The 72,089-nt window shown below is 42.3% G+C and overlaps 1 long non-coding RNA gene across 1 annotated transcript; it reads left to right on the forward strand.

Annotated features, from left to right (window-relative positions):
- The first annotated feature begins 311 nt into the window (after positions 1–311).
- Positions 312–38,025, forward strand: LOC138930476 (uncharacterized). The gene is made up of 2 exons (XR_011446197.1): positions 312–468; positions 34,506–38,025. It is a non-coding gene; the product is annotated as an uncharacterized lncRNA (long non-coding RNA).
- Positions 38,026–72,089: the final 34,064 nt, after the last annotated feature.

Raw genomic sequence — 72,089 nt, forward strand, 5'->3', positions numbered from 1 at the left:
ATTGAATCAAACTTTATTTGGCTTGGTGACCTAAGCAGATTTATTCCTTTGTCTAAGCCCTATCTGTAAAATGAGGGTTGTGGGGTAGATACCCTCCAAGGTCCTTTCAAGTTCTGACATTTTAGGGTTTGCTTTCCTCAAACCTCCATCCAATCCCAGTCACATTTCTCGCTGATGACTTCACCTTCCATGTTGATAATCCCGGAACTGTTCAAAGTGAGATCATGCAATATATCATGTTTCAAAATTAGTTTGCATAGGCTGCCTCCTCCCTGTTTTATTGCCTCTTGTTTCAAAGAAGAAAGCTTTCTCCTTCCAGTCAAAGTTCACTCCTTCATCCGTACTCTCTACTGGTCCCTGCCATTCTCCTCTGGGTTCTTCTTTTCATCTGTTTGTTCCGTGAACATTTGTTGAGTATCTTCTACAGGCCACAGGCCAGATGCCATGCTAGACACCGAGGATAGAACTGTAAGTGTCTAAATCCTACCTTCAAAGTCTTTATACTCTTCCTCTCTCAAATCTTGATCTTCAGGTTAGATGCTTTTCCAAAATTTCTAGTTACCACCCCCTAGACCCAGGCATGTCCATATGGATGTCCCATCAGTCCCTTATATTGTCTGTGACATATTCCAAGTTAAACTCTTCTCCCCCAGGCTGTTTTCACTTCTTATTGACATTTCTGTGTTAATAATTCTATCATTATTTGCATCACGCAGATTTTAGGCCCCAGAGTTATAGTTGCCTTTCTTCTTTTTACTACGTGTGATAGGTGAATAATTGCTTCTTACATGATGTGTGCTAAGTTGCTTCAATCGTGTCTGACTCTTTGCAATCCCATGACAGGCTCCTCTATCCATGGAATTCTCCAGGTAAGAATAAAGGAGTGGGTTGCCATTCCCTTCTCCAGGGGGTCTTCCCAAGCCAGGGATTGAACCCACATCTCTTATACCTCTTGCGTTGGCAGGTGGGTTCTTTACCACTGCATTACCTGGGAAGCCCTAGCCACCTCCCAATGCCTGTGAATGTTACCTTGTAAAGCAAAGGGATTTTCGGATATGATTAACAATCTTGATGGGACTTCCCTGGTGATCCAGGGGCTAAGACTCTGAGCTCCCAATGCAGGGGGCCCAGGTTCCATACCTGGTCAGGGAACTAGATCCCATATGCCACAACTAAGACCTGGTGCAGCCAATTAATTAATTAGATAATTAAAAAATCGTGAAATGGGAAAATAATCCAGAGTGAGGGGGAGCAGCCTGATATAATCCTAAGTATCCTTAGAGAGAGGCTGAGGGAAATTGGACAAAAAGAGGAGAAGGCCATGTGACTGTGAGGCAGAGAGTGGAGTGACACAGTCACCAGGCAAGGAACATGACAGCCACCAGAAGCTGAAAGAGGCAGGACACAGATCCTCCCTGGGAAAATTCAGAAAGAACCAGCCCTGTCTAAGCCTTGATTTTAGACCCGTTAAGACTCCTTTTGGACTTCTAGCCTCCAGGACTGTAAAAGAATAAATTTCTGTTGTTTGCAGCCACTGCATTAGTGGTAGTTCGTGACAGCTTCAATGTCAGAGGTGAACAGAACTGACGAGGGTTTTGGTCTGTCCTCGCAGGCTCCAGCATGTGCTGATGGGTTTCAGCGTGCCCTCGTTCTTCCCCATTTTACATCCATCTTCCCTTGCTAATTGGCTGCCCTGTGGACTTCAAGCTGGGATATCCAATGCAAAGACAACAGCCTTATAGACATCCAGAGGATGCTTAATCAGCTGTCACAATTACATGCTGTCACAGCTCTGTAGCAAACCCATATGAAAAGTGAAGTGCAAGTTGCTCAGTTGTGTCTGACTCTTTGCGACCCCATGGACTATATTGTCCATGAAGTTCTCTAGGTCAAAATACTGGAGTGGATAGCCTTTCCCTTCTCTAGGGGATTATCCCAACCCAGAGATCGAACCCAGGTCTCTCGCATTGCAGGCAGATTCTTTACCAGCTGAGCCACAAGGGAAGCCCAAGAATACTGGAGTGGGTAGCCTTTCCCTTCTCCAGGGGATCTTCCTGACCCAGGGATCGAACAGGGGTCTCCTGCATTGCAGGCAGATTTTTTTTTTTTTAACCAACTGAGCTATCAGGGAAGCCCAGCAAACCCATATAGCCTACACATATATACAGTAGAATATATATGTGCATATAGTGGCTCCTAGTGGCCAAGGCCACTCCTGGTGGCTCTGTTTCTTGAATTCAACCATGACTGATGTGCTCTCTGCTGGGACCATTTACTAGGGGACCATCCACTCACTGAGCTGCAGGCTCAGCTCTGTCCCAGGCTCTTGGACCCTCCCTGACCATGGGCCAGCACTATGACACTCTTCCTCAGGTCATTCACATTGCTGGGCCAGCCCTGACCTCAGGTCCCACTTCTGATAACTGAGCAGCTCCTTCTTGCAACCCAGTCTCCTTCAAGCTCCAGTTCTGATGACTGGGGTCTGAGTGAGGTACCCTTTTGCTCTTACCACGTTCGCAGTGCAGCCCACATATGAGGGACTAGGAGGAGAGAAACCAGAGGAGCTTCTGAATGGGGACTCATGAACCACATTTGCAGAATGTGTCATTGATTTGCACAACTCCCATTTCCTTCAGCACTTACGCATCTCCACTTGAGTAAGATTCCTAGAAGAGGGAGTTGAATTGGTCTACCTTGGGTCACATACTCATCGCTGTGTTTAAGGAGGTGGGGGCCAGTGATGGATAGTAAAACATCATCCTAAAAAGTGCCAGGGATGCAGATGCTGGGTGGATAGAAGTCAGTTGTTCATCACATGTCTGCCAGCTTACTTTATCCTTGGACCTTCTGCTCCATCCAAAAGTTCAACTATACGCCAATAAAAAATTAATTTAAAAATATGACTTTTTACACTGTCAGTTTAAGAAACAAAATAGGAAAGGTACAGTAAAGAGTATTCTGAATAGTATTTAGTTGTAAACGAACCTTTGTGGGATAGGGGAGTGGGTCGAACAATAAGGATGTGCTTACTGTATACTTAACTTAATGATGGAAGAAATAGATCAATAGCAAAAATTTTGAGGAAAGTCATTAATCTGAGGTAGAATTCCTTTCTGTGAATCTTGATGACTGAGGGTAGTTGTACACAAAGACTCTTAAAAAGAGAGGGAAGAATCCCTTGATAAATAGAGGTAAAGCAGGTTTGATGGTTTCTAACATTTGAATGAATAAACATATTATTTTTATGAGTGGCTTATTGATGAAGGCCAAAATGGTGATAGAGACTTATGAGATAAAACCTGAAAGCTTATTTCCCTGAGAATTTATTTGAATCCCTAAACCTTTCATAGAGTTCTCGGGTTTTAGGAGAATAACATAGAGTGCATGCATACTCAGTCATTTCAGCCATGTCCGACTCTTTGCAACCCCACGGACGGTAGCCCATCAGGCTCCTGTCCACGGAATTCTGCAGACAAGAATACTGGAGTGGTTTGCCTGCCCTCCTCCAGGGGATCTTCCTGACCCAGGGGTCAAACCAGGGTCTCCTCCATTGGCAGGCAGTTCTTTACCACTAGCACCACCTGGGAAGCACAGAATAACACTTTGGGGCAAAGGTGCAGCCTAGGAGCCCAGCACTGGAGGCCAAGATGGAGAAGATCTCCACGGCCACCATGACCTTGCCCTTGGTGCTGTGGTAGGTGAGGAGAAAAGTGACCCAGACACTGCAGAACACCAGCATGCTGAAGGTCAGAAATTTGGCTTCACTGAAGGTGTCAGGCAGGTTCATGGCCAGGAAAGCCAAGGAGAAGGTCCCCGGAGTTATGGAGCCCAGGAATCCCAGGACACAGTAGAAGGCAGTGATTGAGCCCTTGTTGCACACAATGAGGAGCTCCTTGTGTTCAGAATGAGTGTCCATCTCAAGGAAAGGGAAAGAGGTTTCCAGCAGACTCCACAGACAATCACCTGGATCAGGGAGCACGTGGGAATGACATAGTTAGCAGCTCCTGTTACCAGCAATCATCTCATGGTTGTTCCTGGCTTCCTGGTCTTGAATGCCAGGATCATAGTCAAGGTTTTGGTCAAAACAGTGGCAACAGTCACAGTGAGTGAAGTGAAGTGAAAGTCGCTCAGTTGTGTCTGACACTTTGTGACCCCATGGACTACACACTCCATGGAATTCTCCAGGCCAGAATACTGGAGTGGGTAGTCTTTCTCTTCTCCAGGGGATCTTCCCAAGCCAGGGATCAAACCCAGGTCTCCCACATTGCAGGTGGATTCTTTACTAGCTGAGCCAAAAGGGAAGCCCAAGAATACTGGAGTGGGTAGCCCTTCCCTTCTCCAGTGGATCTTCCCAACCCAGCAATTGAACCAGGGTCTCCTGCATTGCAGGTGGATTCTTTACCAACTGAGCTACCAGGGAAGCTCCAAATGTGATCTGTTGGAGGATGCAGATGGCTGTTTGGGGATGACCAATGAAGAGTAAGGAGCAGAGGAAGCACAGGAGGAGGGAGATAAACAGGACATAGCTGAAAGCCTGGATATTGGCCTTGATGATGGGGGTGTCTCGGTGCTTCGCAAAGACCCACAAAACCACACCTGTGATGACACAGAAGCACAGAGTCATGCTGGCCAGTGACATCCCCAGAAAATCATCAAAGACCAGGAAGGTCACAACTTTGGGGAGGCAGTGATTTTTCTCCCTGTTTGGCTGCTCTTGAGCTGGGCACTGGACACACTGCTTTATATCTGGGGAGAAAGCACACTCAGCATTTCGTTTTCCCAATGTCTTCATTTTTACCACGTTTTAATATGTGGTAAAAACATATTTTCATCATTGTGCACGTGTGCATTGTGCATATGGATCCCCTCTGATGTAATATTCAGACGCGCCAAACCACAAAGTGCTCGTGAGGATGTTAAAATTGGGACCTTTCTATGTTCTTGCTAGGCATGTAGAATGGTGCAATAAAATAAAATAAAACGGTGCAGCTGTGGTGGGAAACAGTCTAGGAGTCCTTCAAATAATTAAAAATAGAATTCCTTTATGAGTGAGCAATCCCCACCTAGGTGTATACCCTCCTCATAATTGAAGGCAGTGACTTGAATAATGTCTTACCAGCATTACTTACAATAATCAAGAAATGGAAACAATCCAAATATCCATTGACAAATAAATGGATAAACAAAATGCTGTACATGATTACACAACGTTATTATGCCTTAAAAAGGAATGAAATTATCTGACACATGCTACAATGTGTGGTGACCTTGAAAGTGTTATGCTATGTGAAACAAGCCAGACTCCAAAAACACATTCTATATGATTTTACTTATACGATGTCCTTAGAATGATGGATTTTACTTTTATGATGTCCTTAGACAAAGAAAATTGAATGATGTTTCCAAGAAACTTGGGGGAGGAGTAACTAGGAGTAACTGTCTAATGACAACAGAGATGAAATTACTTATGAGGAATCCAGCAGATGGAAAGTGAAGTTTTCAGTTGAGTTCACTTCAGTTTAGTCGCTTAGTCATGTCCAACTCTTTGCGACCCCATGAATCGCAGCACGCCAGGCCTCCCTGTCCATCACCAACTCCCGGAGTTCACCCAAACTCATGTGCATCGAGTCGGTGATGCCATCCAGCCATCTCATCCTCTGTCGGCCCCTTCTCCTCCTGCCCCCAATCCCTCCCAGCATCAGGGTCTTTTCCAATGAGTCAACTCTTCGCATGAGGTGGCCAAAGTACTGGAGTTTCAGCCTCAGCATCAGTCCTTCCAATGAACACCCAGGACTGGTCTCCTTTAGAATGGACTGGTTGGATCTCCTTGCAGTCCAAGGGACTCTCAAGAGTCTTATCCAACACCACAGTTCAAAAGCATCAATTCTTCAGTGCTCAGCTTTCTTCACAGTCCAACTCTCATATCCATACATGACCACAGGAAAAACCATAGCCTGGACTGGATGGACTTTGTTGGCAAAGTAATGTCTCTGCTTTTCAATATGCCATCTAGGTTGGTCATAACTTCCCTTCCAAGGAGTAAGTGTCTTTTAATTTCATGGCTGCAGTCACCATCTGCAGTGATTTTGGAGTCCCCAAAAATGAAGTCTGACACTGTTTCCACTGTTTCCCCATCTATTTCCCATGAAGTGATGGGACCAGATACCATGATCTTAGTTTTCTGAATGTTGAGCTTTAAGCCAACTTTTTCACTTTCCTCTCTCACTTTCATCAAGAGGCTCTTTAGTTCTTCTTCACTTTCTGCCATAAGGGTGGTGTCATCTGCATATCTGAGGTTATTGATATTTCTCCCGGCAATCTTGATTCCAGCTTGTGCTTCTTCCAGCCCAGCGTTTCTCATGATGTACTCTGCATAGAAGTTAAATAAGCAGGGTGACAATATACAGCCTTGACGTACTCCTTTTCCTATTTGGAACCAGTCTGTTGTTCCATGTCCAGTCCTAACTGTTGCTTCCTGACCTGCATATAGGTTTCTCAAGAGGCAGATCAGTTGGTCTGGCATTCCCATCTCTTTCAGAATTTTCCACAGTTTGTGTTGGTCCACACAGTCAAAGGCTTTGGCATAGTCAATAAAGCAGAAATATATGTTTTTTCTGGAACTCTCTTGCTTTTTCAATGATCCAGCAGATGTTGGCAATTTGATCTCTGGTTCCTCTGCCTTTCCTAAAACCTGCTTGAACATTTGGTAGTTCACAGGTCACGTATTGCTGAAGCCTGGCTTGGGGAATTTTAAGCATTACTTTGCTAGATTGTGAGATGAGTGCAATTGTGCAGTAGTTTGAGCAATCTTTGGCATTGCCTTTCTTTGGGATTGGAATGAAAACTGACATTTTCCAGTCTTGTGGCCACTGCTGAGTTTTCCAAATTTGCTGGCATATTGAGTGCAGCACTTTCACAGCATCATCTTTCAGGATTTGAAACAGCTCAACTGGAATCCCATCACCTCCACTAGCTTTGTTTGTAGTGATGCTTTCTAAGGCCCACTTGACTTCACATTCCAGGATGTCTGGCTCTACGTGAGTGATCACACCATCAGGATTATCTGGGTCGTGAAGATCTTTTTTGTACAGTTCTTCCACGTATTCTTGCCACCTCTTCTTAATATCTTCTGCTTCTGTTAGGTCCATAGCATTTCTGTCCTTTATCGAGCCCATCTTTGCATGAAATGTTCCCTTGGTATCTCTAATTTTCTTGAAAAGATCGCTAGTCTTTCCCATTCTGTTGTTTTCCTCTATTTCTTTGCATTGATCGCTGAGGAAGGCTTTCTTATCTCTCCTTGTTATTCTTTGGAACTCTGCATTCAGATGCTTATATCTTTCCTTTTCTCCTTTGCTTTTCGCTTCTCTTCTTTTCACAACTATTTGTAAGGCCTCCTCAGACAGCCATTTTGCTCTTTTGCATTCCTTTTTCATGGGGATGGTCTTGATCCCTGTCTCCTGTACAATGTCATGAACCTCCATCCGTAGTTCATCAGGCACTGTGTCTATCAGATCTAGTCCCTTAATCTATTTCTCACTTCCACTGTATAATCATAAGGGATTTGATTTAGGTCATACTTGAATGTTCCCTGGTGACTCAGAGGTTAAAGCATCTGCCTGCAATGTGAGAGACTTGGGTTTGATCCCTGGGTTGGGAAGATCCCCTGGAGAAGGAAATGGCAACCCACTGCAGTATTCTTGCCTGGAGAGGCCCATGGAGAGAGGAGCTTGGTAGGCTACAGTGCACGGGGTCGCAAAGAGTTGGACACGACTGAGCGACTTCACTTTCACTTTCACTTTACCTGAATGGTCTAGTGGTTTTCCCCACTTTCTTCAGTTTAAGTCTGAATTTGGCAATAAGGAGCTCATGATCTGAGCCACAGTCAGCTCCTGGTCTTGTTTTTGCTGACTGTATATAGCTTCTCCATTTTGGCTGCAAAGAATATAATCAATCTGATTTCTATGTTGACCATCTGGTGATGTCCATGTGTAGAGTCTTCTCTTGTGTTGTTAGAAGAGGGAGTTTGCTATGACCAGTGTGTTCTCTTGGCAAAACTCTATTAGCCTTTGCCCTGCTTCATTCCACATTCCAAGGCGAAATTTGCCTGTTACTCCAGGTGTTTCTTGACTTCCTACTTTTGCATTCCAGTCCCCTATAATGAAAAGGACATCTTTTTTGGATGTTAGTTCTAAAAGGTCTTGTAGGTCTTCATAGAACTGTTCAACTTCAGCTTCTTCAGCATTACTGGTCGGGGCATAGACTAGGATCACAGTGATATTGAATGGTTTGCCTTAGAAATGAACAGAGATCATTCTGTAGTTTTTGAGATTGCATCCAAGTACTGCATTTCAGACTCTTGTTAACCATGATGGCTACTCCATTTCTTCTGAGGGATTCCTGCCCACAGTAGTAGATATAATGGTCATCTGAGTTAAATTCACCCATTCCAGTCCATTTTAGTTCGCTGATTCCTAAAATGTCGATGTTCACTCTTGCCATCTCCTGTTTGACCACTTCCAATTTGCCTTGATTCATTGACCTGACATTCCAGGTTCCTATGCAATATTGCTCTTTACAGCATTGGACCTTGCTTTTATCACCAGTCACATCCACAACTGGGTGTTGATTTTGCCTTGGCTCCATCTCTTCATTCTTTCTGGAGTTGTTTCTCCACTGATCTCCTGTAGCATATTGGGCACCTACCGACTTGGGGAGTTCTTCTTTCAGTATCCTATCATTTTGCCTTTTCATACTGTTCATGTGATTCTCAAGGCAAGAATACTGAAGTGGTTTGCCATTCCCTTCTCCAGTGGACCACATTCTGTTAGACCTTTCCACCATGACCCGTCCGTCTTGGGTGGCCCTACATGGCATGGTTTAGTTTCATTCAGTTAGACAAGGCTGTGGTCCATGTGATCAGATTGGCTAGTTTTCTGTGATTATGGCTTTAGTGCGTCTGCCCCTTGATGCCCTCTCGCAATACCTACTGTCTCACTTGGGTTTCTCTTACCTTGGATGTGGGATATCTCTTCATGGCTGCTCCAGCAAAGCACAGCCACTGCTCCGTACCTTGGACAAGGTCACCCTTCCTGACCTTGAACGTGGAGTAGCTCCTCTTGGCCCTCGTGTATCCATGCAGCCACTGCTCCTTGGACATGGGGTTGCTCCTCTCGGCCGCCGCCCCTGACCTTGGAAGTGGAGTAGCTCCTCTTTGTACAACAATGGAAATGTAGTTGATGTCCCTGAATTATAGTGTTAAGAATTGTTAAAATGGTAAATTGTTATATTATGTATATTTTTACCTTAATAAAAATGGAAAGGTCAAAAGAATGAAGAAAAGTATGAATTAAGAAACTGGTGTCCAGTGGAGCGAAGAAATCCATCCCACCATGAAAACAATGAAGAAACCCATGTCCATGGGATTTCCCAAACAAGAATGCTGGAGTGGGTTGCCATTCCCTTCTCCAGAGGATCTTCCCAATCCAGGGATTGAACCCTGGTCTCCCGCATTGCAGGCAGATTCTTTATCATCTGAGCCACCAGAGAAACCCACATAACAGAGATATGTGGCATTTAAACTTACCCTGGTACCACTCCCTACCCCCAAGCTTGGCAGTGACCTTGAAGACAAGAACGCATATTCCTGCTACAAGCACCTAGTATTGGAAGTAGAACAGACCTTATTCTCAAAGAATTGTGATTAATATTTTGACCTATCTGGTATATCCCTGGAGGCTATCTGAAAAGGCTTGCCTTAATTTTACCTAACTTGAAACTTTCCCAGGGCTTAGGTGTCTACCCAGGGAATGTTTATGGAAGATATTTAAAGGCAAGTGTTTTTAGCAGCTACTCCTTGGAGTAAGGGATAACAGTAGTGACAACAGAAGACTGAAGCGCTTGTGAGGAGAGGCTGGGAAGTGAGATGCTTTGGGGAAAAAGAGCTTTGAAAAGCTTCTATGTATTCCTGGGAATCTAGAAGGCCACATGTATGCCGAAGGCTGTGCAGATGCTCAGGAAAAATCTGAGAAGGCTGATAAGCTCTTGCCTATGGCTCACCCTGAGGCTCTGGAAACAGGGCAGGAAAGTCAGGTAGAGCTGTAAATTGCCTGATTGCAAGTTGATGGCCCAGCACGACACACACAGAGCCCCTCGGCAAAGACTAGGACATAGTTGTAGTTCCAGGCTTTTAAGAAATTCTGTTAAATCACTAGCTGATTGCTAACAGTATGGAAGAAGGAATTCCTTGGCCACATTAGGCGAAGAATACAGATCTTACAAAATTATTTCAGAAAAGTGACTAAACTCTTATCAAACTCTTCCAAAGTATAGAGCAGTAGAGAACACTTCCTAACTTCTATGAAGCCAGTATTACTATGATATCAAAGCCAAAGAGCCCACTGAAAAGAATACAGACTAACATCCTTTATGAATATAGATGTAAAAATCATCAATAAATTATTAGCAAACTGAATCCTGCAGCATGTTAAAAGGATTATACTCCATGACCAAGAAGAATTTATCCAAGGTATGCAAGAACAGTTTCAACATGTGAAAACTAAACACTGTAATATGCCATATTAGAGAATGTTAATATTCTGAAAACTAAAAACATTGCTGAAAGAAATTAAAGATGACCTAATGGAAAGACTCTTTTGTTGACTATGATGGCTACTCCATTTCTTCTAAGGGATTCTTGCCCACAGTAGTAGATATAATGGTCATCTGAGTTAAATTCACCCATTCCAGTCCATTTTAGTTCGCTGATTCCTAAAATGTTGATGTTCACTCTTGCCATCTCCTGTTTGACCACTTCCAATTTGCCTTGATTCATCGACCTAACATTCCAAGTTCCTATGCAATATTGCTCTTTACAGCATTGGACCTTGCTTCTATCACCAGTCATATCCACAACTGGGTGTTGTTTTTGGTTTGGCTCCATCTCTTCATTCTTTCTGGAGTTATTTCTCCACTGATCTCCTGTAGCATATTGGGCACCTACCGACTTGGGGAGTTCTTCTTTCAGTATCCTATCATTTTGCTTTTTCATACTGTTCATGGGGTTCTCAAGGCAAGAATACTGAAACGGTTTGACATTCCCTTCTCCAGTGGACCACATTTTGTCAGAACTCTCCACCATGACCCATCTGTCTTGGGTGGCCTTACATGGATTGGCTTAGTTTCATTGAGTTAGAAAAGGCTGTGGTCCATGTGATTAGATTGGTTAGTTTTCTTTGATTGTGGTTTCAGTCTGCCCTCTGATGCCCCCTCTCAGCACAGTAAAACCTACCGTCTTACTGGGGTTTCTCTTACCTTGGATGTGTGGTATCTTCATGGCTGCTCCAGCAAAGCACAGCCACTGCTCCTTACTTTGGAAGTGAGGTGCCTCCTCTTGGCTGCTCGCTGCTCCAGGTATGGACCAAACAAAAGTAGAAGATATTAAGAAGAGGTGGCAAGAATACACAGAAGAACTGTACAAAAAGGATCTTCATGACCCTGATAATCACAATGGTATGATCACTCACCTAGAGCCAGACATCCTGGAATGTGAAGTCAAGTGGGCCTTAGGAAGCATGACTACGAACAAAGCTACTGGAGGTGATGGAATTCCAGTTGAGCTGTTTCAAATCCTGAAAGATGATTCTGTGAAAGTGTTGCAGTCAATATGCCAGCAAATTTGGAAAACTCAACAGTGGCCACAAGACTGGAAAATGTCAGTTTTCATTCCAATTCCAAAGAAAGGCAATGCCAAAGAATGCTCAAACTACTGCACAATTGCACTCATCTCACACACTAGCAAAGTAATGCTCAAAATTCTCCAAGCCAGGCTTCAGCAATATGTGACCTGTGAACTTCCAAATGTTCAAGCAGGTTTTAGGAAAGGCAGAGGAACCAGAGATCAAATTGCCAACATCCGCTGGATCATGGAAAAAGCAAGAGAGTTCCAGAACAACATCTATTTCTGCTTTATTGACTATGCCAAAGCCTTTGACTGTGTGGATCACAATAAACTGTGGAAAATTCTGAAAGAGATGGGAATACCAGACCACCTGACCTGCCTCTTGAGAAATCTGTATGCAGATCAGGAAGCAACAGTTAGAACTGGACATGGAACAACAGACTGGTTCCAAATAGGAAAAGGAGTACGTCAAGGCTGTGTATTGTCACCCTGCTTATTTAACTTCTATGCAGAGTACATCATGAGAAACGCTGGGCTGGAGGAAGCACAAGCTGGAATCAAGATTGCCAGGAGAAATATCAATAACCTCAGATATGTAGATGACACCACCCTTATGGCAGAAAGTGAAGAACTAAAGAGCCTCTTGATGAAACTGAAAGAGGAGAGTGAAAAGTTGGCTTAAAGCTCAACATTCAGAAAACGAAGATCATGGCATCTGGTTCTATCACTTCATGGCAAATGGATGGGGGAACAGTGGAAACAGTGGCTGACTTTATTTTGGGGGGCTCCAAAATCAGTGCAGATGATGATTCCACCCATGAAATTAAAAGACACTTACTCCTTGGAAGGAAAGTTATGACCAACCTAGATAGCATATTAAAAAGCAGAGACATCACTTTGTTAACAAAGGTCCATCTAGTCAAGGCTATGCTTTTTCCAGTAGTCATGTATGGATGTGAGAGTTGGACTATAAAGAAAGCTGAGTCCTGAAGAATTGATGCTTTTGAACTGTGGTGTTGGAGAAGACTCTTGAGAGTCCCTTGGACTGCAAGGAAATCCAACCAGTCCATCCTAAGGGAGATTAGTCCTGAGTGTTCATTGGAAGGACTGATGTTGAGACTGAAACTCCAATACTTTGGCCACCTCATGCAAAGAGCTGACTCATTGGAAAAGACCCTGATGCTGGGGAAGACTGAAGGCAGGAGGAGAAGGGGATGACAGAGGATGAGATGGCTGGATGGTATCACTGACTCAATGGACATGAGTTTGGGTAAACTCCAGGAGTTGGTGGTGGACTGGGAGGCCTGGCATGCTGCAGTCCATGGGGTTCCAAAGAGTCGGACACGACTGAGCGACTGAACTGAACTGAATGGAAAGATAGCCTGTGTTTGTGGATTTGAAGATTTAATATTGTTAGGATGGCAATACTACCTGAAGTGATCTACAGATTGAGTGCATTCTCTATCAAAATCCCAAAGACTTTTTTTGCAAAAGTAAAAAGTTTAAAACAAAAATTTATATGGAATTACAAAGGACCCCTAATAGCCAAAAAATCTTGATTAAGAAGAACAATTTTGGAGGTCTTATACTTTCCCATTTAAAAACTTACTACAAAGCTACAGTAATTTTAACAAAGTGGTACTGGCATAAGTATACACATAGAGACCAAAGGAATAGATGCGAGAATCCAGAAATAAACCCATCCATTATGGTCAACTGTTTTTGACAAGTGTGCCAAAGCTGTTCAGTGAGGAATAGTCTTCAATAAATGGTGCTGGGACAAACTGGATACCCCTGCACAAAAGAAAGAAGCTGGACCCCTACCTTAAAAACAAATGCCAAAGCTAACTCAAAATGGATCAAAAGATCTAACTGAAAAGAGCTGTAAAACTTGTGAAGAAGGAAATACAAGTGTAAATCTTTGTAAGTTTGGATTAGGCAGTGGTTATTGGAATATGATACTAAGAGCACAAGCAACAAAAGAAAAAACAGATAAGTTAGATTTCATAAATATTAAAAGCTTTTATGCTTCAATGGATACTACCAAGAAAGTAGAAAGACAACCCATAGAATGAGAGAAAATATTTGTATTTTCATACACGTATCTGATGAGCATCCAGGATATATAAAAACTCTTACAACTCAACAACAAAAAGGAAAACAATCTAATTAATATGTGCAAAGAAATAGACATTTTTCCAAAGAATATATGCAAACAGCCAATAAGCACATGAACAGATGCTTGATATCATTAGTTTTTAGAAAAATAAAAATCAAAGCCACAATGGAATACTATTTTATACCCACTAGGATAGCTATATAAAAACAAACAACTCGAGAAAGTAACAAGCTATAGCAAGGATGTGGATAAATGGGAATGTTCATATCTTGTTGTTGGGAATAGAAAATGGTTCAGCTGCTGTTGAAAACAGTTTTGCAGTTCCTCAGTAAATTAAACATAGAATTACCAAATGAGCCAGCAATTCCACGCCTAGGTATATATTTGAGAGACTTAGAAATATATATTCACACAAAAACTTGTGTTTTTGGACAACCCAAATGTCCATCAACTTATAAATGGTTTAAAAATGTGGCATATCCATATGATGGAACATTATTCAGCTGTAGAAATAATGTATGTACTGATACATGATACAATGCAGATAAACCTTAAAAACATTATGTTAAGTTAAAGTAGCCAGACACAAGAGGTCATACATTATATGGTTTAATTTTCGTGAAATGTCCAGAATAGGTAAATCCATACATTTATGTAGATTGTAGGTTTATGTAGAATGTAGATTAATGATTGCCAGGGACTTGGGGTAGAGAGGAAAGAGTTACTTATTGGGATAATAAAATATTCTGGAATTTAGATAGTGGTGATGGTTAGGCAACATTGTGACTGCATTAAAGACTCTCTAATGAAAAGAATTGCCTGTTTACCTCTTTTGGTGATATTTCTATTGTATAGTTGGTATTTTATTAATTTGTGGAAACTCTTTATATTTGGTGGATATTAATCCTTTTTTTATATGCTTCAAATATTCTCTCTCAAAAGAGTCTGTTGATTGTCCATTTGTTTGTGTTATTTTTTGGTGCACAAAAGTTGAAAATTTTTACATGGTATGATCTGTTAATCTTTTTCATTGTGGCTTCTGAATTTGAAACTTAAGATATTTTCTACCTCAAGAATATTAAAATGCTTTCAACATTTCTCTTGAATCTTGTTGAGCTGTTTTTAAAAGTATATATTTTAAAAGCATATAGACTTTTTATATGTTTAGCATAAAGTGGGAGTTTAGCTTTATTTTTTTCCAAATGGTCCTACAGAATTCATTGAATAATTCATGCTTTCCTCACTGATTTGAAATGTTGCCTGTATATATTTTGATAAGAACATTGAAAATGTAGTAGTCTTTCACACTTAGCTCTTTCAGAGATTCCTCCCTACCAACCGATGGTCAGTGTAGCCTATTCTATTTGAATTATAGACATGTAAAATAATGATATTTATACCTATGCAGTTATTTTAACTATTTTCCCTACAAGGCACTTTTGTAATTCTTAAACTATTTCATTGTCTCAACAATTTTTATGGTGGGTGTATTTGTCTGCAAGGGCTGCCAAACCAGAATACCATAGACTTGGTGGTTTAAACAACAAAGGTTTGTTTTATCATAGCTATGGAGACTGGAAATCTAAGACCAAGGTGTTAGCAGGGCTGGTGCGTGATGTGGGCTCTCCCTTTGGGTTGCAGATGGCTGCCTTTCCCCCTGTGCTCACACAGCATTTACTTGGTATGTGCCTGGCGGAGAGAGAAAGAGAGAACTCTGGTGTCTCTTCTTATGAGGACACTAATCCTATCAGATCAAGGTCCTATCTTTATGACTTTATTTAACTTCAGTTACTTCCTTAGAGGCCATTATCTCCAAGTACCGCCACCCTGAAGGTTAGGGTTTCAATACAAGAATTTGAGGGACACAAGCATTCAATCCATAATATTCCCTTCCTGGTCCCCCTCAAATTCATGTTCTTCTAACACTTAAAATCTATTCATTCCACCTCAACAGCCCCCAAAGTCTCAATTCATTTAAGCATCAACTCTAAATTCCAAAGGATCATCTAAATAACATCTAAATCAGATACAGGCAAGGCTCAGGTATAAGTCATCCTGAGGCAAAATTCCTTTCCAGCTATGAACTTGTGAAACCAGACAGGTTGTGTGCTTCCAAAATACAGTGGAACAGGCACAGGACAGACATTTCCTTTCCAAGAGGATGAAATAGGAAAGAAGAAAGGGCTGACTGGTCCCAAGCGAGTCTGAAAGCTAGCAAGGAAGACTTCGTTAGACCTTGAGGTTTGAAAATAAGTCTTTTTGACTTGATGTCCTGCCATCCTGACCAACTGAGGTCTGCTGTGTTGCCCCCACGGCCCTAACCGGCTCTCTCAGCCCTCAAGCTCTGCTGGGTGGTGTTCCGGTCCCTGTGTCCCTGCTCCAGGATGTGGCAACCTGGTCTGTTGAAACTTTAGAGCTGGGCCCACCCTCAAAAACTGAGGAGGAATTAACTTTGTCCTCTGGGTCCGTAATGGAAGTGGTGGAGCCGATGATCTCTGAATCACCTTCAGAATCATTTTTGTGTTTTGTGGAAGGATAGCATATATTCACAGCCAGATAGCTGTATGGTCCCATTCTACAGAACCCAAGAATTTCCATAGCCTTCCTTCTTTGGTCGCCTCACTCCCACATCAGTGGGACCTGGTAGCATTTCTTTTCTTTCTTTTTTTTTTGGGCCATACCATATGCCATGTGGGATCTTATAGGACCTTTGTTCCCCAACTAGGGATCAAACTCATGCCCTCTGCATTGGAAGGTGGAGTCTTAACCACTGGACCACCAGGGAGGTCCCCAGAACTGGCAGTATTTCTGCTTGTTTGATCCCAACACATCTTTATTGAGTGATAGTCTAGCCACACCCTACATGTTCTCCTCAGAACACACTTTTTCATTTTTTGCAATACGTTCAGGGTGAGAGTTTTTCAAATCTTTAAGTTCGGATTCCATTTTTCTTAACAGCTTCTTCAATTTCCCTTTCCTCTCACCTTTTACTATAAGCAGTTAGGAGGACCTAGGCTACATCTCCAACATTTTGCTTAGAAATGTCATCAGTTAAACAGCCAATTTCATTGTTCCTAAGGTCTGTCTTACATAAAACACTAGAATGCAATTTAGCCAATTTCTTTGCCACTTTATAACAGGCATCACCTTTCCTCTAGTTTCCAATAACCTGTTTTTCATTTTCCTTCTGAGACCTCAACACAATGAACTTTAATAATATTTCTACTAACATTCTGTTCATGAATATTTATATAGTCTCTAAGTAGATAGAGGCTTTCTTTCCAGCTCTCCTCTTTGTTTTCTGAGCTGTCCCCAGAATTGCCTTTTACACTGACATTTTTACCATCTGTCCCTTTAAAGCAAGCTAGGCCTTTTCTAGCCTGTGCCTCAAAACGCCTCTAGTCACTATCCAGTTCCTGAGCCACTTCTACATTGTAGAAGGTAGTTGTTACAGAGGCACTATACTTCTTGGTGCCAAACTCTGTATTAGTTTGCATTCTCCAGAGAAATGGAGCCAAATTTCCCTCCCTTATGTGGGTGGGCCTCACTCAATCAGTTGTAGGTGCTAATAGAACAAAAAGGCTGACCTTTCTGTGAGCAAGGTGGAACTCCTCCGGCCTGCACCTTCAAGCTGGGGCATCTGTTTTTTCACTGCCTTTGGAGTCAAATATGGATGTGAGAGGTGGACTGTGAAGAAAGCTAAGCACCGAAGAATTGATGCTTTTGAACTGTGGTGTTGGAGAAGACTCTTGAGAGTCCCTTGGACTGCAAGGAGATCCAACCAGTCCATTCTGAAGGAGATCAGCCCTGGGATTTCTATGGAAGGATTGATGCTAAAGCTGAAACTCCAGTACTTTGGCCACCTCATGTGAAGAGTTGACTCATTGGAAAAGACTCTGATGCTGGGAGGGATTAGGGGCAGGAGGAGAAGGGGCTGACAGAGGATGAGATGGCTGGATGGCATCACTGACTCGATGGACGTGAGTCTGAGTGAACTCCGGGAGTTGGTGATGGACAGGGAGGCCTGGCGTGCTGTGATTCATGGGGTTGCAAGGAGTTGGACATGACTGAGCGACTGAACTGAACTGAACTGAACTGGAGTCAAACCGAAACACTGGCTCTTCCTGTGTTTTAAGCCTGCTGACTTTCAGATTGGAACTACACCTTCAGGTGTCCTGGGTCTCCAGCTGACCAACTGCAGGTGGTAGGACTTCTCAGCCTCCATTAATCGTGTGAGCCAGTTCCTTATAATCAATCAGTCTCTGTCATTTGATCTCTCTCTCTCTCTTCCTCCCCTTCCTGTGTGCATGCACACACCGACAGACAAATACACACACATACATACCGCACGCCCTATTGGTTTCTCTCTCAAACCCTGCCTAATACAGTGGATGAAGCAAGTATTGGGTTGGCAAAAATGTTTGTTCAGGTTTTTCAGTGAGCTGTTACAGAAAAACCTGAATGAACATTTTGGCCAACCTAATTTATTAACCCCATTTTGCTTTTGAGTAAGTTGAAGCCCAAGAGTGGTTAAGTCTTACTAAATAAAGATAATTGGAAGAGATACAAATTATGACTAGGTCTTTCAGATCACAGCCTCTTGTGTACCCTGCACCTGTACTGAGAATGTACATGATGAAGGCCATTGTTACCTGCCTACATTTTATACTCTATCAACTTTTCTGAAGCAATGAAAACTCCTCTCAGGTCCTGGCACTATATTGATACTAGATAGCAAAAGCCCCCCTCATTTTAATATCCCTTTGAAAGTAATTTCCCTGTTTCTGAGGTCTATGACATCCTCTATGGAGAGTCAGACTCCTCTATGGGAGAGTACTGCCCTCTAGGGCACTACTTTAAAATATTATGATGGAACTTCTCTGGTGGTACAGTGGCTAAGACTCTACCTGCCAATGCAGGGGACATGGGTTCAATCCCTGTCTGGGAAGATCCCATATGCCACATATGCCACCTAAGCCCATATGCCACAACGACTGAGCCCATGGGCTGCAACTGCCGAAGCACAAGCACCTACAGCCCGTGCTCTGCACCAAGAGAAGCCACCACAATGAGGAGCCCATGCATTGCAACAAAGAGTAGCTCCTGCTTACCACAATGAGATGGAGTCTGTATGCAGCAACAAAGACCCAGCACAACAGCAACAAAATTTTTTTTAAATATTACTTACTAAGTAATTTTTCTTACTAAGTAATTTTTCTTCCTAAGAACTTACTATTAAAGTATTTTCTTCCTAAAAGTATTTTCGTGTGTGTGTGTGTGTGTGTGTGTGTGTGTGTGCGCACGCATGCGTGCTCAGTTGCTTGGTCGAGTCTGACTCTTGGTGACTCTGTGGTAGCCTGCCAGGCTCCTCTGTCCATGGAATTTCCCCCCAAGATTACTGGAGTGGGTTGCCATTTCCTTCTCCAGGGGATCTTCCCCACCCAGGGACTGAACCTGTATCTTTTGCGTCTCTTGCACTGGCCGATGGATTCTTTACCACTGGGCCACCTAGGAAGCCCAGGTACCCTCTTACTTGGCTCTTAGGAAAATACTTTATTCCTTTCTCCTTCCTTTCCTGCATCCATTCTACCTACTTTGGGCCAGAGGACCTCAACCACTTTTTGGGAAATTCTATTTATATGTACTGGATAAAGTCTGGCAGGAATATTAAAGATATCTTGTCCTCTCCTAACTCAGGAGCAGTGATGTGGACCCAAGCTGGGTCTTCCACTTGGATTTGATTAGTGAGTAGTGATAGAGACTAAACAAAATGGTAAGAAGATCTTGCTTGATGCCTTCTGAAGTTGCCTGGTTTCTGCCTTGGTTTGTGAAGACCTGGGTTCACCAGTCTTTTCTTAAACTTGCTTGTGCCCCTATATCCTTCAATTAAATCCCCTCTTTTCCCCGTGAGTTTACCAGAGTTGGATTTTTTTACTCACAAGAAAAAAACCCCAACTTATATAGTCAAGGTGATTCATTCACTCATTCAGCAGACACTTATTAAGTATTTACTATTTGTCAAGCAATGTTCCAGTCATGGGTGGGGGGTGGTGGTGGGGTGGTGGGCAGGGCTTTCCAAGCGCTTAATAGGCTAATGATCTCTTTTTGTCAGTAAGAGAGAAAACTGGGGGTTAACTCTATAAGCCTTCACTATAAGTGTCAGGAAAGAAAGAGACACTAGGAAACTCCCAGTGAAGCACTGGGAATTAATAACTATCATTAAATAAAGTTTAATAGAAACAATAAAAACATGAATGTTGGGATTGTAATACTTTTCTCTAATTGAAATATTTAGTTCAGAGTCTATGCTTTTTAACTATTACATATATGTTTTTCTTAACTATTACTATGTAATAATTTTGAACTTTGTAATGCATTTCTTTAAAGGTCATATGTATGGTTGTATTGTGTTACGATTTGAATGGATCTCTGTTGCTAACCACTTACATAGTGTTGCCTATATGAGAAGCAGCTCCATCGCAAAACAACGTCGATTATTTGAAGCATCTGTGCTTGTGATTTATTAATAGCCATGAGGGTAAAGATACTCACTTGGTATTTCAGGCATCTAAAAGATGAAGGGGTAGTTTGAGGGAATGAGTGGTTTGGGAGACTTTAATACTGATTCCTTTCTATTGCACCCCTTGGAAATAGACAGTTTAAGCTCTGATATTATTTTAAAGATCTTGGAATTCTAGATGCTGCTTCATTAATAAAGATTTTAGTAACTTTGGGGGCCTAGTAATTGGCTCCAACATGACCTTTTCATTGGAACATTCAGGCTCTCCTTTCAGATTCCAGACATAGAACTGGTGTAGATTCCTTGGTATAATTGATTTGGAGCTCAAATTTAAGAGCACTATTTTCTCTAGCAGAAGCATCTGAATTCACAGCTCACATATCTCCTGATCAGCAGCCAAGTGTCTCTTTGAACTGGACTTTGATTTCAACTGCCTGTGAAAGAACATGATTCTCCTGATCGTCCACCAAGCATTCTTCTCATTGCACTTTCATGTGCCCTTGAAAGAACCTCTCTTGGCTCTCACATGGGTATGCCTTTCAAATTGGGTTTCCATCTCTCTTAAAATTCTCATTTAAAAGTGCTCTTGGTGGTGTGAAACTAAGAGTATTCCAAATCTTTGGTGTGAATTTTTGGCATGTAATTTCTTTGTGTTCAGAGAAAAAAAAAAAACAAAATTAAAGTAAGTTTGAAAAATTAATGCAATTTTGGAATGTCCTCTTCATCCATGACATTTTAGAAAAATTCAAAGTTGCCCATTTCTTAACTCATACAAATCTTTCAAATGATGGGCCACACAACACCCTAAGAAAGGAAAAAATAACTCCAGGTCCCCAAAGTTAGTTTTGTCAATGTAATATGTTCTAAATTACATCAACTCAAACATAACATCCAAATTTTGTGAAAATCTGTGTACCTGTTTCCATAACACACACACACACACACACACACACACACACACACACACCAGACAAAGTGAAAGTTAAGTCGCTTAGTCATGTCCGACTCTTTGGGATCCCATGGACTGTAGCCCACCAGGCTCCTCCGTCCATGGGATTCTCCAGGCAAGAATACTGGAGTGGGTTGCCATTTCCTTCTCCAGGGGATCTTCCCGACCCCGGATCAAACCCAGGTCTCCCGCGTTAGAGGCAGACGCTTTAACCTCTGAGCCACCAGGGAAGCCCTAGACAAAAGTGGATGTTAATTACATATAGATAAGACATAGGTATAATCTTTCCAATCAGCGATGACCCTGGCCTTTTCTTCCTCGACTCCTGCTACTCATTAGTACCTCCACCAGGGGGCAAGCAGTAAACAAGAAAGGAAAGGAGAGGCCCTGCTGTGAGACCCTGGAGAATCAAAGAAGGACTCAAGCTACCTAAACTTTTCCATTTGTGCACTCTTCCCTCATGGTCCTGGTGGGTCTAGCTTATTTGAATGAAGCTCTTATTTCAGATAGGGGCACTGGGTCCAAATCGTGGGTCAGTCAGTTCAGGAAGTCAAGAACTATTGAGTGTCTGCTGTATGCACTGTTCTAGGCACTGGTGATACAAGACAGACAAAAACATTAACTTCTGAACTAACATTCTAGTATTATATTTTCATAACCCCTGCGAGCCTCAGTTTCCTAATCTATACCGTGGGGGCAATAATACTACAGTTTCTGTGGGTATTTAAATGAGATACTTACACATCTGATGAAGTTTCTGGATTTATTATAATTTAGTTTGTACACAGTTTCACACAGTGTTTATAAAACTGTGTTCTACGTTACATTTTCATGAATGTTCTCCTATGAGTATTTCTTTTCTACTTAGAATTTTAAGAGTTATGTAACATTTCATTGTGTCAATTTCTCATAATACTTAAACATGACTGTTCTAGTGTACATTTGGTTCGTTGTAGGTTCTCAGGAAATATTTATGAAAGAACACATGACTATCACACATTTATATTATTTGCATCTTTTCATTATTGCAAATAATCTTCTTTATCTTTTGCATAATCTTTCGGGGAAAAGTTCTAAAAGTCAGGTTATCGTAACAAAATGTATGACATAAGGCATGAATATTTTCATGATTCTCAATATACATTACCATCATGCTGCCATGAAGACTACTAATTTACAATTCATGACAACCACATTGTGGTTTAATTTGTATTTTTTAATTATTCATATTATCTAATTTCTTTCATATAGTTATGTACTGTTGCCAAAAAGTTCATTCGGGTTTTCTGGGCCTGCTTATGGAAGAACTTGAAAGACATTTTTGGCCAACCCAATATTTGGTTATCCCTGGTGTAGAACTTTTGTGCTTGAGGGGCAGGACACTTCGGAGGGAGACCCTGCATGTAGGATGCTAATTGAGGAGGTGGTTGTTGTTTAGTTGCTAAGTTGTGTCCCCCTGGACTGTCGAGCCTCAAAACTACCCCCTAAGCCCTCAAGGCAGCAGGAGCAGAGAATGAGGTGACAGAGGAAGAGCAACATAGAAAAAACTCAGAGGGACATTGAAGAGACACATGTTTGCTAAAGACTAACAGATGACAGATAAAGACTGTTACCACAGAGGAGTACCTCTTTGTTGCATCACAGCAGGGGTGGGGCTGTTTTGAGCAATGAGCACCTGCGACATTGGAAGTGAAGTCTGCAAACCTTGGTGTCTCAGTTGGACCTGAGAGAGCTGATGCAGCACTGGGCATGGAAATGTTGATGAATTAGTATGAATTGGGGCCTGGTTAGCAACATGATTTGCATACCTGTGGTTTGGGGTTAGGCATACCATATCTTTACCTCTTTGCCCTGAAGAACAGAATTGGTTGAAATTAAGCAATGAGCCTTTGATCTAAAATGGTTTGGTAAAATAAGCTATTGCGTGGTTTTAAAAAATAATATATTTTGAAATGTTTTCAAACCTACAGAAAAGTTACAAGTACAGTACAAAGAACTTCCAGATCCCTTTCATCTAGTTTCCTAATGTTAGCATTTCACTGTATTTGTGCTCACTTGCTCTCTTTCTCCCTCTCCCATCCCCAAACTGACCCAATAATGTTTCTTTTTCCCTTCCGGTCCAGGATTCCCTCCAGGAACATGTGTTGCGTTGAGCAGTCATATTGTTCAGGCTTCTCCATTTTGAAATAGCTACATAGTCTTTTCCTATCTTTCATGTCCTTAGAAGTTTTAGAAACTTCTGGTTTTACATGTTGAATGATGACCCACATGTTTCCTTAGGACTAGACACAGGCCATGTTTTCTTGGCACAGAACTGATGCTGTGCCCTTCTCAGTGCATCACGTCATAGGGCACACAATGCCAACCTGTTGTGTTTCTGGTACCATTAAACTTCATCACCTCGTCATGTTGGTGCCTGCAGGTTTCTCCACCATAAAGATACTATTTTTTCTCTTGATAACTAGTATTTTGTGGGAAGATATTCCTAGATTACGCCAACATCTTATTCCCCATCGATCCTCCACCAGACACACTTAGCCTCCTGAATCAACCCCTACTTGTCATGATGACCAAATAGTGATTTTCTTTTTCTTTTTAAAAAAATTTTATTTTTAGTTGAAGGATAATTTTTTACAGTATTGTGTTGGTTTCTGTCATACATCAACATGAATTAGTCATAGACATGCATATGTCCCCTCCCTCTTGAATCTCCCTCCACCTCCCACCTCAGTGATTTTCTGTTTCCATCAGTCTTTCTACATTTATTAGTTGGCATTCCACAATAAAGAAGAAAAGGGATTCTCCCCTGTTCCAGCTATCTATTGCTGCGTATCAAAATATCCTCAAGCTTAGCAGCTTAAAACAATAATCATTGATCTAGTTAATGAATCTGCATTCAGGCAAGGTGATGTATCAGTGCAATCAACTGGATCTGGAGGATCCACTTTCAAGATGGCTCACTCACTGGCTGACAAGTTGGTACTGACTTTTGGCCATGACCTCAGTTGGTCAGCCTGAACCACTACACAAAGCCTTTCTCTGTGGCTGCTTGTAGCATTGTGACTGAGATTCAACAGCAAGCATCCCAACAGAGTAAGGTGAGAGTGCATGGCTTTTTTTCTGATATAACCTCAGAAGTCACAGAGCTTCACTTTCATTGTACTCTCTCAGTTAAAGAAGTTACAAGTATCCACCCAGGTTTCGAGGGGAGGGGACACAGCATTTACCTCTCAGTGGGAAAATGGTTAATATCACATTTTAAGAATAGCAGGTAGGATACAATATATTGTGGTGGCATCTTTGTAAAATAGTCTGCCCCATTCCCATTTATGCATTCATTTGTTTATATCAATATGGAAACATGGATTCCAATGTTATATAATCACTTATATTATTGATTAGAATCCATTCAGTCAGTTCAGTCACTCAGTCATGTTTGACTCTTTGTGACCCCATGGACTGCAGCATGCCTGGCTACCCTGTCCAACTCTTGGAGCTTGTTCAAACTTACGTCCATTGAGTTAGTGATGCCACCCAACCATCTCATCCTCTGTCATCCCCTTCTCCTCCTTCCGTCAATCTTTTCCAGCATCAGGGTCTTTTCCAATGAGTCAGTTCTTTGCATTAGGTGGCCAAAGGATTGGAGTTTCAGCTTATAATCCATTACTATCATATTTATTTTGATGTTCAAACTGTCCCAGATTTGACTACTGGGAGCCCCTCCCAAGGTGGTAGCTGTATTCTTCTGACATGTTTCCATTATTTTTTGAGCATTTTCTTCGGTGGAGGATGGTATATCATAAACTATGGTCTGGTACATGGTGTGCTCATTGCTAATGGGCTGCCATTGCCTTTAGGCCCTTTTATAGACAGAGCTAGTCTGTAAGAGGGCCTAGAATACACACACACACGTACACATAAATATATCTATAACTATTTCTCCATCTCTCTGAGTATAGATGTTAAAAAAAATAGGCTCATATCAAGACCTCCTATTTCAACTCAGAATCTTGGGGTTCATTCTGGTCTTGCTCCTTTCTATGATTTTTCTCTCTTCTCCAACAGTAAGAAACCTGGTGTTTATTATCTTCAATATGTAGTTATGTAGTGTTAATCGCTCAGCTGTGTCAGACTCTTTGTGACCCCATGGACTGTAGCCTGCCAGGCTTCTCTGTCCACGCCATTCCCTATTCCTGGGTATCTTCCCAGCCCAGGGATTGAACTCAGGTCTCCTGCATTGCAGGCAAATTCTTTACCGTCTGAGCTACAAAGAAGCCCTTCAATACAATCCTCACTTATTTACTCAGTTAATATAACCAGTCTCCCAACCACATTAGCTTTCTCTTCCACCTGCCATCCCTGCACCCTGCCCCCAGCATTCTGCATTCTCAGATATCAGCAGGCACATTGCCAATGAGTTTCCATGTGGCATCCTATACTGCTTCAGTCACCCATATCTCTGAGCACCAACAGGCACACCTCTTGTGCATCTCTGTGCAGCTCCGTCTTCTTGCCCTTACCATCCGATGTCCTTGGGTGCCACTGGGCACAATATTGATATTCCTTCATAGCACCTCTTGTCTCCCTCTTGAGTTTTATGTCCTCAGGTACCAGCAGGCATACCACTGATGTACTCCACATAGCAGCTCTCTTCACTGCCACTGACCCCTCCAACCTTGGAAGGGAAGATGGAAACGGAAAGTAAGCAATTGTATTTTAACCTGATTGAAACTGGCCAATATGAGGTCCAGAGTCCTCTCTCTTTGAATAGCCACGCTAGCTCCTTTTTAATCATTTAAAAATGCGAGCTTGATCTTATTGTTCCCTAAAAACCTTTGGATGATTTTCTGGCCCTAAGGCTAAAATCCAAAAATGCTAATATGACCTACAAGACCCAACGTAATTGACAACCTGCCTACTTTTCCAGTATAATCTCTGTTTTGTTTCTCTGTGTTCAATCAGTTTCCCAGAGCGGAATTTTCCAATCTCCAGCTTGGAGTGTGTAAATATTGGCTGTCAGTATTTTGGGAACTGAGCCAAGGAAAGGGACCAGAGGTCTCAATGGTCAGAAAGCAGACTTCAACTTAATCCCCATTTTCGGAATGGCATCTCAGTGGGCCCTCAACTATTCTTGGTTTAAGGGTCTCATCCTTTCCACAGATGGAGGAAGGGATCTGGGAACTATCTGGTCCTTATAAACATGTTTAATCGATCATCCTGGTACCAACTCCATACTTCCACTTTCAGAGATACCTGGTACATTTCATTCCTGAGCCTTTTGGGGTTTGCCATATAAACAGCTGCCTTAGGGTTCAGCTTTCTCTAGTCTGCTTAATCAGTTACTACTCATTTATCCATTTTCTAGTTTCCACATTTTGTTTGAGGCAAGTAGGAGGTGTGTTGTCTTGTCTGTTGTAGCCTATTTTCCTATTTCCTTTGTCCTCATGGTGTTTGGGCTTTTAAATCCTTTACCGTCTTTTGTTTTTTTTTTTGGTAGGGGGTCTCAGGAAGGAGGTTAATTGCGTGTATTCAATTTGCCAAATTTAACTGAAAGTGGAGTTGTCTTAAATAGTAAACACCCTGGTTCCTTTTAAAGCACATTCCATGAACAAAAATTGGATTTCATAGAATCATGAAATATAATTAGAAACACTTATATTCAGTCCAGTGGTTCTTTTTTTTTTTTAAATAGATTTGATTTTTGAGAGTAGTTTTAGATTTACAACAAAATTGAGAGGAAGATCCAAAATTTTCCCATATACTCCCTAGCCCCAGATATGCATAGCCTCCCCTGTTATCAACATCCCCCACCAGAAGGGTACAGTTGATGAATGTATGTTGACACATCATTACCCAGAGTCTAGAGCTGACCTTACATTCTGTGGGTTTGGTCAAATGTATGATGACATATAGGGTTCCCAGGTGGCGCTAGTGGTAAAGAACCCACCTCCCAATGCAGGAGACATAAGAGATGCAGGTTCTATCCCTGGGTCAGTAAGATCCCCTAGAGGAGGGCACGGCAACCCATGCCAGTATTCTTGCGTGGAGAATCCCATGGACAGAGGAGCCTGGCGGGCTACAGTCCATAGGGCTGCAAACAGTTGGACATGACTGAGGCTACTTATCAGGCATGCATGCATGGTGACATAGATCCATTATTATAATATCAATATCAATCAGAGTATTTTCACTACCTTAAAAGTCCTCTGTGCTCTGTCTCCACCCCTACCTCTGAAGATTTTACCATCTCCATAGTTTTACCTTTTCCAGAATGTCACATAGTTGGAATATACAGTATGTAGTGTTTTCAATTGACTTCCTTCACTCAGTAATATGTATTTAAGTTTCCTCCATATCTCTTCATGGCTAGACAGCTCATTTATTCTTAGTGTTGAGCAATATTCCATTGTCTGGATGTGCGACTCCATGTCTTTTTACCACCAGGTATCTCTTTTATACTCTATCCACCTTCCCTCACCAAATCCCCATGTTTGAAAAGAGTCAAGATTTCCAAAACTCAGTTTGAGAAACTTTGGTCTAGTCATGTTATAGATGAGGAGACTGAGGCTCAGAGAGGAGAGATGATTCATCAAAATCTCAAAACGACTGATGGGGGTTAGGGTGATGTTCACTTTGGCATGCAGATTATTTTGAGCTGAAAACAGTCAAGAACTTTTGACCTCCCTTTTAACTGCCTAAAATAATTTTCATTGAGGACCTGTTCTAGGAAGGGAGATATTATCATAGATAAATAGAGAATACATGGCAACCAGCTCCAGTATTCTTGCCTGGAAAATTCCATGGACAGAGACACCTGGTGGGCTACAGTCCATGGGATTGCAAAGAGCTGGACAGGACTGAGTGACTGAGCACAGCACAGCACAGTATGAACTAGGTGTGGTGGACAGGGAGAAACAGCAAAATCTGTTAAAACTCTGTGTCCCATTGTTTCTGTATGGCCCAGCAAACATTTGTGTACAGGCACTTGCTCTTTTTCATCTTCCTGTGAATTGCCTTCCTTCCCTTTGAAGTCCCAGACCCTTACCCCCGTCCCCTTAGTCCAAGATGACATACACTCTCTTTCACCTGATTGTCATATGAACCTGATAGTCCTATGAAGCCCCCATATGCACAAAACTAAATTCTATTTTCTCCTGTTAATCTTTCTTATGTCATTTAAATTATTCAACTGGCCAAAAGAACCAAGAGGGGCAAGGAGAGATGTTCCCCTCTCCAACAGTTTTGGTGTAGTAGGCAGGGTCAGTGTTGCTGGCTGGACACTGCTTTCTTGAGGCTGCTGCCGCTGAGAGATCCTGGGACGTCTGACAAAAAGTAAGACTTCATATTATGTCAGTCTCCTGGATCTCCGTCTGTGGGCTCCGGTGGAAGCAAAAGTGGTGAGAGTCTTTTCTCTCTCTAAATTTAGATTAGCAGGGGAAAATATTTGTTGAACTAGGGTCTTGGTCATAATAACTCTGATAAATTTGGTAGTGAGAACTCTTGATTTGTATTCATCTATTTCCTGCCAAAGATGATTACTCTTTTTGTTTCTATCTGCTGTGTTGTTTGTCATAAAGAGGAAATACCGTAGGGTAAGAACACAGGCATAGGCCCTATGGCCCTGCTGTGTGAACCGGCCTGACAGACTGCTGAGTTTATGATTCTCACCAGACCGGTGACTATTTAGACAAACTTGGCTGTGGGTCCCCTATGTAAAAACCAGATGAGGTTTTTTCCTTGCATCTTGTTTTATGTCTTAAGAGCTAGTCTCTCTGGCCTCCCCCATCGGGAGGGTACACCTACCTAGGTGCACCTTGGTGGCCAGTTGAATAGACTGGGGTTCTGAGACATGAAGTCACAAGTAGCTCTCTCTTTTCTAGCCATGCTGGTTGTCAGAGGTGTTTGTCAAAGAGGATCCTAGTTTCTAAGGGGCCTTCATTGCTTTGTTAGCTCTAGAAAAATCCCACTCCAGTAGTGCCTGCTCAGTGTCACAGATCAGTGGGTTTGTACCTGGAGGCATCTCATGTTCCTACGAGAGACTTGAGACATTGTGTGTGCATCATCCTTACAGCCTGTGCAACAAAGGCCTTTACTTTCTTAGTCTATCTTTGGGAGTACACTTTCCGGATATTATGAAGGTTGCATCTTTCTCTCTTGTGAAATGACTTTTGCATCCTTATTTAAGCCATAAAAAGGCTTATTGATTTGAGTGGCTAACAAAATTGGCTACATTTTAAAATGTAAAAGAATTTTGGTAGAGCTCTCATCCTAAACAATTGTCTTATTGGTATAATGGCTAGCCTTAAAGACTCTTATAACAAGATGAAAGAACAAGAAATTAGAACAAAAAACAAAACTCCACAGTCATTTTAAATTCCCTCTTCTTAAAATCAGAACAAAACACAAAACTCCACAGTCAATGTAAATTACCTCTTCTTAAAATCCAAAGAGCTAAGCACACCGCCTTCCAGCCCACCTGTTTATTTTGTGTCTAAGAACTATGATCCCAGAAGTTGTAGACGTCTAACAACAGTAACAATAACAGCAAGCCAAAATCTCACTAAATTTATTTTACTTCCTGGGAACTTGATTTGGCAACTATCAGGTTAGGTGATCCACAATATGGCTAGACAAAAATGTGGGTTATATCCCATGTGCAGCTAAGAAAATGTGGGTTAAACTCCATTTGTGGCTAGTGTTTTACCAAACTGCTGTCAGCCCTCAGGGAAATTACAACCTGAAATTCTAATGGCCCTTAAGAGGAAGACTCAAATTTTTAAAGTGCATTTAAGGGAATTCCCTGGTGGTCCAGTGGTTAGGACTCCACACTTTCACTGCCAAGGGCCTGGGTTTGATCCCCGGTCAGGGAACTAGGATCCCACAAGCCATGCAGCATGGCCAAAAAATGAATAAAAATAAGAATAAACAATATGAAAAAGAATGTACATATATGTATAACTAAATCACTTTGCTGTACAGCAGAAATTAACACAACATTGCAAGTCAACTATACTTCAATGTTAAAAAATGCTTCATCTTCAAGGAGATTCATGAAAAGGACTTTTGACATATGCAGGTTTCTCATAAGTTTAAGATCATAAAAAAATGGGTAAACATTTCCAAAATTAACAAAAATAAATTGGATTCAAGCAGGACAAGTATTAATTACAAGAGACTGAATGAGCTGAGATGGGTAATTATAATTTTTTATGACTTTTTGTTAGAAACATTATTGTTTTTTAAAAAATGTTTTGTTTTTCCAGATTTAAGGACAATTTTTATTATTCTTCTTAAGCTGTCAACAATTTGGTAAGCTATACCTTTGTCAATAAAGATGAGACATTTACTTTTTCTCCCTACCTGATCCCTCCAGAATTTTGAAACTTGTACTAAGTATTTGTATTTTCATAGCAATATAGTTATTTGCATAATTTTAATAAGAATCTATTCTCCTTGTCACAGAACACAATTAGATGTGTTAATTAGAAATGTTATATCACCAAGGCTTTGACTGGAAAGTCATATTTGAGAGAGACATGCATAGACTCAGATATGAGCAGACAGCTTTAAGGAACAAAAATTGACTTTATGGTGCCAATAAAACCCCCTGGAAAAATAGTATGGTACCTTGACTATAGGGTTCTCAGCAGCCTTACCAGGTGAGAAAGGAAGGTCACTTCCTTGCAGGTACAGGAACCTCAGAATATTTGGGGACTCTTGAGAAGAGAGGATTTCAGCCAAATCTATAGGTATTGCAGGCAAGTCTGATAGCAAGTTTCTGGCTGGGCTTCCTGGCCTCAGGGGGCATTTAAAGGTCAACCTGAGACTCCTTATGAAAAGTCCCAGCAAAGAAGATTTAAAAGAGCCTATATGGGCAATTGCTATTCTTGCCATACTTATGTGAATAATCAGGGCAAGGTGATTGAAACTAGACTTATTTTGCAAAGAAATTAGTCTTAATTTGGCTAACTTTGGTAAAAAGTGGGAGTAATTTTAGAGAGAAAAATTGTTTCAGCAATAAATCTTTTCGGATATTAGATTCTACCGCTGTTCACTTTTTTTTTTTTTTTTTTTTGGTATGGCAAATTTATCTCTTTTTTTAGGTTTTGTTTTCTACCTGTAAACTGAACTGGATCCTTAAACTCTTCCAGTTTCCTCCAGTACTTCATTACAATTCTCCAATGTTTTCAACTTTTTTTCCTCCAATTTTCCTGACCAAGAATCATTAAGAACTTAAATTTATCTTTGTGCAAAGTTATTTAAACTAAACTTGGACATCTTGATATAAACATCAGAAAAATCACCACAACCGTTCACGTATAGACAATCTTCATGCCTGTAGTTCTGTGGGCCACTCAGAAAGATCACCAGAGACATTCAAACTGCAAACCAGAAACATCCAGCCGATTGTCACTGAAACTGAGCGGGACCTTGTGGGGCTCCTGGACATGGAAGCCTTTCTGTTCCCCTCCAGCCTCCATGACCTTCCCTGAGTTCCAAAGGGCAGATTCAAACAGTTGCTAATCAGGGAAGAGGGGGGATGCAAAGACAAGGTGGAGACAGCCAAGAAACAATACTGCTGCTTTGGGGTAGGCTCCACCTCAAGGGATACACAAAATGTCTTTAAGCCCTTTACAGAATTAAATCTTCCCTCATAGCTCAGTCAGTAAAGAATCTGCCCGCAATGCAGGAGACTGGGGTTTGATCCCTGGGTCGGGAAGATCCCCTGGAGAAGGAAATGGCAACCCACTCCAGTATTCTTGCTTGGAGAATCCCATGGACAGAGGAGCCTGCCAGGTTACAGTCCGTGGGATTGCAAGAGTCAGACATGACTTAGAGACTAAACCACCACCAACATAGAATTAAAACCCAGCAAATGAAAGATGTCAGCGTTTTTTCATATCAGAGACCACCTGAGGCCAAACTAAAGGAACCAGAGAAGCTCATCAAGAAGATTACCTGAGACAAGATTAAACAGTGCAGGCCCTGCACACACCCTAATTTTATCAGCAGCCCCAGCCTTTAGCCTTTCGCCATAAAACTCCTCACCAAATTCCCCTGGGTTGGGACACTTAGTTTTCAAGGGCAGGAGTCTGTTGTGTCCCTCTTTGTCTGGAAAAGCAATAGAGCTATTCTTTTCTACTTCACCCAAAACTCTGTGTCTGAGCTTACAGCATCGTCACTGCCTGCCCTCACTCCATTTGAAAATGCTTTGATAATAAAAATCTTCTCAACTGGCTGCCTTCAGAACTCAGAAAGAGATTATGGTCTGCTCCAATCGTTAACCATTGTTTTTCTTTTGTTTCCATAGAAATGCCTCTTAAACACCTGATTGCTTGCACTAGAGACCTAACTTTGAGGGCCCATCTGCATCACTGATTCCAGAAATGAATTGAACTGAACCGACCTATTGTTAGGATTAGGAGACTGGTTCATTGAGATGGAACAGTTTATCAACTCAGCTTCTGGACTGTAAAACTTCAAGGGAAGTCTCTGAGGAGGAAATTGATGGGATTTAGGGCAGGCTGCCCTGAGATGTGTCACTTTGGTATGCAGATTATTTTGAGCTGAAAACTATCAAGGCCCAAAAGACTCAGGAAGAACTTTTAAAATTAATTAAATGGAATTAATGTTATTTTTGGCTGTACGGGGTTTTTGTTGCTGGATGTGGGCTTTCTCTAGTTGTGGCAAGTGGGGGCTAGTCTCTAGTTGTGGTGCGCAGGCTTCTCATTGCAGTGGCTTCTCTTGTTGCAAAGCACGAGCTCTAGGATGTGTGGGCTTCAGCAGTAGCAGGGCATGGGCTCCACAGCATGGGCTCAGGAGTTGTGGTGAATGAGTCTGTGGGATCTTTCCAGACTAGGAATTGAACTTGTGTCCCCTGCATTGGCAAGTGGACTCTTAAGCACTGGACCACCAGGGAAGCCCAGAAAGAACTTTCGACTTCCCCCTAACTGCCTAAAAGAATTTACACAGACGACCTGTTCTAGGAAGGGTACATGCGTGCTAAGTCGCTTCAGTCGTTTCCTATTCTTTGAGACCCTATGGACTGTAGCCCGCCAGGCTCCTCTGTCCATGGGATTCTCCAGGCAAGAATACTGGAGTGGAGTGTCATGCTCTCCTCCAGGTGATCTTCCTGACCTAGGGATTGAACCCCCATCTCTTATGTCTCCTGCATTGGCAGGCAGGTTCTTTACCACGAGCCCCACATGGGAAGTCCTAGGAAGGGAGATATCACCATAGATAACTACAGCATAATATGAACTAGGTGTGGTGGACAGGGAGGAACCTAGCAAAGTCTGTTTGTTAAAATTGCCCTCTGTGTCCCATTGTTTCTGTATGGCCCAGGAAACAATTTGTGTACAAACATTTGCTCTTTTTCATCTTCCTGTGAATTGCTTTCCTTCCCTTTGATGTCCCAGACCTTATCCTCTTCTCTTTAGTCCAGGATGACATATACCTATTTTACCTGCCTGTCCTATGAGCCTCATAGTCCTATGGAGCCCCCATACACACAAAATTAAATTGGATTTTCTCCTCCTGTTAATTTTTGTGTCATTTTACTTATTTGACCAACTTAAAGAACCAAGAGCGGAAGAGGGACATTTCCCCCTCCCTGACACTAGTGAGGGGCCAGTTTAGGATGTGAACCCAGGTCTCCTGCCTTTGGTTCTAGTGCTCCTTTTTGATCTGCGAAATAAGATTCATTTATGTTCCCCCAAACTGATAAGTAGGTTTCCCTGGTGGGTGGCTCAGCGGTAAAGAATCCGCCTGCCAATGCAGAAGAAGCAGGTTTGATCCCGGGGTTGAGAAGCTCCCCTGGAGTAGGAAATGACAAGCCACTTCAGTATTCTTGCCTGGAGAATCTCATAGACAGAGGAGCCTGGCGGGGTCCACGGGGTCACGAAAAGAGCTGGACACAACTGAGCAACTAAACAACAAACTGATAGGCAGGTGAAGGAAATCTTTCCTTCTGACTGCACACAGTGGTTTTTCTCAGCAATATCATTCGGGGACGTTGAAACATTACTTCTTCTGGAGCCTGGTAGGAAAACGCCCCACCCCACCTCCGCCCCCGCAATCTGAGCGCCGCCCCCCCCCCACCGCCCCTGCAATCTAAGGGGCCACAGAGGGGTAAATACACTGGGAGTCACTGGAGCTTTCTCAGAGTCCTGGGGTGGGGGTTGGGGTGGGGTGGAACTGTTCGTTTGAAATGTAATAAAGGTTCCTCTCCACCAAACAGGGAGAAAAGCAAGGCTGTGAACACTTTAGAGTCAGCGCGGGAGGTCTTGTCGATCCTAGCCTACCAACCAATCAGCAGGGATAGATTCGACTCCGACTGCGAGCTCTTGGATGCTAGAAGTTACCAAGGATACGTAGGCTCTGCCCTGAAGGGATGTAAGTTCACACTGCAGAGACAACACGTCTATCGTCTCACGCTCTCTGAAGGCGCGGCCTTTGTCTTTCCCCTTTCTTAAGGGCCTCAGTGCACCTGGCCTCCTTCAGGATACGTGTTCGTTATCTATGGTTCGATTAAAGCTTTTTTCTTGCACGATTTCCTCTCCCTAAAGGGGAAACAATGACTGCTGAGTTGACGGCAACCCGGTAGCACAGAGTCGGACACGACTGAAGCGACTTTGCAGCAGCAGCAGCCGTAGCCCCATTCCGCCGAGTACAGTGACTACATACATTTTGCCTGGAAACTCAACTGGCTTCTGCAGAATTCTTTCTCACTGCTAAAGCTTAAACTTTTGCTGTTCTCCTGACTCTTTTGAAAATCTCTGCTACAAACGAGGCTAACAGTAAAACCCCTACTGTTTATATGGGCTTTATCCTATACTGGGATCTCAGTTAATCTATCTTATCTTTTTCCTCAGCGCTTTCTACACAAGTGTTATTGATTCCCTCCAGAGGCAGCCATGTGTGGTGCAAGAAACCGCATTCAAACTGGAGTTTTAGCACCTACCTCTTCAGCTAATTATCTGCCAGTGTTATTAGGCAAGTTGCCTCCCCGCCCTGGGCCTCAATTCACCTACAGACTGAAGGAGGAAAGGGTTTCGATTCCAGAGACTCTTGAGGCCCCTTCCAGTTTCTAATTTGAGTGCAGTGCATTGTGTGGTTTTTGCTGTGGGCGTGGTTGTTCCAAACCAAAGGGCAGGGACAGGATGCAGTCTGATGATCAGGGACATAGGAGGAGTGGCTGAGCAGCTTTGCACACTTGTGGGTGCCTCACTCCCTGACCTTCGATTTCCCAGACTGTTCATGATCCCAGGGCATTGCCTGTCCGCCCCCTGCCATACACACCACCGCCATTCACGGCTTCTTTCCCAGGCTCTGCTTTGAAGCCAGAGGAAGATTTGCAGAGGTTTCGAATCTTCTTATTTCTTGCCCTCTTGACATCTGAGGTCTGAAAAGATCTAGCGTTGCTTACCTAAGCAGGCTTCCGGAGGCTACAGCCTGCTGTCTTCAGGGGCTGGGGGCTGGGGGCCGGAGGGTGCCCGGAGCGAGTGCAGGCAGTCATTGTTTGGGTATAGACTCAAAGGAGCTGGAGCCACAATGCACAGGAAAAAAGATGAGCTCATGACGGCTAAATGAAAAGATTCTTATCTTGGAAACAGCGGTTTCTTATGCAAAACAGGGGGCGGCAATGTGATTGTGCCCCACGTACACATTCAACAACAGGGATTTCAAATGAAGAAGCTGTTTTGCATACATACGGGGAGCGGCCGTGGACGAGGTTGTTCATTAATTAAAAAGGGGGGGCGGGTGCTGAAAAACCCACGCTCGCACTTGCTGCTGAACCGAAATAATTCATTTGCCTTCCTCTCAGTCCCAGTTGATCAGCTGGGAGACAAATGTTTTTTCAACTGTAGCCACCTCTGGGGAAGGGAGGGGTGACAGAGGAGCTGAGAGGGCGGGAGAAGGTATGGGGTAGGGGGAGAGGAGGGGTGTCACAGATAACTGCAGGAGCGGTGATCTCTCAAACACTTCTAGTTGGACTTCAAATGTATTGTACTGAGGTGGGTGGATTTTTAGTTGCCTCCCCTACTTACCCACCTCCCAGCCCCGCCCCAGGAGACTTACCTTCCTAGTTCTGTTTGATTTCATACAAAAGAAGTCTGGGCGCTTCGCCACTGTTGGGGTGGAGAGGAAAGAAGAGCTAGGAAGAAGGCACAGGAGGGAGAGGCTAGTAACCCTAACCCTAACTACAGTCCCTCTGTTTCCCCCAACTCTGACATGTGGTCCCCTGTGAGGATGGACTTGTGTTGTGGCTGTCCTGGAAATTCCAGAATGTAGGTCGCCCACTGAATGGGTATTGTCACAAGTGGGGAGCAGGGTTAAGTGTGGTTGCAGGTGGGAGGCACCAACCCCTCCCACATAACTTTCCTACCAGCCAGACTGCCCTCCTTCTACCCCACAGCATCTTTTGATTTAGGAATAAGATTGGTTACCACTTGCCAACACTTTCATATACATTACTTCCTATGTTATCTCCCATCACTGGGTTATACCTGGGTGCCAGGCACTTTCACTTTGCTTATTTGAGCTTCTCACCTACCCTGGGGAGATAATTGGATATTATTGCTTGTCTTAGAAATGAGCAAACTGTGGCTTAGAGAGATTAAACGGGTTACCCAGATCACAGAAGTTGGAAATAGCAAAGCTAGGATTTGAACCTGTATCAGCCTGATGTCAAAACCTGTGCCCTAAACTACTGTGCATTGATGACTGTTTTCCATTTGCACCATTCTTCCCTAAATAGTTAATCAACTATTAATCAACTGTTAATCAAAAGGCAAATCTCCCAAGGTTGGCATTCTGACAAACAGGGCAAGTCCAAAAGTCCTTCCTGAATGTGAGACATTCCCTCCCAAACACGCGTGCCTTCAGGATGGAAGGCAAGCTTGGTAGGCCCTTTCTCTATCATAGGCTCATAATATGATTCCTGTTTTTTAAGTCAGGTTTATCGAGGTATCATTTGCTTTCTTTCTTTTTTTTTGGCCACGGTATGTGGCATGTGGAATCTTAGTTCCTTGACCAGGCATCCGACACGTATCCCCTGCTGTGGAAGCGTGGAGTCCTAATCGCTGGACTGCCAGAGAAGTCCCTACTGAGTTATAATGTTCATACCATAAAGTTCTGTTTTTTTAAAGTACTGTTCAATGAGTTTTGACAACTGTCTTTACCAACACTAACACTATGAAGATATAGAAGATTTTCATTATCCACCAAAAGTTGTCTGAGCTCGTTTGCAGTCAATCCCTTGCCCCATACCCAACCTTTGGCAACAACTGATCTATTTCTGTAGTTTTCCCTTTTCCAGACTGTTGTATAAACGGAATCATATAGTATATATGCTTTTGAGTTAGACTTCTTTTTTTAGCATAATGCTTTTGAGATTTATCTGTGCTTTAGTTCATTCCTTTTAATTGTCAAGTAATATTCCACAGTATGCCTCTCCATTTATTTAAGTCTTCTTTAATGTATTTCATCAATATTTTATAGTTTTTAGCATACAGATCTTACACATATTTTGTTAGATTTATCCTTGAGTATTTTTGTTATGCTATTATAAATTGTGCTGCTTATTAAATTTCAATTTCCAGTTGATATACACCTGAGTTTTGTATACTGATCTTGTGTCCTATGACTTTGCTAAACTCACGACTTTGTTCTAGTAGTTTTGGTGCACCCTTTGGGATTCTGTACATACATGATCATGATGTCTGTAAATAAAAACTGCTTTATTTCTTCCTTTTCAATCATTGTGTCTTTTCTTTCTTTTTCCTTGCTTAATTGCCCTGGCTAGAACCTCTAGTACAACATTGAATGGAAGTGGCAAGAGCAGACATTCTTGTCTTGTTTCTAATCTTAGAGGGAATGCTTTTGGTCTTTTACCATTTAGTGTAATACTACGAGGGCTTCTCTGGTGACTCAGATGCTACAGAATCTGCTTGCAAAACAGAAGACCCACCTGTGGGGTTTTTGTAGATTCCTTTTATCAGGTTGGGATGTTCCCGTCTATACCTGGTTTCCTGAAAGTTTCTATCATGAATGGATCTGCATTTTGTCAAATGCCTTTTCTGCATGAATTGAGATGTCCATGCAGTTTTTATTTTTCATTCTCTTGATATGGTAAATTACACTGATTGATATTCAAATATTTAACCAGTCTTGTATTTCTGGGATATTATCCTTTTTATGTATTGCTGAATTCAATTTGCTGATAGTTTGTTGAGCAGTTCTTGGTCTGTGTTCACGAAAGATACTGGTCTCTAGTTTTCTTATAACGCCTTTGTTTGGTTTGGTATTTGTCTGGATTGGGTTTTGAATTGGAGTTATTTTTCGAGTGGAGGGGCTGAATTTAGAGCTGATCTGAGGCAACAGTGTTGTAAGAAGGCCAAGTTTCTCAGAGGCACTCAGTTTGCCTTCCTTTACTCTGCGGAGCCACACTACTGACCTTTCTTCCCACAACTGCTGCTCAGAGCACTGGAATTTTCTGTCTCCCTTCTCTGCTCCATTTCCAAACCAACAACAGGGTGCACAGATTAATAGAGACCTGCTCCCTGTATGTAAAAGTTACCTATTCAGATACATCAAACTTCAGGGGCCCAAGAAACCAGTAGTCATCCCTCTGTTTACGCTTTGTGTCAGTCTGAGCTCCAGGGGTGCCTGCACACATGGTCACCAGGAAACAAGGAATGTTGAGGGGAGCTTGCCTCCAGCTTGTGAATGGGAGTGCTTTTCAAATCATCACCTGTCCTTAGCAAAGGTTTGAGAGTTCTCTATAGTATCCTGAGTATTTAACAAGTGTTCTGATGCTGAGGAATGATTACAGCTGTACATAAAATAGAAAGATTAGAGTCTCAGTTGCCTGCTTAATATGTAAATGTATCCAGTTATGTGTGAGCGCTTTTAATGAAGTAACTTGCACTTGTGTTCCTTACAGTGAGAGTGATTGATGAAAAAAAAAAAAAAAACAACACTCTATAACCCCATCAGAAATTAGCAACCAGCAGGCCCTTTGTTGCATTTGCCTGGCCTGGGGCTAGGAGGCAAGAGGATTTTAGGCATGGCTTTACAGTTAGTTTCCACTTTTCTGGGCAATAGGAAGTAGACTTCCTTATCCCCAACTGAGCTCAGAGAATTGTTGATGATGGATTGTGAAAGAACCTCACTCACTCACTGACTTTGGATTGGTTCTCATTCCAATATACAGAAGTGGATAAGGAAATAGCAGCTACCAGGCGCTGCGCCAAGCACTTTGCTTACATTATTCCCTTCAGTCATCACACCGATCATGGAAGAGAGAACTTAATATACCCCTACTTTACAGATGGGGAAACTGAGGTTCAGGGAGGGTAAGTCCTTCACCTAACCTCACCTTGGTAAGTTAACAGGTTGGGACTCGAATGCAAATTTCCATGGGTACAATTCACTGTCTCCCACTACTGAGGATGTTGACACCTGTCTGAATTCTCTCACATACCTGTAAGGGGATGAGCTTGGAAGGACAAGGAGCATTCTGTGATCTGTGATGAGGAGCTAGTTGCAGATGGTGACAAGGGTTGAGCACTTCCTTCTACGCCCTACCACACACACACACTGCTCCCAGCCCTTCAGGAGAAGGACCATGATTTGAATTGCATCGCTTCTGAAGTCTGGCATAAGAAGTATGAATGAATTCCACCTGCTATCTCTGTATAGCAGAGAAGGGCCTTTTTCTCTCTCTACAGAGGCCTCTCAGTGGCTATGGGAATGTCACTCTGTGTCTCTAATTGGAAAAACAAATTATATACAGCACTTATGATGCATTAGCCACTTCTTTAATCACTTTATACATATTAATTTCTCTAATCCTCACAAGAGTCCTGTGAGAATCCTTATTATTCCCATTTCGCAGATGAATAAATTGAGGCATAGATGTTAAATAACTTGCTAAAGTTTCCTAGCTAATAAGATGCAGATCTTGGATTTGAACCCAGAGTTTGGTAACTCTAGACCAGTACTGGTCCATGGTAGCCACTAGCCACATGTAGCTATTTAAGTTGAAATTTAAATGAATTTTAAAAATTTTAATTCATTTAATTATCAAAAAAATAAAAGTTAAAGTTCAGTTTTTCAGTCATACCAACCACATTTCAAGTGCTTAACAGCCACATGTGGCCAGTGGCTACCACTATAGGATAGTGTATTTATAACACATTTCCATCATTACAGAGGGTTACATTGTGTAGCACTCAGCTAGATTCTGTGCTTTTAAATGGCTAAAAGGTATTTAAATGGTAGGGGCCTCTCAAAGAACTATATGAATACAACTCCCTGTGTTCTGGCTTGGTCTCCACTTAATTTTCCAATTTTCTGTCCCATTCTCTCTCTCTCTCTTTTTTAGGCTTGATTGATGAAAGGAGAGCATTTTCAGCCCTTTTAAAAGCTCTGACCTAAGCCTCGTCTGCTAATTCACCCCACTGCCCCCTCCACTGCCCCAACCAATCTCACCTGACCTCAGACCCCTACTGACGCCTTGATGTTTGAAAAGTCACAAAGCTCAGAACTTTGTGTGAAAGCCTGCAGACTCCTCTGGAAGCCTCAAGTCATGGCAGGGAAAGGAAAGTTGCCAAGGGAGTGTTGGTTGTTAAGCTCCTTGCTACTTCTGTCTCTAGACCTTGGCCCTTATCAAATCAGTCCCGTGTGCTGCCTATAGGAAGAGAAGAAACAAAAGAGCTTCCAAACAAGAGTCACAGAATACAAGGCTGCAGCAGCTGTCCTTTGCTACACTGATTTACAGGCAATACCACAAAATTCCTCATGACTGCGGCCAGCTGCCGAGTGATGGACAGTGATAACCAAAGGAGATTTTTGTGAGTTTTCAGAGGCCTAACAAAGTAGGATCCTCCTTATTAGCAGGTGGCTATCTGTAGGACAATGGACAAAACTCTATGTCCTTCCACCCCTAGAATAAATCTCCCTCTGGACCTTGCAGGAAGTCTGTGATGCTTCTTCCCCTTCAAAGTGAGAGTGTGGGGATGTCCCTGGTGGTCTAGTGGTTAAGACTCTGTACTCTGTACTCCCAATGCAGGGGACTCGGGTTTGATCCCTGGTCAGGGAACTAGATCCTGCATGCTGCAACTAAGACCCAGTGCAGCCAAACAAGCAAACAAGAAAAGTGAGAGTGTGATGTTTTCTTGTTGGCCAACATGCCAAGTCAATGTCAGTGGGGCAGAGTGTTGCCCATTCTCTCCCCCAACCCCAGGGCCCTGAGTCTAGAGTGGAGACGTTTTGATGAGTCAGGAGTAGTTTGCTGAAAAGTTGCAAATATGCCAGACACACTCCAGTTACTTCTCTCTTTAGCCTGGGGACCTGTCTGCCGGTTCAAATTCAGTTGGAAAGATAGCTTGCAAAGGCTCTTCTGCGGCACAATGCCTTTCATAAATGGATATTTCTCAGGGCATGCCAGCACCAGGACTTTGAGAATGATAATGACCAGTTTTCAAAAAGAATGGGGGGATACGGAATGGTTATTTGTGGGTAAGTCTTGGTTTCTATGATTGACACAGCAGGTGCTTTGCTGTCATGCCAACAGGAGGTGAGGGAGGGTGGTGGCTGAAACAATTTATCCCATCAAGTACCCAGTGCCTACGGGGGAGGGACTCGGAGAGCCTGTGTCTGAGTCAGTGCTGTCCCCTCTTCTTGTCCCTGTTGCCCTCATGTGTGTTGTTACAAACCTTGCAAGGCAAACATCAACAAGTGTTGGCGAGGATGTGGAGGAAAGGGAACCATCAGGCATTATTGCTGGGAGTGTAAATTGGTGCAGCCGCTGTGGAGAGCAGTATGGAGGTTCCTCAGAAAACTAAAAATAGAATTACCACACAATCCAGCAATTCCACTCCTGGGTATTTATCTGAAGAATGCAAAAACACTAATTTAAAAAGATATATGCACCCCTATGTTCATCTCAGCATAATTTATAATAGCCAAGATATGGAAACAACCTAAGTGCTCATTGGCAGATGAATGAATAAAGAAGATGTGATATATATAGTGGAATATTACTCAACCATAAAAAGAATGAAATCTTGCCATTTGCAACAACATGAATGGACCTACAGGGTATCATGTTAAGTGAAATAAGTCAGGCAGAGAAAGACAAATACTGCATGATTTCATGTGTATGTGGAACATAAAAAAATCAAACAAGAAAAACAAAGGCATAGCTACAGAGAACAGAATAGTGGTTATAAGACAGGGGAAGGGTGAGGGGGAGGGCAAAATGGGTAAAGGGGATCAACTGTAAGGTGATAGAAACTAAATTTTTGGTGGTGAGCATCCTGTAGGGCATACAGAAGTAGAAAAATAATGTTGTACACATGAAACTTATATAATGTTACTTCAATAAAAAATAAATCTAAAAAAAAAGAAAAGAACCTGTTCAAAACGCCTGGAAGGCCTATCTGAATAGTCATAACAAGCTCTCATGCTCAGTTGACCCGCTAAAGTTGATAGAGCATTTTTGAGCCCTTGGTCTGTCTTTATTCTTAGGTGGCACTAGTGGTAAAGAACCTGCCTGCCAGTGCAGGAGACATAAGAGACCCCGGTTTGATCCCTGGGTGGGGAAGATCCCCTGGACAAGGGCATGGCATGGCTGTCTAGGAAGTAGGGAGAATGACAGTATCATCTGCATTTTTTTGTTCTTTGGTTTTTTTCCCCACGATTCATGGCTTGTGGGATCTTAGTTCCCCAACCAGGGCTCAAACCTGGGCTCTCTGCAGTGGAAGCACTGGACTGCCAGGGAAGTCCCCATCTCCATTTTAATGATGAGGAGATGGAGACTGAGAGAGGCCTTTGCAAGGTAGTGTTTGAGTGGTGCCTGACTGCAATCCCAGATGTCAGGCTATCTTTCCACTTCTCAAAGTTGCTAGTAGCCCATCCTGCTGTCTCCCTTGCTTTTGGGAGAAGGGAGAGAAGTTTGGTTGCTAAGAAGGGAGGCACCACAGCTGGCATGATGTGTTGTCATGGTTATAGGTGTTGACAGCATTAGTAGCTTCTGTGGGGTATCTTATGCCTCACTTATTTTTTCTTTAGCTTCTCCTTTCTAGCCCAGTCCTTCTCTTTCCTCTGGAGTTAGAAAGTCCCTACAGCAACATCCCCCACCCAACTCCCTGCCAAACTGGCCAAGGTCCAGCGAAGACAGCATAGATGCAGAAATCAGGGAATGTCCTGCAGTGCCTTGTCTTCTAATATAGTTTTAAAAATTACTTATTATTTTCTTTCCTCTTTGTTTTTAAATTATTCCTTCCTCCATTCTTTCATCTTTTTTTTTTTTTACAAACCCTTGTGTTTTTTACAAACCCTTTTTACAAACCCTTACTGAAAGGGCTGACTTTCAATAGATCACAGTGAGGGAGCTGCCCTGCTACGTATGAAAACTTGACCCAGAAACAAGTATTCTACGAATGGTTTAGCACCAGGTTTTTCATGCAGTGCAGTGCATGATGGGCCAGGGGGTGGCCGTCTTTCCCGCTGCACCCTGTGTCCCAGGAAAAAGTGCACTGCCTTGTCTTCTAACTTCCTGAGCTAGGTGTCCGGCATGCCTTGCTGATTGCTGATGCTTATGGGGATTAAACCATCCTTTCTGGACCATGGGGTGCCTGAAATGGAGGGTTAACACACTTGAGCTTTATCTTGTAGGCAGAGGTTAGCCATGAAATGGTGAATGTACTGGGAGTTAGAAGGAAACCCTGGGGAAAAGTTGTGCCCTGGGATGATGTTGTAGAAAGAAAAGTAGGAAGTAGGAGCAGCTCTGCAGTGTAAACAATGTGAAGGCATCACCTCAGAGGTGTGATCCAAGGGAGACTGTGCCAATTCATCACAATAGCTGGCTCCCCACCTTCCAGCAAATGGTTATGAAGAGCTGGTCACAGCTCTCGAGTGTGCTGTACTTATCTGTTCACTTGTCTGCCTTCCCTGCTTTTCTATGAATTTTGAGAGCAAAGGGGCCTAGTTTTATTCCCCAGTTTCCTAGCATATGGCAAGAGCTGGAGTAAATGCTTGTTTGAATGATGGGAATTTCATAACTTTGCTCACAGATACAGCAAACAAATGCCCACCAAGGACTGCCAATCCTTAGCAGAGTCTTTCCTGATTATATATTAGGCACCTGGGTGGAGCCACTGGGGTCCCGTTTAATGGAGTGAAGCAGGCCTTGACTAGCTAGAGAATAGTTGGCTACGTGGAGTCCTGGTGCCTGGCAGAGGTAGTTTTCTCCCTTAAGGACCTGTTAGCAGTTATTCTGAGGCTTGTTAAAATGGTAAAGAAGACTTTCTTCAAGACTATTGCAACAGGGGAGAAAGACTGAACTCAATTCTTAATATAACAAGAATAACAAGCCAATGAGCAGGGTGAGGGGGTAAGTGGATGCAAAATTATTAGGAGGAATTTGATTAGATGTTGCTATGGTCTGAATGTTTGTGTGTACCCCATTCATATGTTGAAACCCTAATCCTCATTGTAATGGTATCTGGAGGTGGGGCCTTTGGGAGATGATTAGGTTTAGATGAGATCATGAGGATGAGGCCTTCATAATGGGATTAGTGTCCTTATAAGAAGAGGAAGAGAGGCCAGAGCACCTTCCAGCCCTCTCCCACATACAGTGAGAAGAATGTCTACAAGCCAGGAAGAGGGTTTTCATCAGAATCTGAATCTGTCAACCTCTTGATCTTGGGCTTTCCAGCCTCCAAAACTGTAAGAAATAAATGTTGTTTAATCTACCCAGTTGGTAGTAGCTTGTTACAGCAGCCCTAGCTGACAAAGACAAAATATTTAAAGTGAAAGTCGCTCAGTTGTGTCGACTCTTTGGGACCTCATGGACCAATACCCACCAGGCTCCTCTGTCTATGGCATTTCCCAGGCAAGAATACTGGAGTTGGGTGGCCATTTCCATCTCCAGGGATCTTCCTGACCCAAGGATTGAATCTGAGTTTCCTGCATTGCAGGCAGATTCTTTGCCGTCTGAGCCACCAGGGAAGCTAAGACAGACTAAAGGTGAAGGAATTCTTGCTAAACTGGTTTAATAACAGGATTATTATTAAGGGAAGCCAAAGACACAGAAATCAAAGATGAGGGATAAAGAACTTGATTGGATAACAGGATGATCATATATCTCAGGTGAGGGGGATATTCCCCTAAACTGAAGGATTCTCTGCAGGCCAAGGACAGGGCTGAAAAGGATGCCTAGTTGAAAATAGGGCTTAGAGGAGCCTGACTAAATTTTGGTCAAGGAGGGAGTCTCTTTCAGGCCTAGTCTGCCGAGGCATAGTTTTGTTCATTATGTCTGGCATCTGCCACACCACTGTGACCTTCATTTGCCCAGGCAAATTTTGCACAGACAGGCATACTTGGTGAAACCTAAGCTGAAGCCAATGGTAGTTGGGTGGAGCCGTCCATTAGAATTACCCGGGGTGCAGCTTTAACCATACCTGTGCTGGGCCGCCTACCTACTAAATCTGAATTGATGTGGAGATGAGGCGGCTTTTTAAGAAGTTTTCCTGGTAACTCTCATTATTAGTCAGGTTGGGGACCCAGGGGTTTACACTATGGATTGACCAAGAGAATGATAGAAAGGGAATGGGGACTGACTGGTGGAAAAGGGGAGGAGACGTGGAGAAGGTGGGTGCTGGAGGGGACCCGATGTCTACTTTGCTCTCTTTCCCCATAGACACGGGTTCTCTCCACATTTGCAGGGTGCCAGAACTTGTGTACTCAGCTAAATAGCAAAGTAAGTGAATAAACAGTGTTTGTAAGGTCTGCCACTTTTGCTTCTCTCTTTTTTTTTAACCTCTTTAGATCCTCTGTTCCCTCTCTGACATCTGCGACCCTCACCTTCTCTCTACTCTCTTCTTTCAGTTTTTTGGAGGATAATTGCTTTACAATGTTGTGTTAGTTTCTGCTGTACAACAGTAGTGAATCAGCTCTCTGTATAAATATATCCCCTCCCTCTTGAGTCTCCCTACTTCTCACTCCTCTTCTTTTTGAAAGAGGCTGCTCTCTAAGGTGTGTACTTTTGATGAGGCAAATTGGCAATTTTTTGAAAGGGGACAGATCCAAAAGTTAAAGAACTGGATGTACCAAAGTAGGAAAGTCACACCAGCGGCAAGGTTTTCTGTCTGTGTGTGTGTGTTCGTGTGTGTGCAGAGGTAGACGGGAAAGAGTCTCTAGGACCCCAACCACTGACACAGAGGGAGCTGCTTTCTTTGCCTGTCCCTCACATCGGGACAGACACTTTGTGCCCTAGATTCCTAGGACTTTTTGGGAGCTATCAGGCACATGTCTACCTTTTACCTAAAAGAACAGAAAAATGAAAGGTTTAAAGCTGTATCCTGATTCTCAGGTAAGATGCAACCCTTACTGAAATAGCACTATGTCAGCAGAACACGCTCTTATTGGTTCATTATTAAGCGGGGTCAGGACATTATTTCTGACAGCTTCTGAAAGCCACAGCCTGTTAGAAAAAAGTCTTCTTCCTGACGGTTGAATACCGCTTGCTCTAGCTCGGCTCTTCTCTAGAGCGCACGCGCTCTCTTTCTCTGTTCTCTTGGGCCTTCTTTTAAAATGCTAATTAAATTTGTTTGATCTCTGCTGCCCCACCCCCCACCCCCAGCTAATTTTGGAGATCAAGAAAGGAAGTTTGATATCTATAAAAGATGCGCCTGTCTTTCCACCTGAGCTACCTTTGTATTTCATTCCGTTTTATTACAGGAAATTGTGCTGGGGCCCTAAACACTAACATCCATAACACTGATTGTATTCTGCATAACAAATTGGATTAGGATAATTACCACACAGATGTTAAAAAACGCTGAATGCAAATCAAAGCAATTAGTCATGACTTAATATACTATAATTCACACATTGGAATGTCGTATTGTGATTATACTATTTTAGAACAAAATGCTTTAACAAAAAAAGAGGAAGAATTCTTTTACTCTGGTGCTGCACGTGCTCTGAACGAGAAATTGTTTTATGCTAATTTGGAATTTCACTACTCAGAATTCTTATTAACTAATCAGATCCTTCAATTTCTCTTGCCCCCTTTTATACAGAGAAAGCTGCTTCTTTAGCAAGACAATTTCATGCACAATTCAACTTGAATGCCACCATTATGAACAAAGGAATTTGCACGCGGATGCTTTTGACGAACATGGCTTTACAAAAGCAAGACTTGGGTGGTGGGGGGCAGGGCCCCCCTGCTGGTAGCCGGGACCCTGGAACAAAGCAGACAAAAAGTAAGCAGTTGGAATGAATCGAGTTAGCCAGCAAAAAGGCGGACCTGTCACAAGGGCAGTAGGCTCACAGCTGCCACAAAGGGTTCTGCAGCTTATGCCTAGCTAAGGGGACCGTGGGGGCTGGAGTCCAGTCCAGGATCCATGCACCAAGCTGCACAGACAGGTGATCCAAGGAAAGTATTCCTTTTTCTAATTCACACAAAGCTGCCTTATGGATACAAAGCAGAAGTCTGGTCAAAAAGAGGGGGGAAAAGTACAATTCTCATTGCCAGAAACTACAGAAGCTGAGATCTCTGGAGTCTGAGCTGAACTTGAATATAATATCTAATTTTTCTGGTTTATCCTACAGTCCCCCTGCCACCATTTAAAATTCCCCGGGATCTGAGTTTTACACTCTGGAGTACTTGCTCTTTGTGGTTGCTACCTGATTCATGTCAAATTTTTACACATCCCCCTGAACTGGGGGACCCTTGAAGGGTGTGTGTAGAGGGAATCATTTTCCCTCTCTTCTTCTGGGTTCTTGGCTGAGAACCCCCCTCCCTGTAATAAAAACAGACTAACAGGAGAAAAACACGTTTAATAACATGTGTGCCTCTTGTATGCATGGGAGAGACGAGGAAAACCGAGTTACTCCTCAAAATGGCCCAAGCCACCACCTTAAATACTATCTCCAGCCAAAGACAAAAGATGGTGTGGGCAGGTGGCCAGTTATGGGAGTATATTAGAAAAAGCACAGAAACAAGAGCAGGCATGGTTGTTATGCAGATTTAGGTCTTGGTCTTCTCCCTTGCGACTCAGCAGGTAACAAATCCGCCTGCAATGCAGGAGACCTGAGTTCGATCCCTGGGTTGGGAAGATCCCTTGGAGACGGGAAAGACAACCCTCTCTAGTATTCTGGCCTAGATAATTCCATGGATTATATAGTCCATGCAGAGAAGGCAATGGCAACCCACTCCAGTACTCTTGCCTGGCAAATCCCAGGGACAGAGAAGCCTGGTAGGCTACAGTCCATGGGGTCGCTAGGAGTCAGACACGACTGAGCGACTTCACTTTCACTTTTCACTTTCATGCATTGGAAAAGGAAATGGCAACCCACTCCAGTGTTCTTGCCTGGAGAATCCCAGGGACGGGAGAGCCTGGTGGGCTGCTGTCTCTGGGGTTGCACAGAGTCGGACATGACTGAAGTGACTTAGCAGCAGCAGCAGCATACAGGCCATGGGGTTGAAAAGAGTCGGACACGACTTTCACTTCACTTCTCCATTGATAAGAGTTTCTAGAGATTTTGTCATCCTTTCCTTCCCCTCCTTTCCTTCCAGGTACAGAGAGGGAGATGCCTTTACAAATGGAGATTTCCCTTATAAATCTAATCAGCTCTTACAAATGGTACCTTCTGCTCAGTTGGGGCTTCCCTGGTGCCTCAGACAGTAAAGAATCTGCCTGCAATGTGGGAGATCTGGGTTTGATCCCTGGGTAGGGAAGATCCCCTGGAGAAGGAAATGGCAATCCACTCCAGTATTCTTTCCTAGGAAATTCCATGGAGAGAGGAGCCTGGTGGGCTACAGTCCATGGGGTTGCAAAGAGTTGGACACAGCTGAACTAACACTTTTCTGCTCAGTTTCCAGAGCTTTCTCAGTATCTGCTGTTTAATAATCAGCCTAAAATAATCCTTGTGCCAAAAGGCATACTTTAGGGTGGCAAATTGTGCTCTTCTTCAAGGGCTAGGCTGTGCCACCATCATCCTGTCTGAAGTCTCCCCACCTAGAGTTACCAAATTTAGCAAATAAAAACATATGGTGCTCAGTTAATTTGAATTCAAGATATACAACAAATGCTTTCATAAACACATAATAAACGTATCTCATGCAATATTTTGGACATATTTATACTAAAATTAGTGTTGTTTACCTGACATTCAACTTTAACTTGGTGTTCTGGGTTTTATCTGGCAATGCCACCCTAGTACAGAGCTTGTGGATGAAAATAGATATAGGCCAGTGGTTATCACATTTGAGTGTGCCCAGAATCACCTGGAGGTGATTAAGACACAGATTTCTGGTTCCTGCCCCTGGAGTTTCTGATTTAGCAAGTCTGGAGAGGTGCCCCCCAATTAGAATTTCTAACAAATTCCCAAGCGACTGGGTACTGCTGCTCTGGGACCTTCATTTCAGGAACCACTGCTCTAACACAACTTCAGTAATACATCCAATGTGGATAAAGCTCTTGTTGCCAAGTTTGTACGGAAGCAGAAAGCTTTGCAGATTGCTTGCAGCAAGGGTTGGAGACTCCCTGGCAGTGCTCCTTCAAGGAGAATGTAGTCCCCATGCTGCTCTTAGCTACCTCCATGCATAATCCCTCTGGACTATGTTAGGTTGATGATAAGCAAAATTGTGGTTTGGATTTGTTGCTTCCAGTCTTGTTTGTACCTATGTCGACTTTAAAAATCTGTCCCTCCATCCCTTCCTCTTGGTGCCAGTGTTTATCCATTCTCTAAACCAGGGACGCAAAGACGTTGATTCACTTTTAGGCTTTCTTCCTTTCTTTGGAGCAAGTCACCAGAATGACCCTTTAGTTACAAAAATAGAGATGACTACATGCCCATCATCATAGGATACTGACACTTGTTAGGATGGAATGGGGGAGATTTGTATAAGGAGTAGTGGGACTTCTAGTTGATACTGAGATCCTGACCCTTTCTATTTGAGACCCAGAGTTGTTGTAACATAGTCAGGATGCAGCCTTGGCCCATTCTAGGGGTTGGTAAAGGGCAACAAAGCCCCAGAGACAAAAAGCACCATGAGGATAGAAGGAGACAGATCCAGGTGGCTGGCCTCTGCACTGGGGGGCCCATGGGACTAGGGGGGTTGGGAGACATTTCTGACAAGTCTTTGAAGACAGTGATACCAAAATCTGCCTCAATGAAGCCCCTCCTGGGGACAAGGTTAAGCCACAAGCAAAGATCCATGTGTATGAAAGAGCTAGAGAGCCGCAGCCTACTTTATCCAGAAACATAGACCTGGGTCAACCGCATCCCATCGTCCTTATGGGACATAACTGGCCTAGCAGTCAAGATCGTATACAGTCATCCCTCCATATCTGTGGGGGATTGATTCCGGGACTCCCATGGATATAAAAATCTCAGATGCTCAAGTGCCTTATATAAAATAACGTAGTATTTGCATATATCCTATGCACATCCTCCCCTATACTTTAAATCATCTCTTGATTACTTAGGATACCTAATACAATGTGAATGCTATGTAAATGGTAGTGAATACATTGTAAATGCTATGTAAATAGTTGTTGAAGCATAGCAAATTCAAGGTTTAGTGTTTGGTACTTTATGGAGGTTTTTTTTCAAATATGTTCAATACGTGGTTGGTTGAATATGCAGATGTGAAACTTGCTGATACAGAGGGCCAACTGTTGTGGTTTCTGGGAGGGTGTCTGATACCTTGTGTTCTAAGGGACCCCAAGATAAAACCTGACTTTCCTGTCAGCATGGGGATAGAAAAACTCAGTCATAATAATTTGGACATTGAAGGAAATGTTAAAAATTAGTATTTTGAGTTGGTGAAGCAACAGGTACTTCTTATGCATATAATATATATGTTGTTTCCTCTCTCCTTTGCTCTCATGGAAGACACTGTTACTTGATCACCGCCCTCTTTCCCATTGAGCATGGGCATACATTTTGTATCCTGTCAGGGCATTCTTGGTTGCAAGTGACAGAAAAATTTAAATCCTTATCTAGCACTTATTATGTGCCAAGCAGGATTCTAAAGGCTTTATAAATTTTCAAATGCGCAGACTCTTTTAAATGAACCATAGAAGGTAGAGTTTTTCCAATTTTACAGATTAAGCAAAAAGGGGATTTTTTTTTTTCATATGGATTCAGGAGTGTCTCATAAAACCCAAGTGAATGTAAGTGAACTTCAGAGATGTACTAGGACTATGGGATAAAAACCACCTTTCTACCACTTGTTTCTGTACCTCTTTGTGCCGTGCTCATTTTTCCCTCTTACATTAGATCGGCTTTCTCTTTCTAGTCCATATGGAGGAAAATATGGTGGCTAATACCACCCAAGTTTTACATGTTTTGGATCTGACCATCAAGAGAGAGAAACTGATCTCTCAGTTCAATAACGTCCTTGAAGGGAATTGATTAGCTCAATTTGATTAGGTGTCCAGCCAGGGATCCAGTCTCCTGGGGATAAATTTTGCTAAGCAAATGTAACTCATAAAAGAGGGATATACAAAACCATAGAGAAAGGGCTGCAAGTCGTATTGTAAGAAGAGGTAGTTCCTACTGATACCATATAAACAGAGGGAGGGAAAGAAAAAGTTCTTGAATATTGGGAAGACACAGCTGTCCACAAAACCTTAACCCACCATTCTGTCTGTCTTCTACCAAGTGATCAGAAGTGATAGATGGTATTCTTTGTCATCTCTGCTCTGACCTCCTCCATCTGGTACAGGTAATGCAGTGATAGCCTCATTTATACTCATTGCATTGATATAAAGGGAGGTCCATACCATTTCTGTCCTTCATCGAGCCCATCTTTGCGTGAAATGTTCCCTTGGTATCTCTAATTTTCTTGAAGAGGTCTCTAGTCTTTCCCATTCTGTTGTTTTCCTCTATTTCTTTGCATTGATCGCTGAGGAAGGCTTTCTTATCTCTTCTTGCTATTCTTTGGAACTCCGCATTCAGATGCTTATATCTTTGCTTTTCTCCTCTTTTCACAGCTATTTGTAAGGCCTCCCCAGACAGCCATTTTGCTTTTTTGCATTTCTTTTCCATGGGGATGGTCTTGATCCCTGTCTCCTGTACAGTGTCATGAACCTCCATCCATAGTTCATCAGGCACTCTATCAGATCTAGTCCCTTAAATCTATTTCTCACTTCCACTGTATAATCATAAGATTTGATTTAGAGCATACCTAATGGTCTAGTGGTTTTCCCTACTTTCTTCAATTTAAGTCTGAATTTGGCAATAAGGAGTTCATGATCTGAGCCACAGTCAGCTCCCGGTCTTGTTTTTGCTGACTGTATAGAGCTTCTCCATCTTTGGCTGCAAAGAATATAATCAGTCTGATTTCGGTGTTAACCATCTGGTGATGTCCATGTGTAGAGTCTTCTCTTGTGTTGTTGGAAAGGGTGTTTGCTATGACCAGTGCGTTCTCTTGGCAAAACTCTATTAGCCTTTGCCCTGCTGCATTCCATACTCCAAGGCCAAATTTGCCTGTTACTCCAGGTGTTTCTTGACTTCCTACTTTTAGCCTTTGACTGTGTGGATCACAATAAACTGTGGAAAATTCTGAAAGAGTTGGGAATACCAGACCACCTGACCTGCCTCTTGAGAAACCTGTAGTAGGCAGGTCAGGAAGCAACAGTTAGAACTGGACATGGAACAACAGACTGATTCCAAATAGGAAAAGGAGTATGTCAAGGCCGTATATTGTCACCCTGCTTATTTAACTTCTATGCAGAGTACATCATGAGAAACGCTGGGCTGGAGGAAGCACAAGCTGGAATCAAGATTGCCGGGAGAAATATCAATAACCTCAGATATGCAGATGACACCACCCTTATGGCAGAAAGTGAAGAGGAACTAAAAAGCCTCTTGATGAAAGTGAAAGAGGAGAGTGAAAAGTTGGCCTAAAGCTCAACATTCAGAAAACTAAGATCATGGCATCTGGTCCCATCACTTCATGGGAAATCGATGGGGAAACAGTGGAAATAGTGTCAGACTTTATTTTGCTGGGTTCCAAAATCACTGCAGATGGTGATTGCAGCCATGAAATTAAAAGCCGCTTACTCCTTGGAAGGAAAGTTATGACCAACCTAGATAGCATATTGAAAAGCAGAGACATTACTTTGCAAACAAAGGTCCGTCTAGTCAAGGCTATGGTTTTTCCACTAGTCGTGTATGGATGTGAGAGTTGGACTGTGAGGAAAGCTAAGTGCCGAAGAATTGATGCTTTTGAACTGTGATGTTGGAGAAGACTCTTGAGAGCCCCTTGGACTGCAAGGAGATCCAACCAGTCCATCCTAAGAGAAATCAGTCCGGAATGTTCATTTGAAGGACTGATGCTGAAGCTGAAACTCCAATACTCTGGCCACCTGATGTGAAGAGCTGACTCATTTGAAAAGACCCTGATGCTGGGAAAGATTGAGGGCAGAAGGAGAAGGGGACGACAGAGGATGAGATGGCTGGATGGCATCACCGGCTCAATGGGCGAGTTTGGGGTGGACTCCAGGAGTTGGTGATGGACAGGGAGGCCTGACGTGCTGCAGTTCATGGGGTCGCAAAGAGTCTGACACAACTGAGCGACTGACCCAACAAACTAACTAAAGGGAGGATCCTCATGTCTGTCCCAGGTTGCCCCTGCTCTCTGCCCCTGTGGCCCTTTTCTGTCCATGTCCGATACTGCTTGATGTCACCCTGCAAGTGAACTCAGTCGAGTGAATGCACTTCCAGTGAGCTTTTCTTAGACACGGTGATAGAGCTGTTATGGAAAAGGAAATCACCCCAGATAGTGATATGGCAATTAGAGGAGTGTGGCAGGGTGGATGTGTCAAGAACGTTGACCTGTCTGGAAATTTAGGCAGGACCTCAGAGGGTATTAGTTTGGCCCAGAAGCTGAATTTTGTCAAAGATGCTTAGAGATCAGTAATCTTCTGGGGATGGCTTCATGCTGCTGCTGCTGCTAAGTTACTTCAGTCGTGTCTGACTCTGTGCGACCCCATAGATGGCAGCCCACCAGGCTCCCCCGTCCCTGGGATTCTGCAGGCAAGAATCCTGGAGTGGGTTGCCATTTCCTTCTCCAATGCATGAAAGTGAAAAGTGAAAGTGAAGTCACTCAGTCGTGTCTGACTCTGCTAACCAAATCTAAATTACAAGCAATAGAGCTCCAAAGCCAGAATTCCAACTTATTCATTTTCAGGGGTACAGATAACTGTTAATTAGATTGCAGTTGGCATGTCAGCCTGTCAAGCCAGATTTGAAAGGGAAGCTTAACAATAGGTGAAGGTTCTTTGGGGCGCATGGAATGAGAAGTAGGGGAAGTCCTCGAATTATCTTGATGGCATCTGCCATCCACCTGTGCTAACCCCACCCTAGAAACAGATCAGAGAACAAAAACTAAACACTCATATTCATTTATGAGAATGAGTTTTCCTGGACCAGTTGAGCAGCAATTGAGAGTTTCTGCTTCTTTGACTCACCACCTTCTAGATCTCCACACTAAGCTCTTCTTTGGTTAACACATTTATCTTCAGCTTCAGTCAAATTATGCAGTATTCACCTCAAACATGTGTTCTGAGAAAGGAACCTAGTTCTACAGGATGATAACTGATGGCTGCAGCTCAAATTTTTTTACCAAGTCAACATGCATTAAACTTAAATAGGTTCCTTTTCCATAGAATCTCTCAGAGCCTTTAGTGAACTAACGTGCACTGTGAATTTCCAAAAGAAGCCTGGAGGCCACAGATTTATTTGACCACTTAGTTGTATTTTTCCAAAGAAATCAGGACAGCAAGTATATTGGTTTCCTACTGTTGCTGGAACAAGTTAGCATAAACTTAGGGGCTTGAAATGACACAAATCTATTATCTTACAGTTCTATAGTTCAGAAGTCCTGAAATCAAGGTGTCAGCAGGGCTGTCTTCCTTTGGGAGACTCAAAGGGGAGAATCTGCTTGCTTTTCCAGCTTCTAGAGACCATCCACATTCCTTCTCCATCTTCAAAGCCACAGCACACCATCTTCAAATCCCTCCCTTTCCCCCTATCTACTCTGTCATGACATCTTCTGATTCTGATACTCCTGCCTCACTCTTATAAGGACTCGTATGATTCAGGGTAATCTTCTCAAGATATTTAACTGAATTGCACTTGCAAAATACTTTTTGCCATGTGACTTAACATGTTCATAAGTTTTGGGAATTAGATATCTTTGCTAGGTGGTGGGGTCATTATTTTACCTACCACAGGGCACAAAGGGAAACTGGACTATGGTATTAAACATGGTAATATTACTATAATAATTGTCTTTGAAGACTGTGCTAAGGTCACACTTCATTGGATTTGAGGAGTTCCTGGCATTTCTCAGATGACTGTTTAGAAGTTCGAATAGGCTCCTATAGATCCCACAGAATTCTCAAAGGGTACTTTGTAACTTGCGCTTCCCTGGTGGCTCAGCGGTAAATAATCTGCCTGCAATGCAGGAGATGCGGATTTGATCCCTGGGTCTGGAAGATCCCCTGGAGAAGGAAATGGCAACCCATTCCAGTATTCTTGCCTGGAGAATCCCATGGACAGAGGAGCCTGGCGGGCTACAGTCCATGGGGTCGCAAAGGGTCAGACATGACTTAGTGACTAAACAACAACTTCCTACCTATAAGATCTAATGGTCTCTTTTTGTGGGGCAGTGGCAAAAGCTCCTGGATGGAAAAAGAGAAAGGGCTTGTGCACTGCAGAAGGGGACTTTCCCCAAGACTCCTTCCCAGAAACATGCTGTCTCAGAGACCAAAGTCATGCAGAGGAATTCCATGGCAATGGGTTAAGGTTACTTGTTTAATCGAAAGTACAGATAACCTATTATTTGAAATGGAAATTAGGGCTCCAGAATGTCTTATATGAGAGTGTTACCATGCTGGGAAACCCCCTGTTGACTTGTGAGCAAGAAAGTAAGGCTGTGAGCAGGTGATATTTTCATGCCACACGGACAGGTGCTGTTCTGTGTTTGCAGAAATTGACACCCAAAGTTCTTCACTTTCCTGAAGAGAAAACTTGATCTTTTTTTTTTCTTCCTCTAAAGATATTTTAACACTTAATGATGGTGATAATTCTTGACTTTGATCTAGTTTCTGTTGGGTGTGGGGTCCCCACTGCTGATGATGTCACCAGAAACCAAATTGAAGATGAAGTTATTGAGATTTTGTTAAACACTACTTTGACTCCTTAAGCACCTGATTGTGCCAAAGATTCCATTGCGGAAGATGAGTGACAGATTGTTGAGAAATAATTCTATGTGAGCCTTTGGGTCTGCTTGGGAAAATACATACCAAAAGTTTCCAAGCATTTCTTTATCCCCAAATCTCAATAACCTTTTCTTCACTCCCATGTTTTTCTTCTTGTGCCCACAGACTACCACTAACTTATTAGATTTTGAAACTATTTTGGCTCCACTGACCAAGCCCTGTGCTAGTTTTCCTTCTATCCCTTTCACGGCACCTCTAGTACTTCTAGTTCTCTCCTTTCTTCATTCTAACTGTGAATTCTCCTGAAGACACAGTCATTGGCACTCTCCTATTTATGAGCTCTTTCATCCACCCATCAAACTTTTAAAAAGTATTTATTTATTTACGTTTGGAGTTTTAAATTGTACTGTGAGGATACAGAAATATATTGGATACAATTCTTATTTTCTGAGGATTCAAACTCAGGAAAGAGACAGACAGGAAGTCAGTGAACACAATATAGTGTTACATTTACTATGAAATATATATGAAAACTTTTAATGGAAATTCGTGGCAGAGGCACCTATATATGTGTTTCCAAGTGGGATGCTTTCAGCTGCAAGTAACAGAAAACTCAAGATGATGTAAACCATAAGGAAAAATATTATTTCTTATAAAAAGATATCTAAAGGTAGAGAGGTCCCAGAATTGTTCTATTCACTAGTTCAAGGACCTCATTAAGAACCTAGGAATTTTCCATCTTTTCATCTGCAATCTTTAGTATATCCCTTTCAGAACTGCAAGATGGTTGTAGCAGTTCCATATATTACATGTAGAAATAATGATGTTCATCTAAAAAAAGGTGTTTCCTGTAGTGTGTTTAATTTAATGAATAAGAAAAACCTGTCTTCCATGCCGCCACCTAACTTCCCCTTGGGACCCATCAGCTACAATTACCTAAGTCAGTTACTGACAAAGGGAATGAAACTACCATGACTGGTTTAGATGAGTAGGTCTCAACTTTGGCAGCACATAAGAATCACCTTGTAGGGCTTTTTAGAAGCCTATGCCCCAGCACCTCTTAGAGCAATTAAATCAGAATCCCTGACTGTAGGATCTGGGCATCAGTGGTTTTAAAGTTCCCCAGATGACTCCCTTGTGCTGCCAAGGTTGAGAACCATTCACCTAGACAACTCCCTCTGATTTTTTTTTCCTCTGGAGCAGAGGTACGCCTAGCTTCCCTTAAAAACGCAAGTGTCTGCTCTAGGACAGGAGAAGGCAATGGCCACCCACTCCAGCACTCTTGCCTGGGAAATCCCATGGACAGAGGAGCCTGGTGGGCTACAGTCCATGCGGTTGCGAAGAGTCGGACACAACTGAGCGACTTCACTTTCATTTTTCATCTTCATGCACTGGAGAAGGAAATGGCAACCCATTCCAGTGTTCTTGCCTGGAGAATCCCAGGGACGGCAGAGCCTGGTGGGCTGCCGTCTATGGGGTCGCACAGAGTCGGACACGACTGACGTGACTTAGCAGCTGCAGCAGCTCTAGGACAAAATTGGGATTCTGTAAGGAAGGAAGAAATGAAGAATAGCTTTGTCATAGGCAAATCACAATATCTTACATAGTAACTAATCAGCATTCGTGATTTCAACTAGCGCTTCTGTATGGAGACTGACACTTCTGGCTCTGACCTCATCTGAGCTCTTGACCTACTTCTTCAACTGTCTCCTGGCATTTCTATTTGGACTTTTGTCTGCACCTCAATCTCGATTTGCTCCAAACCAAGTGTTCCAGCTTGCTTTCCATCCTGATGACATTATTTCTATAATATCATGTGGTACCGGCTTTCTCAGAGTACATCAGGCTTAAATTCTTGGAATCTTTTCTTATCCATCCCTTAACCCCTATTTTTAAAGTCGTTCTGTCCCCCCCCCCCCCCGAAACATTTTAATTCTGCTCCATCATATCATCTTATATCCTGGTTCAGGCTGTCCTACAGCACTGCACGCTTCCATTCTGTAACAGCTAGCTAACTGGTTTCCTGATTCCAGGCTTTCACTCTTTCTGGTCATTCTGCATATTTCTATAGCTTCATATTCTCAAGGCACTGTCTTCATCATGTGATTCTGCACAAAGACTTTTGATGGTTAAATTCTTATCTGTTTTAAAGGCCCTTCAAATTCCAAGGCCTCCACATCTTTTAAGGCCCCTGGTTCAAGCCCTAGCTCCTCCAGGAAGCATCTTCTTTTTATTCCAATCTTCCTGCATTCAGACAGCTCTTGGTTGAACTCCTGACTCTGCTACTTACTACCTATGCTTCCTGGGCAATTTACATAAACTTGGTTACAGTTTCCTCATCTGTACAGTGGGACTAAGACTAGTTTCTACTTCATAGGGTTATACGAAAGATTAAATGAGTTCTTTTTCTCCCTCCCTCTTTTCTGACCTTTCATGTTGCCTACTCTTTACTACCTAACTTTGACTTTTATTTATCTAATGCCCTCTACCCTGGCCTCATTGTTTCATGATACAAGTATCTTTTCTCCCCAACTTGATACTAAAGCTCTTTTAAGGGGAGGCACTGTACTTGCCCCTTCTCTCTGATGCCCTCTGAATTCTCTTATTGTACACTGAGCCAATACAGAAGGTATTCCACGTGTGCTTGCCTATTTTCTAAGTATTAAGTGTTAGTCGCTCAGTCGTGTCTGACTCTTTGCAGCTCCACGGACTGTAGCCCGCCAGGCTCCTCTGTCCATGGAATTCTCCAGGCAAGAATACTGGAGTGGGTAGCCATCTCCTTCTCCAGGGGATCTTCCTGACCCAGGGATCGAACCTGGGTCTTCTGCATCACAGGCAGAGTCTTTACCACTGAGCCACTAGGGAAGCCCAGAAGTATTAAGTAGCACAAACTAAAAGTACTATAGAAGCTGGGAAGAAAGAATTGTCTGCAGCTTAAGGGGATGGAACTTTCATGCAGAGTACTTCCTTTTTGCTACCTCTCTTCTGGTCTGTAGCTCTCATGCTTGCTTCCCACCACTAAGTTTCAATGCCAGGATCTTATTTGGATGGAAGAATCTCCATCCCAGTCTGTATTGCTTCCACCCTTGGGTCAAGTTGGAGGCCTGAATTACTGTTGCATTGAGCCTGCATTCAGCGGCCAGTTCACATCAGTAAAGACCAATGGCTTTGGCTTCCGGTAGGGTGGGGTGTTTGTATAGTAGTGGTAGTATGGTTTTTTCCTTTGAATCTCTATTTGGTGGTTGCCTCTGAGTGTTACCAAAGTTGTTGCAAGATGATATTGCAAATGGAGATTAAGAAAATGTGACTCTGGGGATTTCCTGGCGGCCCAGTGATTAGGACTCCATGTTCTTACTGTGGAGGGCCCAGGTTCAAGTCCTGGTTGGTGAGATCCCACAAGCTTTATGGTGTGGCCCTCCCCCCCCCACCCCCCCGCAAAAAAAGTGTGACTCTTTGGAGAAAAATGTGTCATGTGTTTTGTTCTGTGGCTTTACACTCGTTTCTTTTGTTTAGTTGTTTGCTTGTTTATCTCAATTGTGATATTCTCTTTGTTTCAGGTGGAACCCATTTGAATCTGAATCTATGAAATTGGAAGTTGAGTTGAAAAAAGCTTGGGAAGACAATTAGAAGATCTGAGTCTGTGTCTACCTTTAGCCAAGTAACTTCCTTTCATTGTGCCTCAGTTTCCTTATCAGTGAAATAAGAATAATGCCTGCTTTACCTATCTCACACTGATGTGGAGAGAATAAGATGATTAGCATGTGTGAGCATGCTTAGGAATGTGAAAAGCCTTAACAAATTTAGGACGTATTATTTTAAATGGAGTTTAAACACATTCTGGCTTCAGGGGCACATTCTTGAACTACTGGGAGTTGGTAAATTTGCTTGTGTGATTAAGTGTAAGATTTATATTATTGTCTAAAGGTATTTGATGGCTTCTAAAACTTCTTACATGTTTATGGTTCTGCATGTGTGGTGGTGGTGGTGGGCTGTACTCCATATGATTTTACTTGGTCAGACACCAGTAATTTATTTAGAAATTCTCTTTTTTGCATTATAATAAATCATACCCCTCCCTTGCCACTTCTGTTGCAGGTTTAAATGTCACAACTGAATTCATTTTGAAGTATAATAACAATATTTAGCATTATTTGAATACTTACCACATATTATAAACTGACCTTAGTCAATTTAATTATATCTGTGTTTATTTGTTTGGAGATAATGGTAGCTGGCAAACAAGTCTGAGTTTGAGATGGGTGAGGGTCTTACTTTTCATAATCTCCCTACGAGGTTATAATGGAAGCAAGTCTTGGATGAAATTTTGTCATACACATTAACATTCATTAAATGAATATTCATTAATAGCAGTGACAAAATATTTCATGCAACTTGTTCTGTAAGCTTGATAATGTCCCAGCAATTAATGTCCTGTCATTTAAAAGACTTTGACCACAACATGCCTTAGAAAGGTCACAGGAAGAAGATACAACCACATTTCAGAAGCTAGATTTAAAAAAATTATTCCTTTTGTTAAGGTAAAATTCACCCATCAAAAAATTAACCATTAATCATTGTAAAGTGTACAGTTGATGACATGGTACATTCATAATATTGTGTAAGCATCACCACTAATTCCAGAATATTTAATCATCCTCAAAGACAATCTCGTATATATTAAGAAGTCATTCCCCACTCACCTTCTCCCTCCTCCCTTCCTAGTTAATTAATTTTTATTGAAGTATAGTTGATTTACCATGTTGTGGTACTTTCAGCTGTATAGCAAAGGAATTAAGTTGTACATATACATACATTCTCTTTTTATATTCTTTTCCATTATGGTTTGTCATAGGATGTTGGATATAGTTTCCTGTGTATATTCCTCAGTTTTTAATCTATTGATTTGCCCATTTGAGTTGCTTCTACATTTTAGCTATTGTGATTGGTGCTGCTACTAACATTCATGTGCAAGCATTTGATTTGAGTATCTGTTTTTAATTTTTTGAGGTGTATTCCTAGGGGTGGAACTGCTGGATCATATGGTAATTTTACGTTTAACTTCTTGAGAAATTGCCAAACTGCTCTCTACTGGACTGCAACATTTTGCATTCTCACCAGCAATATAAATGTGTTCCCGTTTCTCCACATCTTCACCAACTCTTGATATTTTCTGTTTTTGTTTGTTTGTTTTAATTATAACTCTCCTAGTGGGTATAAAGTGGTATCTCATTGTGGTTTTAATTTGCATTCCTCTATGATTAATGATGTTGAACATCTCCTCATGTGTTTGTTAGTCATTTGTATATCTTCCTTGGAGAAATGTCTATTCAGATCCTTTGTCCATTTTTTTTCATTTGGTTTTTCTCATTTGGTTGTTGGGTTAGACATTTTCTGTTCTTCAATTCTTCCATTACTACCATCTTTTATGGTTAGCTGATTTGTTTCTAGAGTACAATTTTGATTCCCTTCTTGTCTTTTTCCGCCTGTATATATATATATATATATATATATATATATATATATATTTAAAGTATTTATTATTTAACTGCACGGAGTCTTAGATGAGGTAACCATTTCTGAGTTGCAGCATGCAAACTGTTAGTTGCAGCATGTGGGATCCAGTTCCCTGACCAGGGAATGAATCCCCTATATATTTTAAAGTTTTTTCCTTAGCGGTTACTCTAGAGATTACAATTAATATGTTAATTTTATACTAATAAAGTTTGAATTAATACTAATTTAGTATTAATAAAATGAATAGTATACAGAAACTGTTCCTTTACATCTGTGCCCCTGCATTGTGTCGTTATTTTCACAAATTACATTTTTATATGTTGTGTGCCCATTAATGTGGCTTTGTAATTATTATTTTATACATTTATCTTTTAAATCAATGGGAACAAAAAATGACAAAAAGAGTTAGAAATAATATATGCAATATCACCAGCTTTTCTGCTTACCTATGTATCTTCCTTTACTAGTGATCTTTATTTCATTATGTATTTTTGGATTATTATCTAATACTCTTTTGTTTTATTCTGTAGGATTCACCTTAATATTTCTTATATGGCAGGTTTACTGGTGATGAACATCCTCAGCTTTTGTTTATCTGGGACTGCCTTAATTTTTCCTTCATTTTCGAAGGATAGTTTTGCTAGATGTAGGAAGATTGGTGTACATTATTTTTCTTTCAAAACTTTAAGTATCTCATGCTACTTTCTTCGTGGATTCTGAAGAGACATTGACTGCTAATCTTTTGAGGCTCTCTCATATGCGATGGGCTGCTTCTCTCTTGCTTCTCTCAAGATTCTCTCATTGTCTTTTGACAATTTGACTATTTCATTTCTTGCTGTGAAGCTCCTTGAATTTATCATGGCTGGATTTAGTTAAGCTTGCATCTGCACATTCATGGTTTTCATCCAATTTGGGAAGTTTGGGGCTCTATCTCCAACATTCTTTGTGTTCCTTTCTGTCTCTACTTTCCTTCTGGAAATCTGATTATGCATATGTTGGTACATACTAGATGGTATCCCACAGGCCTCTTAGGCTCTATTGATTTTTCTTTATTCTTTTCTCTTTCTGCTTCTCTGACAATGATCTCAACTGACCTATCTTTAAGTTTGCTATTTCTTTCTTCCACTTCCTCAATCAACTGCTAAATCCTCTAGTGAATTTTTCATTTATTTCTGTTTGGTTTTTTATGATTTCTATCTCTTCATTGATATTCTCTATTTGTTGAACATTCTTCTACTGGTTTGCTTTAGTTCTTTGTCCATATTTGACAATTCAGTGAAAGTCTTTGTCTATTAAGTCCAATACCTAGGCTTCCTAAGGAATGGTTTCATTTTTTCCCCTGTTGATGGGATGTAGTTTCCTGTATTTTTGCATCCCTCGGAAATTTTTTGTTGTTATTGAAAACTGGGCATTTTGAATATTATAGTGTGGCAATTCTGGAAACCAGATATTCCACCCTGCCGAGAATTTGTTGCCTTCTGTGGGTTTTTCTAAACGACTTTTGTAAAATCTGTATTCTGTGTTATTTGTGGCCCTGAAGCCTGTATTCTATTAGTCTAGTGGTCAGCTGATGTTTTGACGGAGTTACCTTAAATGCTTACAGCCAACAAAAGATAAAAGGAAGAAAAGATAATGAAGAAAGAAAAAGAATTACTCTCCTAGTATTTGCAGATTGATTCTGTGTTGGGGTACTCTTTCAATGCTTAGCCAGGCTGTTTACAACTCTAAGTCGTTTCTTCTTGTACAGAGCTTGAAGGCTAGCCAGATGTTAAAATTCAGGGTTTTCTCTGGCCTTTTGTGAATATGCAGCCTACATAGGGCATGTCTATGCATTCCTCGATTCCTTGGTATTTATGGGAGCTTGTTAAAGCCTTTATTCTCACATGCAGCTCCTTTCCCAACTTCTTCCTTTCAAGACTTCTTGGTCTGTTTCTTGTTTTAGGTGTCGTCTCTTTCCCCAAACTGCTTCAGCTAATACCTGTGCCTTTTTTTTTTAATGCTTTTGCCCAGTAAAAACTGCAGCACTGGCAACTCAGAGTTGGGCAAAACAAAGGGTATAGGTTCTGATTTTTCGAGAAATGCCATAGAAGTCAAGACCCAAGTTTTTGAAAAAAAAGGTCCATATTGCTCCCTCTGGCACTAGCAGTCTGCCTAAGAGATGCACCCTGTGGTTTGCACAGCTACTGCCTGTCTGATATGTGTGTGTTGGGCGGGTGGGTGGGTGATTTAAAATAACTCTGCACTCTATCACCACAAAGCAGCCTCCTCTTTCTTCAAACCTCTCTTTGGTTATTGTCAGTTTTCGATTTTGTATTCAAGAGTTCTTCAAAGGTTGACTGGCAGTTTTTGCTAGGTCATTAGTTGCTTTTAGGGATGATTCCTGTATTCTCTATCCTTCTATATTCAGTGACATTCCTCCCAGAAGCAGGATTTTTGTGCCTTATGGTAGCCATCAGACAACCAAGAAAAAAAAAATTAAACCAGTGGCTGCAATAAGATTCTTTAGATATTAATGTTCAATTATTTCACTAATGGGACAGAGAGGTTATAAGATTTGCTAGATTCTTTTTTTTTTGGTAGATATTTATTTGTTTTGGGTACTATCTAAATTGATTTGCTTTCTTAATTTCTTTTTCAAATTGTTCACTGCTAGTTTGCCTGCTAAGTTGCTCAGTCGTGTCCAACTCTGTGCCACCTCATGGACCGTAACCTGCCTGTTAGGCTCCCCTGTCTGTGGGATCTCCAAGCAAGAATACTGGAATGGGTTGCCATGATCTTCCCAACCCAGGGATCAAACCAGTGTCTCTCACATCTCCTGCATTGGCAGGCAGGTTTTTTACCACTAGCACCACCAGGGAAGGCCATGCAGAATTCACTTGTTGACTCGGAGTTTTCTTGTGTGCGGTTACTGGGGATTTTTCTATATATAGGAGCACACCATCCACAAAGAAAATAGACAGGAGAGGTTCCCTGTTTTGGGTCACCACCATCCCTGAGTTTTGGTTCAGCTTGCACAGCCTAGGCCAGGAGAATCGAAATTAGTGGAAGCCCTTCTTTGCAAGCCAAGCTCCAATCTGCAGGAACGTGGCAACCCCTCGAGGCCCCTGCAGGGCCAGCGCGCTACCTAGGAGTTACCTGGACACGTGACGCCAGAAAGGGGTGGATTCCGATCAACCCAGCCAGATGCCCCAGCTACACAGAAGAGAAGGTTGTTCTTGGAGCAGCAGCCACAATTCTTAGGACGGCGGGACCCTGAGCCTCAGTGAAGGTGCAGCTGGAGGGGATGCAGACTCCAAGTCTTGGGGTTTGCCAGTGGAGGCTGGACCGCCTGGAGTCCCTGGGGAGGTGTGCTCCCCGCCACCTCTCCTATCTGTGCTGTGGGCAGTCAGGGGGCAAGCCACCAGGTCCAAAAGGTAGAATCACACAATGTTGCCAACAGTGATCAGGCGCGGGAAGCCCATTCTCTGTTAGGATTCGAATTCAGACCTAAGCCGCCAGATTCCCACTGCTGCACCAGTCTCACCATGACCACTGTGGTCCACTTGGGACCTGCGGAGCTGTGGGCCAGGTTACCTTAGCATTTTGAGGAAAGCAGATGGCTGGAGATGGACCAACTTCTCTCTTTCTCTGTTACTCTTCCTCATACTCCACCCTGCCATCCTCTTCCTCTTCAGCTTTCCTCCCTCACCCCTCTTCGACCTGACATCTGTGTCCTGCAGGCTGAGGCCACTGTACCATCTTGAGTGGGAAGCTCAGAGCCGATCCAGGTGGTGTCCTCTTGGCCTTTCTAGAACTTTCTTCTGGTTCTAAATCAGCTGCTAGAAGAAAGGTTTTGAAGAACAGCTGATTTGTAAAAATTTAGGTTCCTCTAGGACTAAAAACTTACAGGGAACATAAGAATTCTTGGTCTACCCCACCACCCTGGCCCCTGTGGTGGAATGCATCCTCCATCAAGCATTTACTGGGTGCAAAATGGGTACCAGGCCCTGCTCCGGGTGAGGGGCTGGCTGCATGGTGTCAGTAGAACTTATATCCTGTTCATGAAAAGGTGGTTGTGTCTCTAAGATATATATATGTGTGTGTGTGTATGTGTGTATAATATATATATATATACATATATATATTGCTAGTTAGAATTTATTTTTAATATTTCTCATTCAAGTTAATAGGCATCAATGAAACCAACTTTTGACATTTCTTTTTTTTTATTTTTATTTTTTTATACTTTTGACATTTCTTATGCTAATTAGCAAAGTGTAGGTTCTGTGTCTGAGATACAGCTAACAGAAACACTTATGGTCAACACCTCTGGATAGTGGCCCTTTCTGGTATTACTCTGGTTCCCTTCCCCTGTCTCTATCCGGATGAGGGCATATGGCTGACCCTAGATGTATAAAGCCAAAACCCACTGTCACAATATATAAAAACACACTGTGTAGGCTGAAGTGTTAAAAAAAGTTCCTGGCAGATACTGTACCACATATTCTGTTTAATACTTACAACAGTCCCGTGACTGTAGAAGTAGAATTACCATCTCTGTGTTATGAATGAGGAAACTGAAATTTAGGGAGATTCAGTTATTTGTTTAGGGATCCCCAGATAATAAGTGATAGAACTTGGATTTTAACCTAGCTCTTTGAGGCACCACATATCTTAAGTATTATTTTATGGCCAAAGGCATCATTTTATGTTTGGTTTTTTTTTGTGGTCATATGAAGAATGCTTTTAAAAACTTTTGAATATCGAATGTTCTTAACAGTTGGAAGCTAGTCCCCAGGTAGAATGTGGTTGCCTGGCTTCATTACCTGCCTTTGGCCCTCTTAGATGCTTGCCACTTGGCAAATCTCAAGTTTAAAAAATGATTATGGGAAATGGCAGCAGTGGTATCTGTCTGGGAGGACCTAGTGATGGCTTTAGCACTTGTATGGTCCTGGGATGGACAAGGAATTGAACTTGAGCCTAACATTCTTCCCCTTACCCCTCAACACCCTTCCACTAGAGTACTGCTGAGAATCTTAGTTTCTCTAGCCTGTCACAGGTTCCTAGGAGCATATACAAGATAAGATGCATTTATGTTTGATAGACATGGAGAAGGACAGTCTTTTAGGACAGACTGTTAGTGATTGTTGACTGGAAATCTTTAGGAGCATGAATTCAGTTTTGCCCTTGAAGTATCAGATGGGTATGTCTTGTCACCATGGTTTTCAGGACAGACTTTCCGCTGACTGTGGAGAGCATATACAGCTTTCTAGTAACATCTTCAAGTTAACCCCAGCAGAGTTAACTTTAAGAAGTGGTAGAATACACGGTCCTCTATAGGATGAAATGTGAGGAACCAGTTGGCAATGCATTACTGCCCCCAATGTTGCTGCCAGTCATCCCACCATGTCTTCATTTGCGCCTAGCAAAATGCCAAGAAGAAGAACCCCCCTCCAAAAAAAAAAGTTACTTCTTTTCCTTTTCATCAATTTTTGGAGGGCAGACAACAGGATGGGGACTGTCGAACTTACACTGGGGGAAATGAAGATGTCAGGAGTTTTCCAGATGGCTTGAAATGAATTCAGGTGTGCCTGGAACTCTGCCATTGTGCCTCATCCTGAAATGGTAGTCAGTAAATGCACTTTTGGTGAACAACTCCAATCTTAAATGTGCCAGTGGAATATGCTAGCTAAAGAAACCCAGCTCTGAATCTGTTTATTCAGCAAATAAGTGTCCTTGTTTCTGAAATTTGCATTTTATTTGGGTTCTTTAGATTCTTAAAGTGGTTCCAGAATTGTTACCCCAGAAGACAGTTAAAATAAGTAGAAAAGCTTACTTAGATGGTATGAGTTGTAGGGGACCCAGGAGAGAAGAGGAAAGATTTATTCTGATAGGCTATGAGGTGTGTGTGTCTATCTAGCAAGGAGAGGTAACTAACATGTTTATTATGTGTGAGGCACCATGCTGACTGTTTTTCATGTTTATTTCACTTTATTCTCATGTCAACTCTAAGGTAGATACTATTAGTCTCCTTTTGCTACTTAGTCACAGCCCAGTAGAGATTTGATTCTAGGTAGCAAGAGACCCCTCTTGCCTGGAAAATCCCATGGACAGATGCAGTCCATGGGGTCGGACATGACTGAGTGACTTCACTTTCACTTTTCACTTTCATGCATTGGAGAAAGAAATGGCAACCCACTCCAGTGTTCTTGCCTGGAGAATCCCAGGGACGGGGGAGCCTGGTGGGCTGCCGTCTATGGGGTCGCACAGGGTCGGACACGACTGAAGCGACTTAGCAGCAGCAGCAGCAGAGACCCATACTCAAATCTAGTTGTGTGAGCTTACATGAGTCACTTCTCCGGGCTTCAGTTCTCTCACCTGTAAAATGAAAGATTATCTTTTAAGTACTTTTTGCTGTGACAGTATATGATTTTGTGCCTGCGCTTCTTCCTACTGTTATCTAGGTGTTGTTTCCTAAGGAGATAAATGACTGAATTGCAACTAGCAATGTTTCAAAATGTAGTCTTACTGTACAACTGAGGTAGTGTTAGACATGGTAGGTTACTATGGACAATGTATTTGTTTAGGTTTTTGTGTTGTTATTAGTGGTGGTTTTTCATTATGTTGAAATGAGTTCTCAGCTCTATTAAAATCCTTTGTTATCACCATCAGCTTTTGTTTTAAGAGAGATCAACAGATCAACACTCGGAACATTTATAACATTTTTCTTGACTAAAGTCTGATTCTTTTAGTGCTTCTTGTTACCCTAAAGTGCTGTCCTCATTGATTGGTATGACATAGATTTACTCATTTGGCCACACATATTAATTAATTATTATTATTATTTCTGGTTGCCCTGGGTCTTCGTTGCTGTGCACAGGCTTTCTCTAGCTGCAGCAAGCGGGGGCTATGCTTTGTTGTGGTGTGTGGACTTCTCATTGCAGTGGCTTCTCTTCTTGTTGAGCACAGGCTTCAGCAGCTGTAGCAGGCAGGCTCAGTCATTGCGGTATACGGGCTTAGTTGCTTCATGGCATATGGAATCTTCCTGGACCAGGGATCGAACCTGTGTCCCCTGAATTGACAGGTGCAATCCTATTCATTGTATCACCAGGGAAGTCCCCAGCCACAAATATTAACTGAGCATCTGCTCTGTGCAAACTATTTTTTTAGGTATTGAAGATATATCAACGAACAACAACAAAAAATACACCTGTCTACCGTCATGGAGCTTATTAGCAGTAAACTCTATTGCAGAAAATAAGCAGAATAGGGGGTTTAGATCCCCTGGAAAAGGAAATGGCAATTCACTCCAGTATTCTTGCCTGGAGAATCCCTTGGACAGAGGAGCCTGGTGGGCTACAGTCCATAGGATCGCAGAGAGATGGACATGGCTGAAGTGACTTAGTGCACACATATAGGGGATTTGAAGTTTTCAGTACAGTTGCTTACTATCTCTCTGGGAAAATCAATGCTGGTTCTCATCAGGGTTTCAGTTCAGTTCAGTTCGGTTGCTCAGTCATGTCCGACTCTTTGCAACCCCATGAATCACAGCATACCAGGCCTCCCTGTTCATCACCAACTCCCAGAGTTCACTCAGACTCACATCCATCGAGTCAGTGATGCCTTCCAGCCATCTCATTCTCTGTCATCCCCTTCTCTTCCTGCCTCCAATCCCTCCCAGCATCACAGTCTTTTCCAATGAGTCAACTCTTCGCATGAGGTGGCCAAAGTACTGGAGTTTCAGCTTTAGCATCATTCCTTCCAAAGAAATCCCAGGGCTGATCTCCTTCAGAATGGACTGGTTGGATCTCCTTGCAGTCCAAGGGGCTCCGAAGAGTCTTCTCCAACACCACAGTTCAAAAGCATCAATTCTTCAGTGCTCAGCCTTCTTCACAGTCCAACTCTCACATCCATACATGACTACTGGAATAACCATAGCCTTGACTAGACGGACCTTTGTTGGCAAAGTAATGTCTCTGCTTTTCAATATGCTATCTAGATTGGTCATAACTCTCCTTCCAAGGAGTAAAAGTGTCTTTTAATTTCATGGCTGCAGTCACCATCTGCAGTGATTTTGGAGCCCCCCCAAAATAAAGTCTGACACTGTTTCCACTGTTTCCCCATTGATTTCCCATGAAGTGATGGGACCAGATGCCATGATCTACATTTTTGGAATGTTGAGCTTTAAGCCAACTTTTCACTCTCCTCTTTCACTTTCATCAATAGGCTCTTTAGTTCCTCTTCACTTTCTGCTATAAGGGTGGTGTCATCTGCATATCTGAGGTTATTGATATTTCTCCCGGCAATCTTGATTCCAGCTTGTGCTTCTTCCAGCCCAGCGTTTCTCATGATGTACTCTGCATAGAAGTTAAATAAGCAGGGTGACAATATACAGCCTTGACATACTCCTTTTCCTATTTGGAACCAGTCTGTTGTTCCATGTCCAGTTCTAACTGTTGCTTCCTGACCTGCATACAGATTTCTCATGAGGCAGGTCAGGTGGTCTGGTATTCTCATCTCTCTCAGAATTTTCCACAGTTTATTGTGATTCACACAGTCAAAGGCTTTGGCACAGTCAATAAAGCAGAAATATATGTTTTTCTGGAATTCTTGCTTTTCCATGATCCAGCGGATGTTGGCAATTTGATCTCTGGTTCCTCTGCCTTTTCTGGAACCAGCTTGAACATTTGGATGTTCACAGGTCACGTATTACTGAAGCCTGGCTTGGAAAATTTTGAGCATTACTTTACTAGCATGTGAGATGAGTGCAATTGTGCAGTAGTTTGAGCATTCTTTGGCATTGCCTTTCTTTGGGATTGGAATGAAAACTGACCTTTTCCAGTCTTGTGGCTACTGCTGAGTTTTCCAAATTTGCTGGCATTTTGAGTGCAGCACTTTCACAGTATCATCTTTCAGGATTTGAAATAGCTCAACTGGAATTCCATCACCTCCACTAGCTTTGTTTGTAGTGATGCTTTCTAAGGCCCACTTGACTTCACATTCCAGGATGTCTGGCTCTAGATGAGTGATCACACCATCGTGATTATCTGGGCCATGAAGATCTATTTTGTACAGTTCTTCTGTGTATTCTTGCCACCTCTTCTTAATATCTTCTGCTTCTGTTAGGTCCATACCATTTCTGTCCTTTATGGAGCCCACCTTTGCATGAAATGTTCCCTTGGTATCTCTGATTTTCTTGGAGAGATCTCTAGTCTTTCCCATTCTGTTCTTTTCCTCTATTTCTTTGCATTGATCGCTGAGGAAGGCTTTCTTATCTCTTCTTGCTATTCTTTGGAACTCCGCATTCAGATGCTTATATCTTTGCTTTTCTCCTTTGCTTTTCGCCTCTTTTCACAGCTATTTGTAAGGCCTCCCCAGACAGCCATTTTGCTTTTTTGCATTTCTTTTCCATGGGGATGGTCTTGATCCCTGCCTCCTGTACAATGTCACAAACCTCCATCCATAGTTCATCAGGCACTCTATGTATCAGATCTAGGCCCTTAAATCTATTTCTCACTTCTGCTGTATAATCATAAGGGATTTGATTTAGGTCATACCTGAATGGTCTAGCAGTTTTCCCTACTTTCTTCAATTTGAGTCTGAATTTTGCAATAAGGAGTTCATGATCTGAGCCACAGTCAGCTCCTGGTCTTGTTTTTGTTGACTGTATAGAGCTTCTCCATCTTTAGCTGCAAAGAATATAATCAGTCTGATTTCAGTGTTGACCATCTAGTGATGTCCATGTGTAGAGTCTTCTCTTGTGTTGTTGGAAAGGATGTTTGCTATGACCAGTGCATTTTCTTGGCAGAACTCTATTAGTCTTTGCCCTGCTTCATTCCGCATTCCAAGGCCAAATTTGCCTGTTAGTCCAGGTGTTTCTTGACTTCCTTCTTTTACATTCCAGTCCCCTATAATGAAAAGGACATCTTTTTTAGGTGTTGGTTCTAAAAGGTCTTGTAGGTCTTCATAGAACCGTTCAACTTCAGCTTTTAGGTAACAGGAAATTCTGTACCTAGGCAATTAAGTGTGGAGTTTGGAGTCAGATAAACCTTGAATTTACAACTCTGCTGCCA

Source organism: Ovis canadensis, chromosome X (genome assembly GCF_042477335.2).
Source record: "Ovis canadensis isolate MfBH-ARS-UI-01 breed Bighorn chromosome X, ARS-UI_OviCan_v2, whole genome shotgun sequence".
NCBI lineage: Eukaryota > Metazoa > Chordata > Mammalia > Artiodactyla > Bovidae > Ovis > Ovis canadensis.